The sequence below is a fragment of the Rana temporaria genome, chromosome 11 (assembly GCF_905171775.1).
Source record: "Rana temporaria chromosome 11, aRanTem1.1, whole genome shotgun sequence".
Classification (NCBI taxonomy): Eukaryota; Metazoa; Chordata; class Amphibia; order Anura; family Ranidae; genus Rana; species Rana temporaria.
This window is the reverse complement of record NC_053499.1, coordinates 127,357,925-127,430,013: the sequence shown is the minus strand read 5'-3', so window position 1 is coordinate 127,430,013 and position 72,089 is coordinate 127,357,925. Positions and strand designations below refer to the sequence as shown.

Here is a 72,089-nt window from a genome sequence, read left to right as displayed (position 1 = left end):
ATGTAAGTCCCGCCCACATATGTAAATGCCATTCAAACTACACATGTGAGGTATCGTCGTTAGAGCATGTGCAACAATTCTAGCACTAGACCTTCTCTGTAACCCTAAACTGGTAACCTGTAAATAAATTTAAAGCGTCGCCTATGAAGATTTTTAAGTACGGAAGTTTGGCGCCATTCCATGAGTGTTCGCAATTTTAAAGCGTGACATGTTAGATATCTATTTACTCGGCGTAACATCATATTTCGCATTATACAAAAAAAAACTGTGTTTGAAAAATTATTGCGCAAATATCGTGCGAGACAAAAGTTGCAATGACCGCCATTTTATTCCCTAGAGTGTCTGCTTAAAAAACATATATAATGTTTGGGGGTTCTGAGTAAATTTCTAGTAACTATAAACAAGTGATAAGCGCTTCAAATAGGTGATCGTGACCATAACAGAGGATGATTCCAATAATACGTGCACAAATAAAATCAATAACTGCACTATGATATGTGAAAAAATATCAACTGGGAAAGGACAAACCCAAAATTAACACAAGGATGTGAACATGAAATGGTATAAATAGATAAATAAATAAATAAATCTCTGTGCATTCGAAAGTGTCCAGAAATAGTAAAGTGCAAATGCTGAGGTTTCAAAAAATAAATAAATGGATAAATAAATAAAGAAGATCAAAAAAATGACAGACAGTCTCTAAGCCAGGTGAGTCTGAAGAGGTGAACTTCTGAAACTCTATTTTCTTCCCTCAAACGATTAGTGGACTATCCTCATAGGTAATGTAGTACCCTTACCTGTAGGGTGCTATATATAGGCATATAGTAAGGACTCCACAATGGATGATCTTGCGTCCCCGACTGTGGATCACTCCTGCTGCTCCGGCTATTGGATATCTCCAGGCTCCATGGTCCTCAGTTCGGGTGGAATGGGGGCAGAGAGAGAAGAAAAAATGCCTCCGATGGTGTAGTATATTTAAGCTTGCGCGTGTTTATTGTAGCAAACAATAAAATAAAATAAAATAAAACGAACAGAACAAGGATGGGCGCATGCAATGTTGGATTTGAAATTCCCGGGGACGCGGCGTTCTATGTACCGCCTGACGTCCGATGGCCTCCGGCTTATGCGGGTGTAAATCTCGGTCTGACTCCCTACGGCGTTACGTCACGCACCTCGTGACTTCATCAGGGGAACCCTATTGGCTGTCAGGCCGTCAATTAAATAGTAGCAAACCGGAAGTAAACAAGCTTCCATTTTCTTGTAGTCCATATCAATGGACATAATAATGGATGAAGCGAGTGTAGTTGGACATCGCTGAACGTTGTTAAGTTCTGTATATATAATCCAGACTATAAAGTGACAGAACTGTTGTTAATAGGCAACACGGAAAATGCAAATATGGTTATGAGAGTACTTCTCATTGTATATAAAAATAAAGTAGAATATACTGGCCATGTGTGTATTTAAAAGGTAAAGCTCTGATGTGCACATTATATATAATGTTAAAATAAGTAAATAGGGATTAAATAAGAATTAAAATAAGAATAGGAAAAAATAAAAATAAAAATAGGAAAAAATAAATAAAGTGAAGGCATTTACTGATAGTTAGATACAGGACATGTATTGTCAATACAAATGTCCAATATTTGTGTATGCACATATCAGTGTAAATTTCTAGTAAAAAAATGATGATTTTTACATGAAGGAGAGAAGTGCCAGAATAGGCCCAGTATGGAAGTGGTTAAAGGATCACTAAAGTTTTTTTTTAAATAACAAACATGTTATACTTACCTCCACTGTGCAGCTCGTTTTGCAAAGAGTGGCCCCGAACTTGGTCTTCTGGGGTCCCTCGGCAGCTGTCTCGGCTCCCCCCCCCCCCCCGCAAGGACTCAACACCTTCATGGTGTTGAGCTCTTCCGGGCGCCCTCCCGTGATACAGCCGGCGGCCATAGCCGCTCTCTGTATCATTTGGCCCCCGCCTCCGGCGCGCTGCATCATTGGATGTGATTGACAGCAGCGTGAGCCAATAGCTGCACTGCTTTCAATCCATCCACTGTAACCAATCAACGGCCAGGCTGAGCGCCGAAGAGGATGTCGGGGGCGAGCGCAGGACTTTCGAGGGGTCAGGAAAGTAAAACGGGGGGGGGGGGCTGGTATTGTCGGGTGTTTTTTTGCCTTAATGCATAGAATACACTAAGGTGAAAAACTTTTACCTTTATAACCCCTTTAAGTTGTATCAAAAAACAGTGTACAAAGCAGGACAGCTACAGCAGTATATAACTAGCTTTTGAAGTAAGGGGCACATGGAAGGGCTTTGCACATCACAAAAACAGAAGATTTCCCAGCACACTTACCAGCTAGTCTGCAAATAAATCAAAAAGGTACAATCTAACACTTGACATTAAAAACAGAGGTCTTAGTTGCACACATTTGCAAATGGGGAAGCTGCACTACTTTGCCTAGGCTGCTCTGAAAGTGCGGTCCTAAGGCCTCGTTCACACAAGGCGTATGAATCCATACCCTGTGTGAGGGGTACAGGCGCTCTGTGCATCCCCATGCAGGCAGTCACATTGCACACATTTGCAAATGTATGTGGAAGCTGCACTGCCTCGTCAAGGCTCCTCTGTACAGTGCAGTTTTTTTTTTGTTTTTTTTATTATTTTATTTTCAAAAAATTACAATAAATCACAATACATATTGTTTTTTTTTATATTTTTTTGGATGTGGGCTTGCTGGCTGGCACCCTGATGTGGGTGGGCCTGCTGGCTGGCACCCTGATGTGGGTGGGCTTGCTGGCTGGCACCATGCTGTGCTTGGGCTTGCTGGCTGGCACCCTGCTGTGGGTGGGCTTGCTGGCTGGCACCATGCTGTGTGTGGGCTTTCTGGCTGGCACCCTGCTGTGGATGGGCTTGCTGGCACCCTGATGATTTTGTACAGTGCAGTTTTTTTTGTATGTGGGCTTCACAATGCTGCAGGTGGGTTTGGTGGGTTTGCTTGCTGGCACCCTGATGTGGGTGGGCTTGCTGGCTGTCACCCTGATGTGGGTGGCTCCTTTTGTACAGTGCAGTTGGGGGTGGCTGGCTGGCTTGCTGGCTGGCACCATGCTGTGCATGGGCTTGCTGGCTGGCACCATGCTGTGCATGGGCTTGCTGGCTGGCACTCTGATGTGGGTGGGCTTGCTGGTAGGCACCCTGCTGTGGGTGGGCTTGCTGGCTGGCACCCTGATGTGGGTGGGCTTGCTGGCTGTCACCCTGATGTGGGTGGCTCCTTTTGTACAGTGCAGTTGGGGGTGGCTGGCTGGCTTGCTGGCTGGCACCATGCTGTGCATGGGCTTGCTGGCTGGCACTCTGATGTGGGTGGGCTTGCTGGTTGGCACGCTGCTGTGGGTGGGCTTAAAAAAAAAATACAATGTATATTAACAAGGGCGCTCTAAGCAATGAAAATAAATATAATTAAATATAACTAAATAAATAATGAATACCTGCTGAGGGTGGGCTTGCTGGCTGGCACTCTGCTGTGGGTGACTCCTTTTGTACAGTTCAGTTTTTTTTATGTGGGCTTGCTGGCTGGCACCCTGCTGCAGGTGGGCTTGCTGGCTGGCACCCTTCTGTGGGTGGCCTTGCTGGCTGGCACCCTGATGTGGGTGGGCTTCATGGCTGGCACCCTGCTGCTGGTGGCTTACTGGCTAGTACCCTGCTGTGGCTGGCTTGCTCGCTGGCACCATGCTGTGCGTGGGCTTGCTGGCTGGCACCCTGATGTGGGTGGGCTTGCTGGTTGTCACCCTGCTGTGGGTGGGCTTAAAAAAATATATACAATGTATATTAATGAGGGCGCTCTAAGCAATGAAAATAAATATAAATAAATATAACTAAATAAATAATGAATACCTGCTGAGGGTGGGCTTGCTGGCTGGTACTCTGCTGTGGGTGGCTCCTTTTGTACAGTTCATTTATTTTTTTATGTGGGCTTGCCGGCTGGCACCCTGCTGCAGGTGGGCTTGCTGGCTGGCACCCTTCTGTGGGTGGCCTTGCTGGCTGGCACCCTGATGTGGGTGGGCTTCATGGCTGGCACCCTACTGCTGGTGGTTACTGGCTAGTACCCTACTGTGGCTGGCTGGCACCCTGATGTGGGTGGGCATGCTGGCTGGCACCCTGCTGTGGGTGGGCTTGCTGGCTGGCACCCTGCTGAGGGTGGGCTTGCTGGCTGGCACTCTGCTGTGGGTGGTTCCTTTTGTACAGTTCAGTTTTTTTATGTGGGCTTGCTGGCTGGCACCCTGCTGCAGGTGGGCTTGCTGGCTGGCACCCTTCTGTGGGTGGCCTTGCTGGCTGGCACCCTGATGTGGGTGGGCATGCTGGCTGGCACCCTGCTGTGGGTGGGCTTGCTGGCTGGCACCCTGCTGAGGGTGGCTCCTTTTTGTACAGTTCATTTATTTTTTTATGTGGGCTTGCTGGCTGGCACCCTGCTGCAGGTGGGCTTGCTGGCTGGCACCTTTCTGTGGGTGGCCTTGCTGGCTGGCACCCTGATGTGGGTGGGCTTCATGGCTGGCACCCTGCTGCTGGTGGCTTACTGGCTAGTACCCTACTGTGGCTGGCTGGCACCCTGATGTGGGTGGGCATGCTGGCTGGCACCCTGCTGTGGGTGGGCTTTCTGGCTGGCACCCTGCTAAGGGTGGGCTTGCTGGCTGGTACTCTGCTGTGGGTGGTTCCTTTTGTACAGTTCAGTTTTTTTTATGTGGGCTTGCTGGCTGGCACCCTGCTGCAGGTGGGCTTGCTGGCTGGCACCCTTCTGTGGGTGGCCTTGCTGGCTGGCACCCTGATGTGGGTGGGCTTCGTGGCTGGCACCCTGCTGCTGGTGGCTTACTGGCAAGTACCCTGCTATGGCTGGCTTGCTCGCTGGCACCATGCTGTGCGTGGGCTTGCTGGCTGGCACCCTGATGTGGGTGGGCTTGCTGGTTTCACCCTGCTGTGGGTGGCTACTTTTTTTTAAATCTTTGTACATCTGATCAAATCACCCCAGTTCCTGTATTTTCAGGTCTCATATCACCACAATTCTTTCACCTTCCCACCTTAGATCACCCCATCACTGTATCACCCTGAATGCCTGTTCCCCTCTGCACCCCCCCTCCACACCTCTGTTCTCCTCAAACCCCCCCCCCCCCCCCCACACACACATATCTGTACCCCCTGCACATCTGTTCCCCCTCTGTACCCCCTGCACATATGTTTCGCCCCCTCCACACACACACACACACACACACATATCTGTTCCCCCTGCACACCTGTCCCCCCCCCAGGTGGCTTGCTGGCTGGCACCCTGATGTGGGTGGGCTTGCTAGCTGGCACCCTGATCTGGGTGGGCTTGCTAGCTGGCACCCCGATGTGGGTGGGCTTGCTGGCTGGCTGGCACCCTGCTGTTTGTGGGCTTTCTGGCTGGCACCCTGATGTGGGTGGCTTTCTGGCTGGCACCCTGCTGTGGGTGGGTTTGCTGGCTGGCACCCTGCTGTGGCTGGCTGACCCCCTGCTGTGGGTGGGTCTGCTGGCTGGCACCCTGATGTGGGTGGCTTTCTGGCTGGCACCCTGATGTGGGTGGGCTTGCTGGCTGGCACCCTGCTGTGGTTGGGCTTGCTGGCTGGCACCCTGCTATGGGTAGCTTGCTGGAACCCTGCTGTGGGTGGCTTGCTGGCTGGCACCCTGCTGGCAGGCACTGTCAACTAAAAACTAAACACTACACACTACACACTACACACAAATCACACAACACACACCATACACACCACACTACACACTACACACTACACACTACACACAACACACACCACACACCACACTACACACTACATGTTGACAGGCATGACAGTACAGGTTGACAGCAAGATAGGCCTCCTCACAGCCTGTCGATGTTTAAGAATCCAGGAATGTGTATTTTTCTTCCTGGAATTTCCAATGCCTTTACATCGATCGCTGATAGAGGAAGTCGACAAGATGTTTCCATGTCCATGTCCAAGGGCTGCAAAATAAAAAGACAAATATAAGACAAATATGAGATTCTCTATTCATAGATCTATGACCTGAGTAAATATCAGGATATTGCTTAAAGTCCAATTCCAGAAACACGTATAAATGATCCTTTGCAGTATTTGTGTGTGTGGGGGGGGGGGGGGTTGATTTTTTGCCTAGGGGTAGAGGAATAAGGTGTAATAATGTATTCCTTGCTTTGGACAACCTTCATCTATGCAACCGGTCCCTCACAGACCCTCTCTAAGCTTTCCCAGCCACGGTCACATGCTTACCTCACATACAATGTAGGACTGATAGGCCTGTATTGTACATGGTGATGCAGAGAGGTGAGGGCGAGGTTCCTCTTTCTCTGCCCCTAGAGTTTACAAGCAATAAAACATTAGAGTGCAGGGTGGGTGGGGGTGGGGGTGGTTGCCTACTGTGCAATTTTTTTATTTTTTAAATTGGGCTTTAACATTGACCAACTTCTTTAATACGACTCGGAACCTTCTTCCTCTTTCCATGCAGTGGAGGAGCAGATAGGATACAAATCTAGAAGCAAACTACATGTCTGGTCCCCTGCCTTCCACCACACCATGATGGCCGAAGCCAAATGTCCTAGACAGCCCAGAGATTGTATTATGAACCATTGCACCTTCTCACTTCAACTGTCACTCCCAGCTGTGCACCAATGGGGCTTATTTACTAAAACAGGAGACCTGGTGCAGCTCTGCATGGTAACCAATCAACTGGCATTTTTTTTGTCAAAGCTTTATTGAACAAGCGAAAAGTTAGAAGCTGATTGGCTACCATACACAGCTGCATCAGATTTTTCACTCTCCAGTTTTAGTAAATCATCCCCATTGTGTCTGATGCATAGAAAGTTTCATTCTTATTTACTTCTCCCGTAGAAAATGAAATACAGTGGAACCTCGGATTGCGAGTAACGCGGTTAACGAGCGTTTCGCAATACGAGCACTGTATTTTTAAAAATCGTAACTCGGTTTACGAGTGTTGTCTCGCAAAACCAGCATGATTCAGGCCAAATCGGTGTGCAGTACTGCGTTTGGCCTGAGGTGGGGGGCGTTGGAGCCGAGAGGAGCCAAACAGCGCTGATCGCCGCTGTTTGGAAATGCACGGAAAGGCCCGAGGACAGCTCGGCTAACCTCAGCAAACCTCGGGGACGGAGTCTTTGCAAGGTCAACCAAGGTGTCCTCGGGCCTTTTCTGGCCGTTTCCGAGGCTCTCCGGCACCCCCCACCTCTGGCCACATGTGGTATTGCATGCCATTGAAGTCAATGTGGAACAAATCATTTTAGTTTCCATTGACCTCAATCGGGAAACTCGCTTTGATATGCGAGTACTTTGGATTACAAGCAGTCTCCTGGAATGGATTATGCTTGTAATCCGAGGTTCCACTGTATTGACTGATTAGTCTGTGAGGTTTTCCTGCAGGCTGGGATATGTCTGTACCCCCTACATTAGGCTGGGTTCACACTACGATTTTCCCGTCCGTCAGCCGCATACGATTTATATGAAAAAACGTATGCGGCTGAAACGGACGTAAACGTATGGAACCGCACATATGTGCGTTTTCCATTGACATTAATGTTAAAGAAAAACGTATGCGTTTGTCATACTGTTTCAAAAACGGCTGCAAAACCGTGGTTGAACACGGTTTTGCGTACGTTTAAAAAACGTTTTGCCAGAAAATCGTACGCACCCGGATGCATCTGAGTGCATACGATTTGCAATGCATTGTCTATCTATACGTTTTCCCGTCCGGGCCCGTACGTTTTCAATACTGAAATCGTATGCGGCTGACGGACGGGAAAATCGTAGTGTGAACCCAGCCTTAGCTGTATAGACACAGCAATGCTCCTTACAATGTGTAACAATCTTCTTTTTTGAATCCTCATCCTATAAAGATTTGTGTACTTACCTGGGCTACTGAGAAAGGTGGCCATCCTTTCCCTTGTTCCAGCGACTTCCAATTGATGAGCCTCATGAATAAATGCCGTCTTATGTCTCTGCCGACTCCAAGCCTCTTCTCCGGACATTTGCATAGAAGCTATAAAAGAGAAATTAAGAGTTATTTTGAGTTCATTTTGCACTTTTTATAAAAGAAAAAAAAAACTTTGACTACAGTGCGTCTCCTCCTGGGCGGTCCTTTCACCCATTGGACGATCATAGCATGTGAAGACACATGTAGCCAAGTACAGGTGCTGATATGGATGGAATTCATATTATATTCCAGCACAACAAATGAGTACACTTTATGATGTGCCGCCATTAGATCGCTTCTAACTCCCTGAGCTCTTTAGATTGGCGGTGACACTTAAAGTAGAATTAGAGCCACATGAAAAGGGAGGAGATTGGATTTTTTTAAAGATCTTTTTTTACTTCTCATTAACATAATTTATCAGCACAGGGCGATAAAAGCAGTTTGATGGAAAGGGTTAGAACCTCTCTGTTAGGTTGCTTTCTTGTGTCCCTCCTTGGTGGGTTTTCTGTGTCCCCAGGACAGGATATGAAACAAAATGTCCACAACAGGGACACAGACAAGATTACAATGATGGCAGATGATCTAATCCTCCCCGCTATGTTCAAAACAATAGTAAATAGGGAGGAGTTCTGCTTTAATAACCTCATAAAATGATTGACCCCGTGCGGCATCTTCTGAGCCCTCAGCTCCAGGATGAAGTATTCCCATTGGATGTTCACCATGGGATGAAGAAGCCAAACTACTCAACAGTCCAGCTGACAACCAGACTTGGCAACCCCCCCCCTCCCCCACATTATACCCCTAAAGCAGCAGCAGTAGGCCTAGAAACCTTCCCTGTGCCTCTTCAGAATTAGAAAACGTCTTGTACTTACTCCATCTATGAAGTTCTTCAGGTGTTGGTCCATGTCCGGGGGGTAAACGGGATCTTCATAACTCACAGCCTTCCTGTATTCCTGGGTGGTACGGTTACAGAATGGCTTGGTGCCTGTAGCCATGATGTATATGACAACTCCCATGGAAAACCAGTCGGGTTCAAACTGGTAGAAGTCGCCGTTGATAACCTGCCAATCAGAGAAGAGAAATCAGTTACTTAGTTCCTACAAACTTACATTCCTTTTATAGGGGAAACAATAATATATATTTATTGAAAATGTATTCTAAGGGAGGCATTTACAAAGCAGCAGTATGTCCTTCCTGTGGCAATAGCGCTACATTAATAAAAATGACATTCATAAAGCACAGCGGTGGAATTGGGACTTTGAGTGCTATTACAGGGAATGGGTGTAAACATTAAAAAAAAAAGACTTATAGCTGGATTCAGGTACGGCGGCGCATCGTTGCGGCGGCGTAGCGTATCGTATTTACAGTACGCCGCCATAAGTTTGCAAGGCAAGTACTGTATTCACAAAGTACTTGCCTGCTAAGTTACGGTGGCGTAGCGTAAATGGGGCCGGCGTAAGCGCGCCTAATTCAAATGAGGATGTGGGGGGCGTGTTTTATGTATATGAAGTGTGACCTGACGTGATTGACGTTTTTTAAGAACGGCGCATGCGCCGTCCGTGTACATATCCCAGTGTGCATTGCGGCTAAGTACGCCGCACGGACATATTGGTTTCGACGTGGGCGTAAATTACGTCCAGCCCTATTCACGGACGACTTACGCAAACAACGTAAAATTTTCAAATTTCGACGCGGGAACGACGGCCATACTTAACATTACTAGTCCAGCTATTTGATGGAATAACTATACGCCTGAAAATGCCTTACGTAAACGGCGTATCTGTACTGCGTAGGCCGGGCGTATGTTCGTGAATCGGCGTATCTAGTGATTTACATATTCTACGCCGACCGCAATGGAAGCGCCACCTAGCGGCCAGCCTAAAAATTACACTTTAAGATACGACGGTGTAAGACACTTACGCCGCTCGTATCTTAGCCTAATTTAAGCGTATCTGGTTACCAGAATACGCTTAAATTTGCGTTGGCGCAGATTCAGATCTAAGTCTTTCTGAATCTGCCTATTAGGCAAGAGCCTAGTCATGTGACTCACTGTAATCAAATCAGAGTTCCTTTGTTATGCCAAGTATACAGAACTTCATAGGATACCACAGGCTCTACACAGTGGCATGCATTTAATGAATGGGCCGTAATTCTGCAGAGTGTAACAGAGAGCAGGTAGTGATATCTGCTCTCCAGTAGAAATCATTGGAACATTAACCTTGATGTAGCTTTTTACATTTTTATATGTTTACTATTTCATATGTCCATTATTATAGAGATTGTAGCTAGGCTCGCTTTAAGCAAGAGAAATAGCAAAGAACAACCACTGTGCCCAACAGCTAAACCAGGAGGCAGAGCCGGCCTATGCAATGGCTGCCCCCCCCCATGGACATATATTAACAAATTATTAAAAAGATTTAAGACCCTCATGATTACCAATCAGGTGATTTACATTACAGTGTTCTGTATACAGTCTAAAATGTTCATATTACAAGTATCAGAGGGATAGTGATTGGATTGTGATATACTGAATAGATGAGGCCTAGTGATGGGTAAAAAGAGGGTGACTTACTTCTGGTGCCATGTATCCAATTGTTCCGGCTACTCCCGTCACCGTCCTATCGCCATACAGATCCATTACTGCCAATCCATAGTCTGCAATGCGGACATGGCCTTTGTTGTCCAGTAGGATGTTCTCTCTCTTGATGTCTCTATGAACGATGCCCCGCTCGTGGAGGAACTCCAATCCGCAGGATATTTCCGCCGCAATGAACCTATAAAGGAAGAAATTACATTTTACAGTCATTAGATTTAAGTAGAAACATTATCCATGGGTAGGGGGAGGGGGTACCTGGCTCTATCCCATTACCGGTCCCACCTTTGTGGTTATTTAGGTGATCATAGGGTCAGAGTTCTGGGTATGGCACCTGCTCACCATTTCTGGTTTTACCAGATCCCAGATTCTGGAGTCTCCTGGGAGATCCCATTGGTAGGATCCAGGCTATAAACATGCTTGTCACAGTAATAGGCATGTGACCGGTACTAGAAGACCCCAAGTCTCTCCTCTGCCCTTAAAAGCATCCACAACACCGAGATTTGTGTTTTTGAATGATTTTGATTTCTTAAAAATGTCAGGTCACAATGTCATCACATCCGAGTTACCATAGCCGATCACGGCTTTGTTCAGCTGACCAGCCAGTAGACGTGGCGGCTGGTCGTCTGGGTCTCCCGGGAGGATGGAAGAGCCTGAGAACGCTGTGGAAGGTGCCGGGAGTGGAGGAAGTCTCCTCCTGCTGCATATAAAATCCAGCGGTTAGTTAGTCGCCACCTCTAAAAATCAGTACCAGGGTGATGAGGTAAATCATTGGTCCAGAAGTGTTAACCCCTTCATGCTGGTGGTATGCCTATATGTGCCCTCTAGGTGGGTGGGTTTTATCGCTGAGAGGCCGCATATATGGATACCAGAATGTAAACAAAGCTGTCCTGAGAATGCACTCCCGGGACAGTTACCGGTGGCTAAAGGAAAGCTCCCAATCTCTACATGCGATTGGGAGCTCTCTGATCATGTGACCACTGTGACAGCCAATCATGGCAGTCACACGATCAGAAACCCCGCTCCGTCTCCCGGCATCAGAAACCTCTCCACCTCCTTGGCGGCAGGGCTGGACTGGGACAAAAATTTGGCCCTGGACTTCATCCAGACTGGCCCACTTTGACATGTCTCTCCTATGGCGGCCGGACAACTCCCGCAACCCCCCTGGCCACCCAAGCCCCCTCTCCCCCTTTCACTAGCCACTAGTCGTTCTTCTTTATTAGAGTAGAACAGTTGGTACTGGTACTCTTATAGGCAGTACCAGTGGGGAAGCTAGACATTATTTCACCCGGGGCAAAGAATCAGTTCGATGCCCCCCCTTATGGGACAAGTTAGGCAGAAGTGAGAAACTCCCAGGCCATAGCTGTTGAGTCAGCTGTCTGTCCCCTCCCCCATGCTCCTCTCTTTCGTCCCCCCTGCTCCTCTGGTCCTCCCCCTGATTCTCTGTTCCCCCCAGATGAGCGCTGCGGGGAGGGAGAGGAGGTGAGCTCTGCGGGGAGAGAGAGACGGAGGTGCGGAGGGGGGCGGCGGTCCGCTGTCACTGAAGCCGGCCCACTGAGCCATCGGCCCACCGGGAAACTCCCTGTAGTCCCAATGGCCAGTCCATCCCTGCTTGGCGGTAATCCCGATTGTGGCTCGAGGTGAATTTTCAGTACCAAAAGCGGTATCCCCGAGCCACACTCAGGATCGCATCGCAGGATCCAGGCAAAGTTACTTACCTTGTCCCCAGGATCCTGCGATGTCTCCCCGCTGTGTGTGCGCGCCGTGTCTCCTCCACTCCATTCACAGTGCCGAGCTCCATTTCCTGCGAGCGCTGCGACGCACGGGGGCGGAGCACGGCGCCAAATTAAAAAAATAAAAAACACACAATACATACAGTACAATGTAATCTTCCAGATTACATTGCTGTATACAATTATTTCCAATGGAGTCCAATGGAATTCTAAACTCCTAAAGCCTGGATTGTAAAAGGACATTTCTTGTAAAGATTGCTTTCTATTGTATTGTCATTGTGGTGATGAGACTTACCTTATGACGGAAACCGGAAGAGGCGAATACTTTACGGTGAAATCAAACAGATCGCCTCCAGAGACGTATTCCATAGCGAAACAGGCAGAATGGCGCGTCTGAAAAGTCATGTGAAGCTGGGTGAGGAATGGGCACCCTTCCGCCTTCCGCATGACCTTCAGCTCGGTTTCAATGGCGTCACGTTGATCTGAAGTCTTCACGACGGACTTGATGGCGACGATCTTCTTGGTTGCACTATGAGTTGCCAGAAAGACCTGAATGAGAGAAAAGAGAGAAATCATTTGTGTTATTATAGGAAAGAACGTTCTTCATTATTGGGAAAGGATGGAACTAGCATTGGGGAGGAGTCACAAGTCGTTATTGATGAAGGCTGCGAGGCGCCATGACGTCTTCTGATATCTATGACAGGGAGAGCTTTCTTCATGTTGTGTTCCCGGCTCCTCCCCTCCATGAGGCACAGTGACATCATTAAGTCTACCAATAGCTGGATCCGTTTTGGGTGGCTGGTACACATTGGCTAGTTACTGGGGAGGGATTTGTTTTGTGGGTGGAGCTACTAATCTAATTCTAGGTGGGAAAATTAGAACTTACTTGTCCGAATCCGCCTTCTCCGAGCAGACGGTGCAGGATGAAGGTTGATTGGCTGTCACAGCGTGGAGGTCTTACTTGTAACTGGACCGCTTGTATGTCACGGCTCGGGGGAGTCACAAGAGCTGGGACCTCTACTGCTGCATTCCTCATAGGCTTCCTAGATGGAGCGGCATTCCTCATGATGTTTCTAATCGCTGCGACACGTTTCATGGTGTTACTAGTGTCACAGCTCGGAGGAGTCACAAGAGCAGGGACTTGTGCTGCGGCATTTTTCATGGGCACTCTAGATGGTAAGGCATTTTTCATGATGTTTCTAATGGCTGTAACACGTTTCATGCTGTTTCTAGTGTCACAGCTAGGGGGAGTCACAAGAGGTGGGTCTCCCACTGCCACATTTTTCATGGGCTTTCTAGCTGGTACAGCATTCCTCATGATGGTTCTAATCGCTGCGACATTCATGGTCTTATTAGTGTCAGAGCTTTGAGGAATCATCCTTTTATCTCCTTTCACTGGTTAAAAACGCAGAGAAAATCACAGAAAAAAGGTCAGAAGAAGAAATCTCAGGAGATCAGAAAAACACGTCTTCACTCAGGAGAAGTCAGGACTCTTCTGTGCTCCTCCCCCCGGAGAGGCTGCTATTTATTGCGGCACTGTCCAATCACATCGCAGTATTGTCACATGACTCCTCCCCTTATTATTGCTGTGATGTCACAATAGGTAAACAAGTCCAGCTGTTTCAACTGTCAAATTTCAAATTTTCTCTATTCTGCGGGGGAGGGGAGGGGAGGGAGAGGGGAGGGAAGGGGAGGGGGAGGGGGGGGGGAGGGGAGATGACTGTTGAGATTTAAATTTCTGGAATGATCCAGTATATTCCGTTTTACTTCCCATTGATAAATGTCACATTCAGAAACCCATCCATGAAATGTGCTGTCCTCAGATTGGCAAATTTCACAAAGATAACACACCAGGATAAGGATCCTTTTTTTTTTCTTTTCCCATGTCAGCTCCGCACGGTTTTAACCCTTTCATGACCAGAACCTTTTTGCTATTTAGCACTGTGCTACTTCAATTGGCAATTGTATCATTATGCAACACTGAATACAAATGACATTTACAGTTTTCCCCACAAATAGAGATTTATTTTGGTGATATTTGATCTCCACTGGGATTTTTTATTTTGTTATTATTATTATTATTTTTTTTAATGATGCTCTGCAATCAAATGTGCGATGCTCTGCAGTAAAAGGTGTGATGCTCTGCAGCCCTGGAAAAAGACAATGCTCTACAGCGAAAAGGCGCAAAGCTCTGCAGCCCTTGGAGAAAAGCGTGATGTTCTGCAGGGAAAGGCGCGATGCTCTTCAGCGAAAAGGCGCGATGCTCTGAAATCTTTGCGTAACTTAGTTTGCTTTTAAGTATAATTGCAAATAAGGGCAAAAAAGGCATGATGCTCTGCAGCGACAGGTGCGATGCTCTGTAGAGAAAGGCACGATACTCTGTAGCGAAAGGTGTGATGCTCTGCAGCTCTGGGAGAAAAGCGCAATGCTCTGCAAGAAAAAAGGCGCGATGTTCTGCAGCCCTGTAAGAAAGGCACGATACTCTGCAGGTAAGGTATGATGCTCTGCAATGAAAGGTGCGATGCTCTGCTGCAAAAGGCACAATGCTCTGCAGCGAAAAGGCGCGATACTCGGCAGCCCTTTATGAAAGGTGCAATGTTCTGCAGGGAAAGGCACAATGCTCTGCAGGTAGGTATGACGCTATGCAATGAAATGTGATGCTCTGAAGCCCTGGGAGAAGGGCGCGATGCTCTGCAGGGAAAAGGTGCGATGCTCTGCAGCCCTTGAAGAAAGGCGCAATATTCTACAGGGAAAGGCACGATGCTCTGCAGCGAAAGGTGTGATGCTCTGCAGCCCTGGGAGAAAGGCGCGATGCTCTGCAGACAAGGCACAATGTTCTGCAAAGACAGGCGCGATGCTCTGCAGCGAAAGGCGAAATGCTCTGTAGCAAACAGTGTGATGCTCTGCAGCCCTGGGACAAAGGCGCAATGCTCTGCAGCATTATATTTACACTTAAAAGCATTACATTATTTTTTTAATTCGTTTAAAAAATAGTAATTTTTTATTTTTTTAATAAATTAATAAAAAAACATATGTCATTTTTTTTGAAAATTGCTTTTAAGTGTAAATCTATTATGTAACTGACGCAATCGAGGTAATTACAGAACTTGACGCAATTCGCGGGACTTGACGCAATTTGCGACCATTGATACAATTGTGGTAATTACATATCTTGCTGCAATTTGCATTGCTAGCGGTACTTGTCGCAATTCCAGGAACTTGACGCAATTCGCGTAACTTTGCACAATTTACCTTAACTGCGGTACTTGCAGCAATTGGTTGATAGCGCCGCTGTCAACCATCGGAAATTGACGCAATTTCGGAACTTGGCGCAATTCATGGAACTTGACGCAATTTGCCTTAACCGCGGTACTTGTCGCAATTAGTTAATAGCGCGGCTGTCAATCATTGGAATTTGGCGCAATTTGCGGAACTAGAAGCAATTCGCAGGACTTGACGCAATTTACCTTAACCGCGGTATTTGTCGCAATTGGTTGATAGCGCCGCTTTCAAATATCAGAAATTTACGCAATTTGCGGAACCTGACGCAATTCACGGAACCTGACGCAATTTGCAGGACTTGACGCAATTTGCGACCATTAACTGCTTGCCGACCAGCCGCCGTCATTCTACGGCGGCAGGTCGGCTCTGCTGGGCGAAAGCCCGTAGCTATACGGCGGCTCTTTGAGCCGCCACTAGGGGCGCGTGCGGGCCCCCCGCTCGCCCCCGACTCCCGTGCGTGTGCCCAGTGGGCGCGATCGGCGCCGGGCACCCGCGATTGCTTGTTACAGAGCGGGGACCGGGAGCTGTGTGTGTAAACACACAGCTCTCGTTCCTGTCAGCAGGGGAAATGCTGATCTTCGGTTCATACAATGTATGAACAGAGGATCAGTGTTTCCCCTAGTGAGGCCACCCCCCCCCCCCCCACAGTAAGAACACACCCAGGCATACTTAACCCCTTCCCCACCCCCTAGTGTTAACCCCTTCACTGCCAGTGGCATTTTTATAGTAATCCAATGCATTTTTATAGCACTGATCGCTATAAAAATGCCAATGGTCCCAAAAATGTGTCAAAAGTGTCCGAAGTGTCCGCCATAATGTCGCAGTACCGAAAAAAAAAATCGCTGATCGCCGCCATTACTAGTAAAAAAAAATATTAATAAAAATGCCATAAAAATACCCCCTATTTTGTAAACGCTATAACTTTTGCGCAAACCAATCAATTAACGCTTATTGCGTTTTTTTTTTACGAAAAATATATAGAAGAATACGTATCGGCCTATACTGAGGGAAAAAAATGTTTTTTTATATATTTTTGGGGGATATTTATTATGGCAAAAAGTAAAAAATATTCATTTTTTTCAAAATTGTCGCTATATTTTTGTTTATAGCGCAAAAAATAAAAACCGCAGAGGTGATCAAATACCACCAAAAGAAAGCTCTATTTGTGGGAAAAAAAGGACGCCAATTTTGTTTGGGAGCCACGTCGCACGACTGTGCAATTGTCTGTTAAAGCGACGCAGTCCCGAATCGCAAAAAGGTCTCTGGTCTTTGGGCAGCAATATGGTCCGGGGGGTTAATACAATTGTAATTGCACAACTTGACAAAATTTGCGGAACTTGCCGCAATTTGCATTGCCAGTGGTTATTGACGCAATTCGTGTAACTGCACAATTTACCTTAATTGCGGTACTTGCCACAATTGGTTGATAGTGCCGCTGTCAACCATCGGAAATTTACGCAATTTCGGGACTTGATGCAATTCGCGGAACTTGACGCAATTTACCTTCACCGTGGTACTTGTCGCAATTAGTTCATAGCGCGGCTGTTAATCATCGGAATTTGACGCAATTTGCGAAACTTGAAGCAATTCGCAGGACTTGACGCAATTTACCTTAACCGCGGTACTTGTCGCAATTGGTTGATAGCGCCGCTGTCAACCATCAGAACTTGATGCAATTTCGCGGGACTTGACGCAATTGTGGTAATTGCGTAACTTGCTGCAATTTGCGTAACTTGCCGCAATTTTAATTGTCAGCGGTACTTGACGCAATTCGCGTAACTTTGCGCAATTTACCTTAACCGCGGTACTTGCCGCAATTGGTTGATAGCGCCGCTGTCAACCATCGGAACTTGATGCAATTTCGGAACTTGACGCAATTTACCTTAACCGCGGTACTTGCCGCAATTGGTTGATAGCGCCGCTGTCAACCATCGGAACTTGACGCAATTTCGGAACTTGACCCATTTTACCTCAACCGCGGTACTTGTCGCAATCAGTTAAAAGCGCCGATATCAACCATCAGAACTTGATGCAATTTGCAGCGAAAAGGTACGATGCTCTGCAGCGAAAGGCGCCATGCTCTATAGCTAAAAGTGTGATGCTCTGCAGATTTTTGCGTAACTTAGCTTGCTTTTAAGTAGGGTTGTCCCGATACCGATACCAGTATCGGTATCGGGACCGATACCAAGTATTTGCGGGAGTACTTGTACTCCCGCAAATGCCCCCGATGCCTGAATAGAATACTTGTCGGATAGGGGGGACATGGCTGGATATAGGGGGGACATGGCTGGATATGTGGGGGGACATGGCTGGATATGTGGGGGGACATGGCTGCATATGTGGGGGGACATGGCTGCATTTGGGGACACATTTAAAAAAAAGTATCGGTATTCGGTATCGGCGAGTACTTGAAAAAAAATATCGGTACTTGTACTCAGTCCTAAAAAAGTGGTATCGGGACAACCCTACTTTTAAGTATAATTGTAAAAAAGGGCAAAAAAGGCGTGATGCTCTGCAACTTTGGGAGAAAGTCGCAATATTCTGCTGGTAAGGTATAATGCTCTGCAACAAAAGGTGCGATACTCTGCAGCGAAAGGCATGATGCTCTGTAGCGAAAGGTGTGATGCTCTGCAACCCTGGGAGAAAGGCGCGATGCTCTGCAGGTAAGGTATGATGCTCTGCAACGAAAGGCGCGATGCTCTGCAGCAAAAAGCACGATGCTCTGTAGCGAAAGGTGTGATGCTCTGCAGCCCTGGGGAAAAGGTGTGATGCTCTGTTTTTGAACTGATGGTGTGTACGTACATCAGACCATCGGTCTGCTTCAGCGGTGAACCGATGAAAACGGTCCGTCGGACCATTCTCATCGGATGGATCGACCGTGTGTACGTGGCCTAAGAGTCTCACAGACACAAGTAAACCTTAGTACAACAATTATGAAAAAAAGGCAGCAATTACATACGCTTTTCTACATGCAGAATTTAGACAGAGAGCTAACACTGTGGGCCAGATTCACAGAAGAGATACGACGGCGTATCTCCTGATACACCGTCGTATCTCCTGTCGTATCTATGCGGCTGATTCATAGAATCAGTTACGCATAGATAGCCCTAAGATCCGACAGGTGTAATTGACTTACACCGTCGGATCTTAGGATGCAATACTACGGCCGCCGCTGGGGGGAGTTTGCGTCGTATTCCAGCATTGGGTATGCAAATGAGCATTTACGGCGATCCATGAAGTTTTTTCCCGTCGTTACGTTGTCGCTAGTAATTTTTTCCCGTCGCAAATTTACACCTGCTTTAACCACTAGCCGACCGTGCACCGCCGTTCTACGTCGGCAGGTCGGCTCGGCTGGGCGAGAGCACGTAGTATAACGTCCTCTCTCTCAGCCGCCACTAGGGGTGCTCGCCCCCGACTCCCGTGCGTGTGCCCGGCGGGCGCGATCGCCGCCGGGCACCCGCGATCGCTCGGTACAGAGCGGGGACCGGGAGCTGTGTGTGTAAACACGCAGCTCCCGGTCCTGTCAGCAGGGGAAATGCTGATCTTCTGTTCATACAATGTATGAACCGAGGATCAGTGTTTCCCTTAGTGAGGCCACCCCCCCCCCACAGTAAGAACACACCCAGGCATACTTAACCCCTTCCCCGCCCCCTAGTGTTAACCCCTTCACTGCCAGTGGCATTTTTATAGTAATCCAATGCATTTTTATAGCACTGATCGCTATAAAAATGCCAATGGTCCCAAAAATGTGTCAAAAGTGTCCGAAGTGTCCGCCATAATGTCGCAATACCGAAAAAAAATCGCTGATCGCCGCCATTACTAGTAAAAAATATATATTAATAAAAATGACATAAAAATACCCCCTATTTTGTAAACGCTATAACTTTTGCGCAAACCAATCAATAAACGCTTATTGCGATTTTTTTTTACGAAAAATATGTAGAAGAATACGTATCGGCCTAAACTGAGGAAAAAAAATGTTTTTTTATATATTTTTGGGGGATATTTATTACAGCAAAAAGTAAAAAATATTCATTTTTTTCAAAATTGTCGCTCTATTTTTGTTTATAGCTCAAAAAATAAAAAACGCAGAGGTGATCAAATACCACCAAAAGAAAGCTCTATTTGTGGGGAAAAAAGGACGCCAATTTTGTTTGGGAGCCACGTCGCACGACCGCGCAATTGTCTGTTAAAGCGACGCAGTCCCGAATCGCAAAAAGTACTCTGGTCTTTGGGTAGCAATATGGTCCAGGGGGGGAGGGGTTAACATGGCTTAACTTTAGTCGAGCCATGTTAAAGTATGGCCGTCGTTCCCGGGTCAAATTTAAAAAAAAAAAAATTTTGCGTAAGACGTCCGGGAATACGAATGGACGCTACGCACGTCGCCGTTCTAAAAAATGACGTCACATCGCGCAAAGCACGGCGGGAATTTCAAAACTGAGAATGCGCAGTACGTCCGGCGCGGGAGCGCGCCTAATTTAAATGGTACCTGCCCTATTTGAATTGTTTGCAGGTTTACAGGTAAGTGCTTTGTGGATCGGGCACTTACACTGAAAACTTGCGGCGGTGTAACGTAAACGGGTTACGTTACACGGCCGTAATTCTCGGTGAATCTGGCCCTTTGAGCCTACCTGAGGAACACAGTAATGGCAACTTGACTGTGTTTTGGTTAAAAAATATATCAGATACGTTTCCTTGTGAGACATATAAAACTACATTAAAACTTTTGTATTAACTAAATAATATCCATTTATCTATTTTTTGCTGCAATACAAAGCCCCCCCGGGGTAAATTTCCTTTCTCTTCTGCAACAATTTGGGGGTGTGCAGCACCTTGCCCACTTTCCAGTATCGCTTTTTCCTTGCTAATATTTTTTTGGGTGGATAAACACCCGTTCCCCATGCTTGATACTAGTGGGTTTAACACGAGCTATGATTGTTCATGTTCAACATTGGTTGCCATACCTACGTGAGGACACTATTTATACCAACATACATTTGAAATGTTTAAATTTCTCTTGTCGCCATTGATCGGATTACATTTCCGGTCATGGACGACGTTTGAAATACATTTCTTTTCCACAGTGTGAGTGGAAGCAAACACATGTCTTCCACTCCCTTTGGGTTAAGGTTTCGTATTTTCGATGCACTGTGTGTATTGATATTGAAACTTTTCAGTTCTCTATCTCTAATATGTTGTGTTTTAGACCATCTCATGAGGTATTTACACTTTGTTGTAACATGCAGCAATAGCCTTGTTATCTACATTGATACGAATTAATGACATTTTGATAGGTTATTTATATCTTGTTGATTTTTACTTTTTTATTTTCAGATCCATTATATCATAATTCAAAAACGTTGTTACACCCTTGTATTCATTATGTGCTGCTCCTGTTTCCACTGGGGCCATGTTTTCCTGCCACCATGCACACAGGCCCACCGCTTGGCGTGCTATGGGGACCTCATTTTCCTCCGGGCCTCACGGCAGGTGGAGGGGTCAGTTTGGGGTCCTCCCCTATGTCCCCCATGTGCTCCACAGTGGCCATCTCCTAATTGGCCGCCTGAGGGAGCTTTCACCTGCCGGCATCGTCCCGTGATCTTTCCGGACGTCACTGATTAACCTGCGCATGCGCGGCTTATCGTGACGTCACGCCATTTTGGCGGCGGAAGTGACGACTGGGTCTAGGCTCTGTCCTTCTGGAACGCCGGGGAGGCCACATTTGGGCTGCGTCACGGCAGCCCTATGTTCCCCCAGCGTTGAAGTGAGTTTGCTGGGGGTTTTTTTTTTTTTTCGGGGGGGGAGGAGCCCATAGGAGGACCTGTGTTGGCCATCTGACTTGTTACCCATCAGGTGTGCCCAATTATAGCATGATACTTATACTACTAGATGGACTCTTTGGGATTTTTTGCAGATCCCAGACAGCCACCACAAGGAACAGATCCCTACTGATATCTAGATAAAAGTAAGTAATGCCTGACACTTTAGGGCCTTTCACTAGAGCTCTGTTTCCTTGTATATATAATTTTTATTTCATTTATTTTGCAATTTTTCCCCAGAGTCTTTGCAATCTGGGTACTTTTCTTACCTACTCAGATTCCTCTCTGTTCCCTAATTACTTATCTTGGACCTTCTCTCTAATGGATTCCTTCAAGACAACCTGTTATTTCTTTACTTAATAGACCAGCAGGTATCCCATTTCTTGACATTTAGGTAGATTCAGTAAGAGTTAGGCCGGCTTATCAGTAGAATCTACGCCGACTTATGTTTAAGTGTATGCTCAAACAGAGATACGCTTAAACATATCTAAGATACGACGGCTTGCGCCGTCCTATCTTAGATTGCAATATTTCGGATGGCCGCTAGGTGGCGCTTCCATTGCGGTCGGCGTAGAATATGTAAATTAGTAGATACGCCGATTCACGAATGTACGCCCGGCCGACGCAGTACTTTTACGCCGTTTACGTTAGAGATAGGCCGCCTAAAGTTAGAGCTTAGCCCTACATTGAATAGTATTGTTAAGTATGGCCGCCGTTCCCGCGTCGAAATTCGAAATTTTTACGTGCGTAAGTCATCCGTGAATCGGGATTTACGTCCACATCAAAATCAATAGGCCCGTGCGGCGTACTTAGCCGCAATGCACACTGGGAAATGTAGGCGCCCGGCGCATGCGCAGTAAAGAAAAAAACTTCAAAAATGTAAGGTCAAGCCTTATTAACATAAAACACGCCCCCTTACACACATTTGAATTCGGCACCCTTACGCCCGCCCGCTTTAGGCTACGCCGCCGTAACATAGCAGGCAAGTACATTGTGAATCATGTACTTGCCTCGCTAACTTACGGCGGCGTAGCTTAAATGCCTTAAGCTACGCCGCTGCAAAGTTGCGGCAACGTACGTGAATCTAGGCATATCTCTCCTTTTTTTACCATTCACACTCCAATACATTCTAGTCCCCACTTACACTTTTTTTCATAATGCGTTTTTGCACACTTTTTTCATTCCATTTTCTCCTTACACTTTTGTCTCAGTCAATAACACTTACACTTTTCCTCACTTCATTTCACTCATCATCACAGTCACATTTCACATGCACCATCTTTACACTTACATTCTTCTCTGCACCCCACATTCACCTATCTCGATACTCTACTGGGTTTCTTTATTAATTATATTCCACACTTTATAATGCATATGCATTAAGATAAAAAGCCTTCTATGTGCACTGCAGCAGCCCCCCTAATATTTACTGAGGTCCACAAGTGTCTCAGCTGTCCAAGGTCCTCCCTCCTGATTGACTGAGATACAGGAGCGGTGCCTTTGGCTGCCACTGCCGTCAATCAAAGTCAGATAGCCAATAAGGGGAGAGAGGGGATGAGGCCGGTTCGGGGGTCCGTGTCTTAATGCACACAGGGAGCTGTGACTCGGCTTGGGTGCCCCCATAGCAAGCTGTAGGGGCACTGAACCGGAGGGAGGGGCCAAGATCACAGAAGAGGGACCCGTGAAGAGGAGGATCCGGGCTGCTCTGTGCAAATCCACTGCAACAGAGCAGGTAAGTATAACATGTTTGTAAAGTCTCGCTTTTTTTCCTATAAAAATAACAATCACTTGAAGTAAGGAGCAGCAGGATATGTTAATGCAATGTAAATTGATAAACTAAATATTTTGTAAAAAAAAACAATACAATCCAGTGTAAATAATAATAAAATCTTTTTTTTTATAACCAAGAACAGGTGCACTTAGAATTTTTTTTTAATACTCTTGCCATAGATGGCACTTCAAAAAAGTATAAAACTTTATGGTACATTTTCCAATTTTGGGATATCACTTACATTTTTTAGTTGACAAATGTGGATTATCTAGTATATTGTAAATAATAATACAACACCTTTTTTTATTGTGAATGATAACTGGGTATTGTTTATGTGCACTTTTGAGTCCTCTGAGTACATATGGTCAGTTCTATGTGCGTGGTACCAGTCTCACTTTGAAAGGCTTTGGTTTCTGTGAGATTCCAAAAACGGGGGTGAGATCCGGAGGAGACATGGGGTCCGGCCAGTGGAATTCAAATTGTGTCATCAAAGTAGTGAAAAAGAGGAAGATCTCCATCCGGGCCAGATTCTCTCCAAGACAAACCCGGGGACCTAAAGAGAAACACATGAAGATCAGATGGGATAGTAACACTAATGCCGCGTACACACGGTCGTTTTATGTGATGAAAAAAAATGACGTTTTTAAAAACGTCACTTTAATTGACCGTGTGTGGGGAAAAACGTCGTTTTATGTCTTCTAAAAAACGACCAAAAAAAATTGAAGCATGCTTCAATTTTATGTGTCGTTTTTCAAAACGTCAACTTTTACTTCACAGAAATTGACCGTGTGTAGCAAAAACGTTGTTTAAAACAACGTTTTTTCATCCGCGCATGCCCAGAAGCTACTTATGAAGCGAGCTTCAATGGAAAAACGTGGTGGAACGTAACCTCGCTTTGCTAGAACATTGTGAGAAAAACGATGGTGTGTAGGCAAAATCGTCTTTGAAAATTGAAGTTTCAAAAACGTCGTTTTTTACTTCACAGAAAATGTCGTTTTTTTTCATCACATAAAGTGATGGTGTGTATGCGGCATGAAAATTAGAGGTGCACCGAAATGGAAATTTCAGAACCGAAACAAAACCGAAATAAAAAAAATGTCAGGCCGAAACCGAAACGAAAATTACTTTTCTTTTTTCCCCCTATTTCAACTTTTTTTTAAATAATTGTATGTATTACATGAGACATTTTAATTAGCTTCATTGATTTAAAATAACCAGAATTGAAAAGCTTCAAGTCAATATAATAAAATAACCAAACTTTTATTTAAAAATTGGACACAAATACATAGTATATTAATATTAATATATAAAAAAACTTTGTGGTGCAAAACAGGAACAACAAATCCAATAATAAACTCAAACAGCAGCTCTAGACTTAAAGCGGAGTTCCGGCCACAATTTCACTTTTTAAATATAAAGACCCCTGTAATACACAAGCTTAATGTATTCTAGTAAAGTTAGTCTGTAAACTAAGGTCAGTTTTGTTAGGTTGTTACAGCATTTAGACACTTTATAAAATAGAAATTGACTGGGGCCATCTTAAGTGTGGGCTTCATGAAGCCAGACTGTATGACTTCCTGGATTTCAGCCTTGCAAATCTCGCACATGCTCAGTGCTGCACAAGCAGTGTCAGATCAGGTTTCAGCACCTGTGCTGTCCAAGTCACATGATTCATTGAGACTGGGGAGTGCACAGACTCCTGGAAAGTTACACCCATTACATTCCCAGGAGTCTGTGCGGTGTAGGTTAGGAAGCATTAAGCACCTAGGTGCAGGAAGTGAGAAGATTAACTATTCTGCCTAGTAACAACACTTTGAAGGCATCTAAAAAACAAAAACAAAATTCGTAAAGGACTAATGACATTTTTTTAAAACTACTGATGTAATGTTATATTTATGGGTGGAACTCCACTTTAAATTTGTTTCAGTGCAAATGGGCAAAATACCAAACCTGCTATTGGCTATTTCAAAATGCGATAGCCAATCGCCCACTGCCTGCTGTCAGTCAGCAGAGGAGCGGACCTGAAGGAGAACTTACTCCTTCAGCAGGCAGAGGGCGATTGGCTATTGCATTTTTAAATGGCCAATAGCAGGTTTGCTATTTTCAGTTACTGCGGTACGATTTTACCTCCGTTAAATGGTATACAGGAAGCGGAGCTGGCAGAGGCCCCGGAGCGGATCGGCCAGTGGGAGATGGTGAGGTGTGATTGGGGGGGTCTTGGGAATGGGGTGATGTGGGGGAGCAGAGATACCTCCGCAGTGCCTCAGACGTCCAGGCTGGAATCAAGTAAAAGACAGCTGCCGGCCGCAAGATTATGCCACCGGGAGCTGATTGTAAGCACGTCAAATAACTGCGGCTTAGGGGTGCAGGCTTGAAGGAATTTAGCTGTGCCCATCCCCCCACTCCCTCTCTCATTTTCAATGTGGCCATCTATTGATATACCTGCACCGTACCGGAGAATTTCCGCCGCTCGCACAGAAGGTCAGTCTGAGTGGGATCTGGGCAGAGTCACAGCAGGTGGCGGGGGCTTCAGATTGCTGGGCAGTGTTTGGAGTTTGTACTGTGGGCAGGCAGGGGAGGTGGGTCATTATCGGCAAATGTTTAGTTGTTTCGGCATTTTCCCAAAAGAGCTATTTTCGGCCGATATGTATCGGTCTCCGATATATCGGTGCATCCCTACTTAAAATGCATATTAATCCCAAATTCTTTGTTTTTAATGAGAAATTGTAAAATGTTTTATTTCCCTTCATTTTCTGTTCCAGTAACAATAGTCCCCAGGGTGAATCTCACATTTTTAGGGTCGCAGACAGTAATAACATTCTGACCCTTCTTCCAAAACTAAAAAGATAGACAATGATGGTTTAAGACAGGCATGTCCAAAGTCTGGCTCCACTGGTCATTTGGATATATATATATCATTTGTGGCCCCTAACTAATCCCAGAGTGCCACGGGGGGGGGGGGGTGACAGGGAGGGGGCGGAATGAGTGCCGACAGATTACATACAGGAGAATCTCTGGTTTACTTGGCGGACTCTAACAGGAAGTCCGTCTCCTAGGTTGCCATCGGACGACTGTTCTGTCTATCATAGGAGGTGGGACTTTGTATTGAGTAAACAGGAGAGTCTCCTGTATGTAATCTGTCAGCCTTTGTCCCGCCCCCCTCCATGTCCCCTCCGAGGCTGCAGATGGGCATCGATCAGGCTGCACTGATGACACTGGTGAGGCTGCATTCACGGCAATGGTGAGGCTGCACTCATGGCACCGGTGAGGCTCAGGCTGCATTCATGGTAATGGTGAGGCTGCCAATGGGCACTGTTCAGACTGCATTGATTGGCACTGACCCTTATTTTGCTTCACAGTTCTTTATTTAAAATGTATTTTTTTTCCTGAAACTTCCCTCTTAAAGTGAAGGTGCGTTTTATACGCCTGTGCGTGTTATACGCTGATAAATACGGTATATCCAAATAACAAACCCAAACTCATCCTTAGTCCTGAGAGACATTCGGGCATCGGTTGGGGGCCACAAAAGATATATATATATATATATATATACATATACATATATATATATATATATATATATATATATATATATATATATATATATATATATTAAACTGTATATAATATATATATATTATTTTTGTTATAGTTATTAGTGTGTATTTTCACTTTTAGTTGGCGCTTCCTTCTAGTTTTTTTTTTTTTTATTTAGCGCGGCAATCATTTCTATCTTTATATATATATATATATATATATATATATATATATATATATATATATATATATATATATATATTTTAATTAAAATATATCCAAATAACACGCCCAAGCTCATCTCTTCACCACACACAACCACAATGGCAAGAGAATTCTTGTTGGGCAGTGTATTAGTGCTCAGACAAACACACTAAGGGGCAGATCCACAAAGAAAGTACGCCGGCGTATCTACTGATACGCCGGCGTAATTTAAAATTTCCCGCGTCGTATCTTTGTTTTGAATCCTCAAAACAAGATACGACGGCATCTGGGTTAGATCCGACAGGCGTACGTCTTCGTACGCCTTCGGATCGTAGATGCAATTCTTTAGCGTCCGCTGGGTGGCGTTCCCGTCGTAATCCGCGTCGAGTATGCAAATTAGCTATTTCCGACGATCCACGAACGTACGAGCGGCCGTCGCATTTTTTTACGTTGTTTCCGTTCGGCTTTTTTCAGTGTATAGTTAAAGCTGCTATTTGGTGGCGTACGCAATGTTAAGTATGGCCGTCGTTCCCGCGTCGAATTAGATTTTTTTTTATTTCGTTTGCGTAAGTCGTCCGTGAATGGGGCCGGACGTAATTTACGTCTACGTCAAAACCAATGACGTCCTTGCGACGTCATTTAGCACAATGCACGGCGGGAAATTTAGGGACGGCGCATGCGCAGTTCGTTCGGCGCCGCGAGAGATACACTACACCGCCGTAACTTACGGCGCAAATTCTTTCTGGATTTAAACCAAAGCCGGGTAAGTTACGGCGGTGTAGCGTATCTCAGATACGCTGCGCAGGTGCAGATCTATGTGGATCTGCCCCTTAGACCGAATCTTAATGGTTCAAAAAATGTCAGGCAAAATGGTCGGCCCTCACGCATGTTCACTTAATCAAATCTGGCCCTCTTTGAAAAAAGTTTGGACACCCTGTTTTAAGACATGGCTGGAGGTGTAAAAGTATAAAGTATAAACTGTTTTTGGATACATCGCCCACAGATCTCATTAGTATGCTTTTGGCTTCAGCACAGGCAGTGAATGATCTATGTAATGCCGCGTATAAGTCCTAAGTTTTATATATTCTGTTCATCAGTACTACAAATATCTAGGACTTCTGAAGTCACCACCTTTATTGTAACTTTCTTTTACCTGCAGAGAAAGGAAGGAAAGATTCGACTTTCACTAGTTCTCCATCCTCATTCAGGAAATTTTCTGGGTTAAATTCATTTGGATACTTCCAATATTTTTCATCATAGTGTGTTGAGGACAGATCTGTGATGATGAGTGTTCCCTGGAGACACATAATTAAAAAAAAAAAAAACAGATAAATAAACTGAACCTATCACAGCTAGAAGATTTAACTTACCATTGTCCATCCAAAATTGTATGATAGGTTTTGGGTGAATATGAGTGAATTGAATCTAAACCTCAAAACAATATTTTATATATTGTAGATTACCAGAGGACGTGGTGGCTGCCTTAGTTTTAATTTTGAAGGCTAAGATCCCTTTTTAGCAAGGACAGAAAGAAACAGTTGATTCGGCCAGAAATGTCTTGGTCATTTCCTGTGAGTTAAAAAAAATGCCCCTTCCATCCAGACGGAGCTTAAATCTTTGTATCTTGGAAAACTTGAAACAACAGTGCAGAACCTTGAACCCACAATGCGGTTTTTCACGAGATGGAAGCCCCTCATGGAACACACCCTTTTAAACTAAATTCTCTTATGGCTTCATTTCAATTCACAGCATGGTATGCCAAGGCAAACCTAACTAATACCCTGGGAAGGTTGAAGAGGCGCTTGTGAATATCACCCCGAACGTTTGCCTCTTTGATACATGATCTCCTGTGAGCTTGAAAACTGTTTAGCTACAGTATATGATGTTATTGTTAGTAACATTTTTTTTTCTGTATGCGTAATTTTTTATGGTCATTTGTCATGCAATATTCAGTAGGATGCTGCTACTGGTCTCTAGCTGCGAGCTTCATCCACAAATATATCTTAAAGCACAGGTGACAAACTGGCGGCCCTCCAGCTGTTGCAGAAGTACATGTCCCATGAGACTTTACAAGGTTGACAGTTAGAATAAATGTAGATGGACTACTGATCCCAGCAAGTCCCATTGCAAATCCTGCCTGCCCTTCTGGCTGCAGCGACTTGACCCAAAACTCCCACAGTCTCTCCCTCTGGCTCTACATTCATTTCCCCTGGCATATCTCTTCCAGAGCTTTCCACTGTGCTTCCCACTCACCGACACCTGTCCTGGATCCTTCCTAAATGACTTTACTCTGGACGTGCTGACCGACTGCCTTCCAGCTCCTGCTCCAAGACACCTCTCTGTGACGTGTAAGGAAAGGCTCCCTCCCAGCTCCCGAGCTCCCCACCTGAGGTACACCCCCCCAGAAGGGGGTTCCCTCAGAGACGACAGTCTAACACTCCATCATCCAGTTCACCCAGCCGACAACTCCTCCCCCAGCAGGCTGACCATGAGTATATATAGGAGGCCTCCCCCCTGACAATTCTTTTTTGCTTTACTTATTCTTTATTAATTTTTTATCATCTTTAAAAACAACAGTTGGTTACAATCATATATCTTTTTTCCATTTCTATTTCACATATTTCATACATGTCTTCTATATTCCCCCTATATTCTGACAATTCTAGTTGGGGATTGGTCAGGGCTCCCACATGCACCCCATGTCACTCCAGCTCTCTACCCTGCCCCTTTTCCTGAACCTTCTCCCAGGAAATAGAGGAGGTGCCCAAGAGCTGAGGCACTTGTCAGTCACCTACTGTTACACTAAACCACTCCCCTGCCCCCAGATCAAAACAAACAGGCCTAGCTCACAGCATAGGCCTGCTTAAATTAACCTGGCAGGTTACACAAAAACCCACACTAGCACCTACCTAAGGTAGAGGGTGCTACACAGAGATGTGAGCCAAGAATTACATACAGCTGCCACAATAATACAAAATAAATGATGTCTCTGGCATTGGAAGCAGCAACCTTTTATAACACTGCCAGCCCAGTACTAAGGACCTGCCATTAGACTGCTGCCTCCTATGGCATTGACCCCCTGAAGTTAACTATTTTGCAGCATGTGCCCACCTCTTTTCTCTGCTGTGGCTGCTTTAACACAAGACACAGCTTCGGGATCTGCTGGGCTGGGTGGGCAGAGACTCTGTTCACTGATTGGTGCTGTCTATCCTGTTCCCATCTGCCCTCCCCCTTAACTAATACTCCCCTTGGCTGTAATGTAGAATGCCGCTGTCATCGGAGATGTGGCAGGGTCGACCGATCGGGATCGACAGGTTACCGACCCGGACTCTAGAACATGTCCCAGCTTATTTTTTTTCTTTTACGTTGTTCATGTATTTACAACATGTATTTAAAAAAGATTTAATTATTCCCCGTAATGTCTTCACTAGCTTTGTAAAATGCTTGCAGGGACAGCTGTTGGGAGCTCAACTCCTAAAAGTGTAGGTATGTTTACAGAGCTACATCCCCCCAAAAGCCCTTTCCAATAGCATCATTATTTTTTGACAAAGAAATGAATGTATGCATGTGTAGTGGGACAGAAATGGGTAGTGATAGGCGGAGTCCTGTAGTCTAGTAGGCCGGGCTAACAGCGCTGGTTGAAATTTCAGTGCAGCAAAGGCATTGGGTTGTCAACCCAAACTGAACCTTTCCCCCTAGGTTTCTGGCAGATGAACTGTTTTGTTTTTTTTGTACTTTTTTTGTACTTGCAATGCTTCTACAGGGATAACATTTAGGGAACCGTTTGTATTGCAGAAATATATTGAATATGTTTCTGTTTATTTTGCTCAGGTATACATGTTGTAATATTAATATATATATATGTGTAGGTATGTATGGCACAATATATTGTATTGCATTACCGTATTGACCAGGAATTCAGTTGAACTGTCCAAGCCAGCTGAATTCTAACATATCAAAGGTACAGAAGGCCCTAGAGAATATATATATTTTTTTTATTTCACAAGGTATTTGCGCAGCGATTTTTTAAATGCAACTTTTTTTGGGGGGGGATACACTTTTTTTTTGGCCATATATCTGTTTAATTGTGTAATTATATTGCGCAAAACCAAAAAAGTGATAAATAGGCAGCCAACACAACAAAGAAAATTGTAATAGTGAATGTGATTATAAGTGTGGCACTACACTTATAATCACATATATCTGTTTAATAACTTCACATAGTTTCACAAACAACGACAAAACATTTAAAACAAACAGTAAAAAATAAATTAAAAAAAACACCAAACAAAAAAATACAAAAGCAATACTATATTGGCAATATTACCTTCATATAAATAAAAAAATATCTACAGTTCTACATCACTATGTCTTAAATCAGATATTGTACAAAAGAACTAGAATTAAATATATAGTGATGCACCATTGTAGAAACATTTTAAGTACTTTTAACAAAGATTGCTGGGGAAGAATAAAAAGGGTGAAGGGGAATGGGAATTTTGGGAGTTTTCCCTTCGTTACTCGTAGGTTCTGAGTGGGTGATGCTTGTATTTAAAACACCCTGTACACACGATCGCATATCAGATGGAATCTAATCCGATGGATTTTTTCATCGGATTTCTGATTAAGCTGACTTTCATCAGTCTTGCCTACACACCATCAGTCAACAATCCGACCGTGCCAAAACGCAGTGACGTACAACAGTACGACGAGCCGAAAAAAATATGAAGTTCAATGCTTCAGAGCATGCGTTGCCTTGATTCTGAGCATGCGTGGATTTTTGTCCGATGGAGTTCCACACAGACGATCGGATTTGTCTATCGGTTTTTTATCCATAGGAAAAATTTAAAACATGTTAAATTTTTGGAAAAAAAAATGTGTTAATCTTATGCAAGACTACCTAGGTGTGTGTGAGGTATGGCCCGTTAACCTCAAAGGTTAAATTGTTTACATACATAAGGAAGCATTTATTGATGGTAATTAGACTTGAGGGGGTATTCCTTCAGGGAAACATTTGGTTGACCTGGAAGAACCCCTCCCTCCAGTGTGAGACTAATATTTGAGACATTCAAGCTGGCATTCAGTCAGTCTTGTCACTGAGAATATTCTCTGTATGAATATGGCACAGGTCTAGGAAAAGATGAGACTTTGAATTACTCTGTTGGATTTGTATCATCTTATGGAATTTGGACTTTATTCTGTATTGGAAATCAAACAAATGCACTCTCTGGAGAGCCTGGTGTGTTGCTGTGGAACAACCTAATTTATAGTCATCATACTAACACCTAAATATCAATTATCTGATCGGACTCCACTATACATTTATATCACTACAATACACTTGGAAGTATCTTACCTTTGGTATAGTGTATCCATTCAGCTGAACATCTTTAATGGGTGCATGAGAAACTCCTAGTGACACAACTGAAGCAAATCGCTGGACTTCTTGTAGAATAGCCTGTGTGTACGGCATCTTTACTCTGTCATCATAGTCAAGATGGTCTCTGTCTCCTCGAATGTTATCTATTTCTTCCCGACATTTCTCTGAAAGAGCAAACAATATAATACTCATACTGCAGATGTAATAAATAAAACTGAAGGCAGCATAGGTTTGTATTACTCCAAAAAAACAATTGAATTGGAGGTGGCAAAAAGTGAAAGCACCTGAGGCCCCGTACACACGAGAGGATCCATCTGCTGAAAAATCTCAGCGGATCGGTTTCAGCGGATAGATCCCCTGGTGTGTACGTTCCAGCGGATATTTATCTGCGGATATTTCCGATTTCCAGCAGATAAATTTTTTTAGACATGCTTACAAATCTATCCGCTGGAATCGGCACCAGCGGATCGATCCGGTGGTCTGTACAGACTCACCGGATCGATCCGTCCGAACCCATCCCTCGCATGCGTCGTAATGATTCGACGCATGCGTGGATATCCTTATATGACAGCGTCGCGCACGTCGCCGCGTCATCATCGCGGCAACGGCACGACACGTCACCGCAATGGTAATTCGGCGCGGATTTCAATCCGATGGTGTGTACACTCCATCGGATTAAAATCCGCAGAGGATTTATCCGCGGATACGGTCCGGCGGACCGTATCCGCGGATAAATCCTATCGTGTGTACCAGGCCTGATTGGTGGGTTGTAACTGACAAGACAGATACTTCTAGAACAAAGCAACTAGATAATAAGAGATATAAAGAAGAAAAACATTTTCAGAAGACTTTACCCTGAATGTCGGGATAGGCCATCATGTAAAGCAGACTCCATTCTAGACTGGCAGAGGTAGTTTCTGTCCCAGCAATAAAGAGATCTCCCACACATGTGAATAGGTTCTCAGCATCAAAGGTTGACTTGTGACCATCTTCACGTTCCTAAAAAATAGAGGAAGAGATCAGCTGCAGGCATCATCCCGATACCAATTTTTAGAGCTGACGTTCGGCTCTCTGCTCTTGTAAAAGCAGTCTTAGCGCCTAATTAGCTGTTGGATTGCTTTTACAAGCAGCAGGTAGAGGCATCCCCTCTCACCGCATTCCACGGGTTTCTCTGGCTCTCAAATCCCACAGGGAGACCTGAGCGACCGTCAGCTGGTGCTTCTGCCAGCTGGACAGAGGGCCGAACAAAGCCCTGATTGGCTTTGATCGGCTCTCAGCTATGGTAATCCGGAAGCGATGACATGATATCACTTCCAGTTTACCCGGATGTTTTAAAAAAAAATCAAAAGCATTTGAAAACAGAGGGCAGAGGAGAGATTTGGGGTCTTAAAGGCCCCAGATCTCTCCATAAAGAGTACCTGTCACATGCCTATTGCTGTCAGTGTAAAAAAAAAAAAAAAAAAAAAAAAACAACCACTTCAGGACCGCCCATAGCAGTTTAACTGCTACAAATTATATATATATATATATATATATATATATATATATATATATATATATATATATATATATATATATATATATATATATATATATATATATATATATATATATATATATATATATATATATATATATATATATATATAATCCACACACACAATACACCTTTATAGGAGCTCTTTACTATTCCGCATGCACCTCAGCCCCTACACATAAGGACTCATTAAAGCTACTGGATTTCATGGCGGAGCTTCATTGAGGCCAAAGCCCTCTACACACGATCGGTTTGTCCGATGAAAACAAACCGATGGACTGTTTTCACATACGCTGCGCCCATCTAATTGTATGTGGATCTGCCCCTATATATTTAATTTTAGTTCTTTTGTACAATAGATGATTTAAGACATAGTGATGTAGAACTGTAGATCATTTTTTATTTATATGAAACTAATATGAAACTAATATTGTCAATATAGTATTGTTTTTGTATTTTTTTGTTTGGTGTTTTTTTTTTAGTTATTTTTTCCTTTTGTTTTAAATGTTTTGTCGTTGTTTGTGAAACTATGTGAAGTTATTAAACAGAGCAGGAACAAAGATTGTCTCTGGACAGCCGTACTCTGAACAAATTGTAGCCTTTTATTAAAAGAAGGACAGCACTACAAGTCACAGCAAAATAAAATAAAACCTGACTGTTATTAAACAGATATATGGCAAAAAAAAAGTGTATTTCCTCCCCCCCAAAAAGTTGCATTTAAAAAATTGCTGCGCAAATACCGTGTGACATAAAAAAAAACCCACCAAATTATTCTCTAGGGCCTCTGCTTTAACCACTTGCCGAACCAGCCACTGCAGTTTTACTGTGGCAGCATAGCACGCCTGGGCGAAATGACGTTATGTTACATCGCTTCGCCCTGTGGCCACTAGGGGCGCATGCGCCCGCTGCTCGCCCCCGGAGTCGATACAGGTGCCCAGCGGGCACGATGACCATTGGGCACCTGCAATTGCTCGTGACACAGCAAAAAAAAAGGGATCTGTGTAGACACACAGATCCTGGTTCTCTCAGGGGAGAAATGACTGATCATGTGTTCATACAAAGTATGAACAGCAATCTGTAATTTCCCCTAGCAAGTCCCATCCCCCCTTCAGTTAGAACACAGAGAGGGAACACATTTAACACCTTGATCGCCCCCTAGTGTTAACCCCTTCCCTGCCAGTGACATTTTTACAGTAGTCAGTGAATTTTTTTAGCACTAATCGCTGTAAAATTGTCAATGGTCCAAAAAATTTGGCAGATCGGCACCATTACTAGTAAAACAATTAATAATAATAAAAATGCCATAATTCTATCCTCTATTTTGTAGACGCTATTTTGCGCAAACCAATCAGTATACACTTATTGTGAACATATGTAGAAGAATATGTCAAAGATTACCATATCAAGTTCTTCTAGATAGCAGTCTATGTAATCTCTGGGTTCTCCGGACACTCTGGTTCTCCTGTGTTCTTCTAAAACCGTACCAAGGAATGCAAATACTGTCTTAACATTTCTGAATATCTTCTGATGTGGCAATGGAAGATATTTCACAAATCCAAATGCATTATAGAGCTAAGAGAAAAAAGTAACAAAAGATCATTCATAGCTTCTTTTTCTTTCATGTCTCCTTTTATATTTAGATACGTTACATATAGGGCTTCTGTACCTAAAGTTGATTGATAGAGTAGAAGTGGCCATGTAAGGGAAAATATTCCTGGGTGCGTGTCACCATCTTAGTTGGTGGTACGATACAGAGCATGCAGCTAGATGTTTCCAAAGAAAAAGAATGACCACCACTTGGGGATCTGCCAGTATATTCAAGATTTTGTATTTCTATAGTGAACCCTTACATGTCCTGATTGTCCAACAGACAAACTATGCTACAATCTGTTACATCTCTTGCTATTATAAGGGTTTTATGTGTAATACCTAATTCAAAATACAGATTTAACCCTCCTGGCGGTGTTCCCGAGTCAGACTCGGGCTTGCCTCGCAGCATCCACAGACAGTGTTTACTTACCTTGTCCCTGGATCGAGCGATGCCACCGCGCTGTGTGAGCGAGCGGGTGCTCGCTCGATTCACACAGCGTCCTCCTGTGCCGCCGATCTCCATTCCCTGCGACGTTACGACGCACGGGAGAGGAGAATGGCGCCAAATTCAAAAACGTAAACAAACACAATACACACAGTATACTGTAATCTTATAGATTACAGTACTGTATGTAAAAAATACACACCCCCCTTGTCCCTAGTGGTCTGCCCAGTGTCCTACATGTACTTTTATATAATAAAAACTGTTCTTTCTCCCTGCAAACTGTACATTGTCCATAGCAACCAAAAGTGTCTTTTTATGTCAAAAATGGTTTTAGAGCAGATAGAAAACAGCGATAATAAATTATAATCACTTGCAGAATTGTGCCATAGCGATTTGTGGGGAAATCCGTCATAAAAAAATAAAAGTAATGACAGCGACAATTCTGCAACTGAGCAAATTTCAGTGATTTTGAGTTGATTACATTATTGAATAATTTTTATTATAATTATTTGTTATAATTATTTATAATTATTTATTATATTATAATTTATAATTTTGTTTTTAAAAAAAATGTCATACCCGGGATGCCTACTAGACTCTTGTTTGGTCAGATTTAAGTGAGTTATTCCTAAGAATTACAGGCCTACAGTATAAATCACCAAATTTCCTTGCAAATAATGGTACCGCTTTCAGCACCTTTTTTCTGAAAGAATCATACCGCCAGGGAGGTTAATATAGTTGCAGATCAGTTACTTTGCGTAACAGACTGATAAAATAAAACAATAATATTGGCGCACAAAAGGGCTGTGTGACTGCTTCTGTAGTGTAAATATGGGCAATATACATTGGTCCATAAAAAGTACATAAATGTCCATATTGTATGTTCCTAAAGTGCACTTGTGGCAGCCATCCTACAGCAAGCCAACTCTGTATGCAGAAAAGAGAAGAAAGCTCTCCAGGATAGGGAGGATTAAAAATGAAAATTTTACCGAAACGTCTTTATCTATTTCATACTCTTCCAATACCTGTCCCTTCCTATGCCCTCAAACCTTTCCAAAACCATGTCCTGCGATTTATCTGGCGGAACAAAGGTCCCTAAATGTTAAGACATACAATGTTCATACATAAGAAACAAGGTGGCCTGGGCGAACCAAACTTCCCTAAATATCTCTTGGCTGCACAGATTGCCCCACTAACCCCCCTTTATACGGCAAAACACGCTCCCTACCCGTTTATCACACCTTTGCCGCAACTCTTCCAATACTTGCTTTCTAGGGCTACTACCTACCAGAGGACGTACTCCACACATAGTGGTCATGCCTTATGCTTTCCAGATTCTGGACAAATGTTTTAAAATTGTTTCAAATTTTATTTACCCATTGCTTTCCCAAGGACCCATGGTGTATCGTTTTGCATTTAAATCCACCAGAGCTCACAACATCCCAATTTAAATTGGCCACTTATGTTCTATTAGCGGCAAAACAAACTATTGCAAAAGCTTGGAAACAGTTTGTTTTCATCACGGAAGTTCATTACCGCATAGACTTTTTTTTCCCCATCAATGAAAAACATACTAGTATTCTCCTAGATATGCACAAAAAAAATCCCCAAATTCTGGACCCAATACACCCACCCCTCCACTTCTCCCGGAAGCTACAAGAAGTTATAGGCACTAAATGCCCTGGGTTTCTGTCTGGAGTGTCCCCGATGTCATTCTTTTGTTCTCCTTTTCTTCTTTCTATTCTGTTCTAATTCTCTCTACCTTTCTTTTTCTTCTCTCACTCCCCTTTTCTGGGAGGCCTTGAAAACGACGTTTCTTGATTATTTTCTGTGCAAGACTTGACCCTCATATCTACTCTCAGGCCTTGTACAAATGAGCAGACATGTCCGATGAAAACCGCCTGCGGACCGTTTTCATCGGACATGTCTGCTGGGAGGTTTTGGTCTGATGTGTGTACACACCATCAGGCCAAAATCCCAGCGGACAGAGAACGCGGTGGCGTATACGACACCGACGTTCTCTGGCGTGGAAGTTCAATGCTTCCACGCATGCGTCGAATCAATTTGACGCATGCGCGGGATTTCGGGCAGCTGGTTATACGTCATAACCAGCAGACATGTCTGAAGAGTCATACTAACCATCGGACATGTCCGACGGACAGCTTTCCAGCGGACAAGTTTCTTAGCATGCTAAGAAACTTTTGTCCGCTGGAAACCTGTCCGCTCAGCCGGAAAAATGTCCGCTAGGCCCTACACACGGTCGGACATGTCTGCGGAAACTGGTCCGCGGACCAGTTTCAGCGGACATGTTCGGTCGTGTGTACGAGGCCTAATAGTTTCTCCCGGTTTACGGTCATTACACTTTTAAATCCCTTCCCCTCCACATCCCCTTTCCTACCTATCCCTGTAATAAATGTATTGTTACTGTAAACCTAACTCATTTTGGAACATACTTATTGATCTGCATCTTCACTTCCATTACTGCTTTCTAGGGCTCACAGCCGCACTTGGTACTTTTTTACAATGTTGATTACATTTGAACACTTGTGCAGGTTATACCATGTATCTCTTCCAAAACCTTAATAAAGACTTATTGAAAGTGAAACGAGAAGGAAGCGCTTCCAAGTGCAGTAGTAGAACAACTGTAGCACACCCCACATAGGAGCTGCACATGTAATGGATTCCCCACTCCTGCACAGACAGGCACACCAAATCTTCTGCTTCCTTTGTGGTCACTGATCCCAGCAATACCTCTTCAGGCCCTGCCAGCCCTCTTTCACCGGCCCTCCTGGCTGACTCTCACACCAGTCCACCTGACTGACACTGGAGATCCCTCAGGGGAAGGACTGAATATTTAAGCCCACCACTGTTTTCAAGGGAGACTGGCTACATGTGGCAGTCTCCCCACCAGTGTTGATCGACTCACTCTGTCCTCTCCTTGCTCCCGTGCCTACAAGAAAGATTCCTTCCTTGTGTCTTTGGCAGGATCTCTCCAGCACCCAAGCCCAGGTTCAAGGCAGGTCACCCCGCCCAAGACTAGGGGATACCCCTCAGATCCACGACAGCCTCCTCAACACTGCATCTACATCTTCCACCGACTTCCCTGCTGACATGGCCCATGTCTATTTATGGGGTAGTCTCAGTCCCCCACCAGCCCACTTCCGGGGATTGGCTGAGGCCCCACAAATAGTCAAAGTAGCACCTCATAACCCCCACCCTATAGTTCTAGAAGATTCTCCAACCTTCTAGACCAGGGGGAGGTATCAGAGAGAGCTGCCAAGACAAGTCATCCAGCCCTGGCTTCTAATAACCCTTACCCAATTCCTGGCCAGCAATACTGATGGTGTACACAATACTATTTACCCGTAATTACTTAATAAATACTATCAGATGTACTACAAAATATACTCCCAACAGTACAATTAATAATAAAAAATAAAACAAAGTTCATATATCTATATATAAATATAGATATATACATATATACATCTAATAGTTAAATGAGAAGAAGCAGACTGATGAGCTTATCCCATTGTCATTCCTCTCTCTACACCTATCAATATGTTCCTTCTTACATAATTTGGCTTTAGCAAACCATTTGATTGGTCAGGAGTGAATTATCTTTGCACTGCATTATTAAATACATACTTCTACTTTAGGACTGGACAACAAGAGAAGGACCTACCTGAGCCCAAAATCCAGTGGCCATCTTCATATTTTCATGGACTATATTAAGAATATCTCGGAATGTGGCATCATCATAGTCAAAGCGTCTCCCAAACACAATGGAACAGATAATATTGGATACAGCATTGTCAATAACAAAATGGGGGTCAACCAGTGTATCTGAAAATGACAGTAGTAGTTAGTTACTTATCATGGCGTCAGATAAGTATAAACCCCATTTAAATTAACACATTCTTTTTTATGTAGTCCTTATTTGCTATTTTGTCTTAGACCTACATGTAATTATGTTGCAGAATGCTATAAAATGTAATCAGTGTGATTAAATGATTGCTTTTGTGAATTATTGTCAATGCAGAAAGTTTCAATTACACTCATGGAGCTGCTCTTTCTTCTTATTTTATGATTTTTTTTTATTAGTAATTTATTTTATTTTATTTGTATGTGTTTTTTTCTTTTTTTTATATATTTGGCAGTGATTTGATTTACTTGTACAGTGTACTGCTGCTTTAAGTGGTTCTAAAACCTAAACATCTTTTACCTTAATGCATTCCCTGCATTAAGGTAAAAAATGCTTATGTGTCCCCTCACACCCCATTTTACTTACCTGAGCCCTGATACAATCCAGCACTGGGTGGTCATCACGTCCTCCATGTTTCCCTCCTTGTTGAGTGCCAAGCAAGGGTCACATGAGAGGCTTGCCCCTGGGTGTGTTCTTCTGGGCAATGCCAAGCACTTTGGATAGGGTCCCTGCCTTACACATGGGGTACCTTTACCTGACTAAACAATTTGACTCGAGTAAACTCTCCTGATGTACTAAACACCACTAGCGTCACTTGTGCATTTAGGAAAAACACGCAGGTGCCCTCTCCACCTCTCCAGCGTATCACCACTACCTCACTTCTAGTAATGGTATTTTCGTGACGAATTAACATAATGACAGAGAAAATCGACAGTCCAGGCTAAAATGCCAACATTTCCTAGGATCCCTAGTCCCAAGTCCAATACTGGTTGTGTCCATGTCTGGAATCTAGCTCAGACTTCAGCATTTCACTGGCCATCCAGATGCCCATAATGGCACCAGCAGGCCTGGCAACTTGGACCATGCCAAATCCGAACTCCTTCTTCCCTTTTCCCTCACTTCACTCCGCACCAATTCTCTCTCTCTATATCTGGACCTCCATCCCTTTTTATATCACACAGGACCAGGGGGGTTGGACCCAACAAAACATGCCAAGAAAAAACAGGAGTTACAGTTAACCCCAAACTGTAGCATTACTGGGCAGCAGTAACCACTCCCTGCCTACAACTAGATGCCCCTATAACTTGAGGGTGAGATTCTGCTTAGGAGCTGTATGACTTAAGTGCTAGCTCTGCACCTGCCAAGAGATGGATACCCTGGGTAGGGCAAAGGTCTTCCTGCCATGAGATGCCGGACGCTGGGACACCCCTTCTGTGAGTAATGGGCCTTATTTCTCTCTTCTCATGCCACACTTTTCTCAACTATGCTCGATTGTTTGTAATTTTTTATTTATTTATTTATTATAAGCAGATTAAACTTTGGGTTTAGGAGATACATTATTCCACTGAACTAGAAAATCTTGTCAACCTTGAATTCACAGTCAACTATGCAATATGCTATATCTACATGATACGCATGTAACATGACCCGTACTATCAGGTTTCGTCTGACACTATCACACTACACTACAGGGCTATTTTACTTTACTGCATTATTGGAAGGTCGGAAGCCTTTACTCAAAACTTTGGGCTTACGTCTTCTATTTTCAGGCACTCTCAGGGTAAGCCCCTTCCCATGACAGGCCACACACACACTGCCACGTACACTAGCTGTCAGACAACTGCTCTGAAGTCCAAATTTCATGCCTCGGCCTGAGGCCCCAGGTCACCCAACAACCAACCAAAACTCTTCCCACCAACTTTAAATACCTCTGAGTAAAATAAAGCAGATGGAAAAAGAGCACTGCCCAGCAACCATCTGGGTAGAACTCCCTGGTAAAGGACCTTATACACAGTCAGTTATTGATAGTAGTGTAGCTAATATGGAGCAGCCAACGCTGAGAATATAGCCAACAGAATTTAATCCCTTGGCTTGTTAGGCCATTCCCAGATCCATCCATCGCTGTAGTGACTCCTAAGCACCAAGAACCTCTGCATAATTCTCCCCACTTATTCTTACAGGCATAAACCTGGCTGCAGGGCCGTCTTACCGAGCGGGCACACCTGGGCACGGACCGGGGGCCCCAAGTGCTCATGGGGCCCCACAGTGGTGTGTCCAAGGTATGGTACGTGCCATGGGTGACGTATGAAGGGGACGCTCCTGAGTGGCTAAGTAACAAGTAGGGAATGAAAATAAAGACACACAGCCAGTTAGCCACCATTAAAGCCAATTGCCGTAATTAGTTGCTAGGGCTGCCCCGCGTCTAGCAACGGGTGACGTCACAAGCAGAGTCTCAGAGCGAGGTCCAGAAGATTGAGGCATGTAGCTAGCGGTGCGCTGCCCTCCGACTCCACCCACCTCCTCTCCACTCCTCTGGCCCTGGCGCCCAGACAAAGTGACTTGCAGCCAGGGGACTTGTTCACGCTGTGTGACCGTGTCTCCTCCAGGCTCAACCCACCTCCTTCTCTGGCCCGGCGGGATTCTGCGTTGCTGCCTGGGCTCCTTGCTGGCTCGGATCCACGGCTGCCCCTGTCCTGCCCGCAGCACAGCTGTAGTGCCGGAAACCTCTCCTTCTCTCGCCCGTGGCACGATTGTTTGAGGGGCTCCATGGCTCGAACCAGTGACCACAACCGGCGCTCACTCACCAGTCCAGAATAGAAGGTGAGGAAATGGCATAGAATTGGGAGAAGGTGACACAAGCCGGGGGCGGGCCCTGGGGACAGTAATACACAAGGCTGACATGTGGGTGACAGTAATAAATGAAGCTACAAGTGGGGGGTCAGGGGACAGTATTACTGTCTCCCTGACCCCCACTTCTTAACCTTATGTATTGCTGTCCCTCACATATCAGCTTCATGTATTAATGTCAAAGTAAGATATGGAGGTGATACAGGGGAACAACTGAGGGGATAGTAATGAAGAAGGTGACACAAGTGGGCAGTGGCGGCTGGTGCTCAAGATTTTTGGGGGGAGCAAACTAAAAAAAAAACCCTGTCAAATGCTTCCACTGTGCCCATCAAATGCCACTGTGCTGTCAAATGCTGCCACTGTGCCATTGAATGACATCACTGTGATCCCCGCCCACTCGCCGTCTTCCCGACAAATACCCTGTTTACCCTGTCTCGGTGGGGCAATGGGTAAGGGGGGCGAACGGTGTCCTCAATGTGTCTTCTCCTCTATGCATGTATCTATCCATGATTCATAGAGGGGGTGGCGCCCGTGCGCCTTTATGGATGCACCACCACTGCAAGTGTTTATTATTCATATATTTTTTTAGTAAGTAGTGAGCAAATTTGGTGTGGAAGCGCACTGGAGTATATTTATTTGTTTATAATGGAAAGACAGTAGTCTGTCAGTTTTTCAGGCGTACCTGATAGGATGCTTCATTCACCTCTATGGAGCGACGGATGTCAGTGGTGATATGTCCGCTGACATGCAATCCACTAATCCAGACAGATGGAAACCCTATTTTCCATCGATCTGGCAGATGGGATGAAAACGGACAGACAGATCTGTTTTCATCCAATCCCCCATAGAGGAGAGCGGAGCTCTGACAGGTCCGTCTCTTCACAGTGAGCAGAGACGGACCTGTCATCCGTCGGCTCAGCAGGGATCAACAGAGCGATCTCCGCTGAGCAAGCGGAGTCTGTGAAAACGGACGTGTGTGTAAAAGAGCCCTAAAGAATGGAGGTATAGATTCTGTGAAAGAGAGATGGATGATGGGACAGAGCAAGGCATGGAGGGAGGTGAGCAAGACAGAGAAATGCAATGATGAAGCAAAGGATGGAGTTATGGAAAGAATGAGGGAGAGACAGAATACTAGAGGGATGAAAGTGATGGAGGATAGAAAAGGTGGAGGGATATAGGGGACAAGGATTGTTGGATGGACAGTATGATGGAGGGAGGAACGGAGCACAAGATAAAAGGATGGAGTTGTGGAAAGATAAAAGAAGGGAGGGATAGAGCAACAGAGGGATGGAAGTGATGGAGGGTGAAGAGATTTGAGGGACCTGCAACAGAGGGAGGGATGGAGACAGGAGGTCTTAAGAATTGGGGACATACATTCTTGTGATCCTGGTTGCTACCTGGGATTGGGTTGCGTTTGGTGAGCGGGAGTGCAGGCTTATGGGGGCCCCAGTGCATTACTTTGCCCAGGGGCCCACAATGCTATTAAGATGGCCCTGCCTGGCTGCAAGATTACTCACTGGGTAGATAAAGTAGAATGTTTTGGACAAGCCTATTGGTACCAACATTATTAGTTTTTTGTGAAATTATGACGTGAATTCTCCAGACAGACTAGACAAGAGCAGGGATGGACTGGGACAATAAAGTGGCCCTGGACTTCAGCCAGACCGGCCCACTTTATTTTTCCCAAACACACAAAAAAAAAAACGTAAGTAAAAACATTCCACTGTAAGTATAAACAGGTTTTTTACAAATTACATCAGTTACTATGTCCAGTAGTGGCAGACGGTACATTGCCCCCCCGCCATGCTGCGTATTAAAAAAAAAAACAGAATGCTAGTCTGTGAGGGGGGGGGGGGGGGGGTAATGTACTGTCTGCCACCACTGGACATAGTAACTGATGTAATAATGTGATATGTCCAGTAGTGGGTGGCAGACAGTTCATTTACCTCCCCCTCCCCCCCCCCCCCCGCCCCCGCCATGCTGCATATTAAAAAAATCAGAATGACAGTCACAGTTCATAATCTTCATACATATATCACATTATTACATCAGTTACTATGTCCAGTGGTGGCAGACATCCCCCCCCCCTCACAGACTAGCATTCTGATTTTTTTTTAATACGCAGCATGGCAGGGGGGGGGGATGTACTGTCTGCCACCACTGGTCATAGTAACTGATGTAATAAGTGTATGAAGATTATGAACTGTGAGTATCTTCATACACTTATCACATCAGTAACTGTGACCAGTGGTGGCAGATTTACACGCCCCCCCCCCCCCCATGATGCATATTAAAAAAAAAATGGCAGTCATCACATCTCATAATCTGCATACATCCGATGCTAACTAAGGCATTAGTTAATAGCCAATAGGAAACTAAGCACTTAAAGGGGCAAAGGATGGTTCTATTTGCAACCCTCAGAGGGTTGTGTTGGGACAGGTACAGTGTATAGAAAGAAAAAGCAGAAATGAGTAGAGTAAAAAAAAAAAAAGTCTACACTAAACAGTCTCACTATCCACCACTCAGCAATTAACATTTTTCCTGCATATAATTTACTTCCTTTGCCTCTTTCTTAACCTTACTTGCTGCCGGAATGGTGCGGTGGTGGTGGCACTGAAGCGTACTGTACTTGTACCACGTTCCTCCTCGGCGGCGCTGGCTCCACCTCGTCTTGTAGCTTGAGGCCTCTCTCCTCGGGCTCGGCTCCTCCCATCCCCTCCCGCATACGGCCGTGAGCGTGACCCCTGAGATACGTCACGCCGCTGGGAGGTGATCAGGGCCGCTCTAAACATAGGAGGAGGCGGAGCCGGAGGGAAGTGGCAGGCCAGCGCAGCTTGATGGACGCGGCCAGGACGCCGGTTATTGGCTGACGGCGCCGCCGACGCCGGGTATCTCGTAAAGCCATGTAAAGAATACTCAATCGAAAATGACAGTGATTGACAGCCAGCCGGCCCAATTATCCGATCGGCCCACCGGGATTCTCCCGGTACTCCCGATGGCCAGTCCATCGCTGGACAAGAGTTTATTCCAGAGCAAGAAAATAGGAAACTCCAAGCAAAATCTAAAATTAAAAGTCAGTAGCTAGCTATACATATTATAGCTTCTGACTGAGATACAGATACTTACCAGACTGGAACTCAGCACTGTCTTACCCAGAGCCAATACTTTTCCAGGCTATGGATCTCTGGTGCTGCCATCTTGGATATGTGAGCTGGATGTGACTTTCTGAAGTCTAGCAGTCAATATATTGTGGCAATATGAGACTGGTCCCACAGCCTCCTGACATTTATGATGTGTCCGAGGAGGCTGCAGCCAGGGAGTGGGTTTGCAAAGCTGAAAAAATTCTTCCCTAGGCCACAAATAGGAAAACGGGACCAAGTACAAAAAAAAAAAAAAAAAACATCTTGGTTAAAGGTGGTGGGGGTGGAGTGGATGAGTGGTGATTTCACTTTTCAGTGAAGGGCTGCCTTCTGCTTATATCAGAAATCAAAAGGTCTGAAAGCTACAGATATTTTCTACTGCAATGACAGATTCAATTTAAATGGCTGCAAATATTTAGTCTGTGTTCAATGTGCTTACACCCAACTGCTCCCTGTGCACAGTGTCCCATATTCAGAATATATCATAATGTGCAAAGGGCATCTAAAGGGAACTTTGAACTTTACCCCAAGATGCTTAGTAATAGTGATTATATAAAAAAGGGGGGGGGGGGAGACTTTTACAGATAACAAAAGCCTACATCCCAATTCTATCTCAAAATTGTGGATTCACACTGAAGGCATCAAAACTATGAATTAACACATGTGGAATTATACATAACAAAAAAGTGTGAAACAACTGAAAGTATATTTCATATTCTAGGTTCTTCAAAGTAGCCACCTTTTGCAGCAGACACATCTCTAGAACTGTTAAGAGGAGACTGTGTGAATCAGGCCTTCATGGTAGAATATCTGCTAGGAAACCACTGCTAAAGAAAGGCAACAAGCAGAAGAGACTTGTTTGGGTAAAGAACACAAGGAATGGACATTAGACCAGTGGAAATCTGTGCTTTGGTCTGATGAGTCCAAACTTGAGATCTTTGGTTCCAACCCCCGTGTCTTTGTGCGATGCAGAAAAGGTGAACGGATGGACTCTACATGCCTGGTTCCCACTGTGAAGCATGGAGGAGGAGGTGTGATGGTGTGGGGGTGCTTTGCTGGTGACACTGTTGGGGATTTATTCCCCCAAAAAAAAAAAAAATGGCTGTAAATATGCTGCTCTACAACATTGCAATCTTCTATGAGAAATCCACCTAAAGCGGCTTATCAATATAATATCATTTTGGCCAAAGTAGAGAAAATGCATTCACAATTTCACTAGAATCAAAAACCAGAATAAGAATTCTGAATAGATTCACCATTGCCATGTAATCTCACCTTGATTCTTCCTAAATTCTTCAATTAGGTATACACTCTCTTCATGAATCCTCTCCTCCATGGACTTTTTGCCCAGGCCAAAGTTACGCAGTGTGGACAGGGTAAAGCGTCTGTGTTCTTTCCATGCTCGTCCATAGGGTGCAGCCACCAGACCTGGAATAAGCTAAATTCTTAGAATAATGTACTCTAGTATAATCCAATAGTCATAAGTATAGCCTATAAACGAATAATGAAAATCTTCTTCACCAGTGCAGAGTCCGATATTCGCTCCAATGGATGAATTTTCTAATTTTTGGTTAGGGAAAAGGTAAAAGGGGTCTGTTACCATTTATCAGTACATTACTTGCAAAGTGCGTGATAAGACTTTCCAGGGGAAAGCCCATTCTCTACCCAGTAACCCGGGGGTACATTTTAACCCCTTCTGAAAATCCTGGGGAAATAATCTGTGTAGGAGTGCAGCTGCCCTACAGGACACACAGGACATGACCGCGAGAGGAGCCGAGCCTGCCCGACTATACCCGAGTGTACTGCGCTCGGTATATGCCGGCGCAGTAGTTCAAACTCGGCGCGGGATTCGAGCGGGGAGGACACCGCAGAAGGACGCCGGACCGGACGAGGAGGACACCACCGAAGCCGCAGACGGACTCGACGAGGCCGCCAATGGACACCGCGCAAGACACCAAAACTGTAAGTACTAAAAAATGTTTTTACAGGAATGCGGGTCCACTTTAGGGGTGTGCGCTATACGCCGGAGCGCGCAATACCCCGATAAATACGGTATATACAGTATAAACATACATTTTATTATTACATAATTCTTTTAAAATTATGCAAACAAAATTGAATTGTGTTTCATATACCCATTTATGCAACTCTATGATTTTTAAAATTGATGTAACTGGTAACTTATCAAGTCAGTTCTGTGTAATTTGTGTGACCAAACTGGTCAGTAATCTGATCAAAATATTCACAGGCAATAAAAAATATTAATCACATTACCTCGGGTACCATTAATTGCTTCTATTATTCTATTTTGAGGTCTGTCTGCAAAATCTATTCCTTTGTTCACCAGAACTTCTTTGAGGTCTTTGAACCCTTGGATGACCACAGCCGGGGTAAATCCCAAGTAAATGCTGTACACTGGGCCGTACACCTTGGAAAACTGAAAGAAAAATTACATAGTATGTTTTGTATGCTATAAATAAACACTGTAGAACTTATTTATGAAAACTACGCAAAAAGTTAAAGCTCAACTATATTTAAAGCGGAGATCCACCCTAAAAAACATATTTTTTATACTTACCAGAAGTGGCTGTTACTAGGCAGATCTCCTAATCTGCCACTTCCTTTTCCGCGGTGGGTTTTATTTATTCTCCTCCTCGCGCTGCCTCCTCTAAAATGGGGAGCGGTGTCTTCTGGGACCTTGTGTATGTCCCAGGAGACATCCGCCCATTCACATAACGCCGTGCGGCTCACGCATGCGCAGTAGGGAATCGGGTGGTGAAGCCGCAACGCTTCACTTCCTGATTCCCTCACCGAGGATGGCGGCGGGGCAGCCGAGACCCGAGCGAATGCTCGGCTTCGGCTGCCGACATCGCGGGCACCCTGGACAGGTAAGTGTCCTTGTTAAAAGTCAGCAGCTGCAGTGTTTGTAGCTGCTGACTTTTAATTTTTTTATTTTTTTTTAAGCCGGATCTCAGGTTTAACCAATGAAGTTCCCAGTGCCGTTTTAAAAATAGTACAGGGGTAGTGGTTACGATCTCAGGTCCCCCATACTGCTTTAAAACAGTGGCTGGTGGGGCGTGGCCAGGCAGCGGATGTAGCCGGACGTGTCTGAAGTGAGCTCCGCCGAAAATCCTTCTAATCATCCTGCGGAAGAAATCTATACTCACCCACAGCCACACCGGAGGATTCCTTGTTGCTCGGGGAACACGTACATACCTTTCCTGGTGTCCTGGTCCCGCGATGTCGTCTGGCAAACGGCAGCTGGTGAACAAGCCAGCAGAGCTCATGGTCCAAAATGGCGCGTATGCAGGCCGCACAGCGAGGGAGAAGCACCGCGAGGCAGCCGAAAAGCTGTTCTCTAAGCCACTATTGAAAGAACCAACGGCTTCCTCCAGCACTCCGGAGGACTCACCGAGCGGAGGATCCGAAGCGGATGACACAGTGCCCCTGGAGGACTCGGTGCAGGCCGGACTACTATGGGACACAGTGAGTACTCCAGAGCAGGCCCCAGATAAGACACAGGGCCCAGGGAGTCCTACCATAGAGGGAGAACCCACGCTGAGAGACATATTTACTGCAGTCACTTCATGTAATGTATCCCTGGCAGTACTGACCACGGAAGTAAAAGGGATGAAGTCAGAAATCTCATTTCTCAGACAGGATGCACAAAAAATGAGAGAAAGAACCTCGGCATTAGAGGAAAGGGTGAGCACCATTGAGGATGACATGGGGCCTATGCAGAGGGACCTTGCCTACAATAACCATTTAATAGACCAACACTCTTCTCGTTTGGAGGAATTGGAGAACAGGATGAGAAGAAATAACGTAAGGGCTATAGGCCTACCTGAGAAAATGGAAGGAAAAAATCCTGTGGAGTTCATTGAGAAGTGGCTGATCGCAGCTTTTGGAAGAGAAGCATTCTCCCCTATGTTTTCTGTTGAACGGGCACACAGGGTGCCATCTAGACCCCCACAGCCTGGAGCACCGCCTAGACCATTCCTGTTTAAATTCCTACATTACCGGGACAGGGATGCCACTTTATACAATGCCAGAATTAATCCGGCAGCACTGAAGATTGACAATACTAAAGTCTCCCTATTCCCGGACGTTTCTGCTGAGCTACAGAAGAAGAGAAGCAAGTTCCTGGATGTGAAACGCCGCATGAGGGACCTTGACCTGAAATACGCCATGTTGTACCCGGCCCGCCTTCGGGTAGAGGTTTTCGGTGCTGTCCAATTTTTTGATTCCCCGGCCACTGCAGCACATTGGCTGGATCGTGAAGAGCAATCAATCAAAGAGGCGAGGGGTAGACGACCGGCAGACTGAAAAAAAAAGTTTAATCTGATGACCCAGCATATTATATGCTCACTTTCCAAGTTGCCTTTGTAAGGCGGTTTTTGTTCACTTTGGTTACTAAGGCCCAGAGTTTTGCTGTTGAGAAGCTCTAAGACACTGTGGTGCGCTTCCACTGTTGCCCCCAATAGGGTTGTTTCAGGCCCTAACTTGCCCCCTGGCAGAATTTCGTTAGCCATGTTGGCTACACTACATATGGTACTAAAGAGCGATGATCCCGCCACGCTCTGCTCTCAGGAAACTGTTCTATATACTTTTTTGTTGTTTTTTCTGTTTTTTTTACTATTTTTTTCTATGCTCTCCCTAGCCTATAGCCCACATGATTACGAAATAGGGTTCCCTTACTGCAGTAGACATGGGTCCCAGAATGGTAGTATGCTTATTGCTTGTGATATGCCTCTAACCTCCAAGATGGTCAAAGATGATGCTTTAGATAATTTTAACTTATACGTGATAAGATTGTATTCTCCTACTGATATTAAGATTCCGGTAGTATGTCTAATATAACTAGGTGTCTGTCGTGGAATGTCCGAGGCCTGAATAGGGCGGTGAAGCGCCTTGAGGTATTGCGCACTATTTAAAGACTGGGCGCTGAGGTAATCTGTTTACAGGAGACTCACCTCCCCCCGGGTTCTACCCCAAAACTGGCGACTAGGCAATTTTGCCACCAATACCATTCTACCCACACGGTTTACTCGAGGGGAGTGAGTGTCCTGATCCGTAGTGGTACCCAGTATACACTTATAAATGTCAAGATAGATCCCGAGGGCAGATATGTCTTTTTATATTGTTCCCTTTATGGGGTTAAATGTGTGTTAGCGGGAGTGTATATCCCCCCACCATTCTCATCTAACGTATTGAAAACACTGGCTGAATTTGTGTCCTGTCTTCCGGGTATTCCAGTCCTAATACTAGGGGACTTTAATAACTTAATGGATCACGAGAAGGACAAACTTAAGACTGGTGCGGGACAGGGGGGGCAGGATAGGAAGGGTCCCACACCTTTTGCCCGTTTAATTGAGGAATTAGGCCTGTTTGATGTCTGGAGAATGCATAACCCTGATACTAGAGTTTATTCCTGCAGGTCAGCTTCCGTAGGGGGATTGTCAAGGATAGACATGGGTTTTGGTAATGGTCTATTACTACCATTGGTACGGAACTCGGCATATCACCCGAGACACACCTCCGATCATTCCCCGTTTACGGTAGATCTGGGCCTGGGTGAAAGAAGAGGTAAAACACTGTGGAAACTCAACCCGTTCTGGTTGTCTCTTATTCCGGAACCAGACCCAATCCCGGCGTTACTTAGGGAGTTCTTTAGGGATAACTTAGGCACGGCGGAAATTCAGGTGGTATGGGCTAAAGCCTTTATGAGAGGCCAATTTATTAGAACTATTAACCAAATCAAATCGGGCACTAAGGAATGGGAGACACGTGTGTTAGAGGAAGCTCGCAGCTCAGAGGCAGCCTATGTAGCAGACCCATCTAATGATGGCATAAAAAGAAAGTGGATGGCCTCCCATACCATGCTTAAAGACCTATCGTTTCAACTTGCAGAAAACAAAAGGTTCTTCTTACAACAGAGACACTTTGAGGAGGGGGAAAATACAGGTCATATGCTGGCGATCCTGGCTAGATCACAGCAACCCCCTTCTCATATCGCAGTGGTAGCGGATGCGGGGGGGACACTATGCCACTCCACACGGTCCATTATAACTTGCTTCCAAGACTTTTTCCAAAACGTATACTCATCTAAGGTCAGCCCCACTAGTGAACAGTTGCACTCTTTCTTGGATAAATATCAGCTACCAAAACTTCCTGGGTCGGATGTAGCCATGCTTAATGCTCCACTTACCAGTGAGGAACTTCTGGAGGCACTGGCGCAGGCACATAATGGGCGAGCGCCAGGCGCTGACGGTCTTCCCTCTGAGGTGTACTGCAGATACTCTGAGCAACTCATCCCCATTTTGTTAAAAGTTTATAATACAGCTTTTGAAACTGGAGTACTACCCCCGTCTATGAATGAGGCCCTGGTTGTGGTTCTGTTGAAGCCTGGTAAGGATCCTCTCTCACCAGACTCCTACAGACCGATCTCTCTCTTGACATTTGACATTAAATTGTTGGCTAGAGTTCTGGCCACCAGACTCTCCAAATGTATTCATCGAGTAATACATAGGGATCAGTCGGGTTTCATCCCTACGAGGTCCACAGCACAAAACCTGCGTAGGCTATTCCTAAATATACAGGTGCCGGTGGACAACCCAGGCAATAGAGCTATATTCTCTCTAGATGCGGCCAAGGCATTTGATAGTGTTGAATGGCCTTATCTTTGGGAGACTCTGCATAGATTTGGGGTGGGACCATCCTTCCTAAAATGGGTTCAACTACTGTATAGCTCCCCGACTGCAAGAATGAGAATTAATGGGGAGGTCTCAGACTCTTTCAGGCTCTTCCGGGGTACGCGGCAGGGGTGCCCCCTGTCACCCCTGCTGTTTGCCCTAGCCCTAGAGCCCTTGGCAATACATATGAGAGCTTCGCCCGACATTACAGGCTTCATCAGGGGTGCAGGGCGGGATGTCATCTCTCTATTTGCAGATGATACACTGCTGTATTTAGGTGACACTCAAAAGTCGCTGAGGAATGCGATGACCTTGATCGCAGACTTCGGCGAACTATCAGGATTCAGCATTAACTGGAACAAATCAGTACTTATGCCTCTAGACCCCCTAACAGACAGTCTGCCTGACTGCGCCAGGGATATTGTGGTAGTAAATGAGTTTAAGTACTTGGGAATTCTGGTCACGCCTGACCCCTCCCAATATCTCTCTCTGAATCTGGCACCATTGCTACAAAAATTCAGACAGAAATGTGCGTCCTGGAAAAAACTTCCGCTATCAGTTACAGGCAGAGCGAACCTCATTAAAATGGTGTGGGCCCCCCAGCTTCTGTATGTTTTCCACAATACCCCGATTTGGATTCCCCACAGGTGGTTTGCTCAGATAGATGCCCAGTTCAGAGATTTAATTTGGGGTGGCAAGGTGGCACGTATAAAACTTACCACACTACAACTAGCCAAGGACCAAGGTGGTTTAGCTGTCCCTCATGCCCGCTACTACTTCATAGCATCACAAATACAGCATCTAGGAGACTGGGGGGAGATAGACCTCGGAGACCCAATACGAGCCATACTACTCCCGTCGGGGTCAATGCTACCGGCGGTGTCTTACTTGGAAGCAGGGCTCACACACCTGGACCAGACCTTACCTACAGTGGTTCTATTGAATACGCTGTGGAAATACGTTCGTTCCAGTCTCAATGTCAGGGGGGTATGCCCCTTTACTCCCATTTGGAAAAACTCCTACTACAGGGAACTTTTTAAACTAGAAGGCTTCAGGACCTGGGTAAATGCAGGTATACACTATATCACACAATTGTTTAGTGGCCCAACCCTCAAATCTTTTGTTAATCTGCAGGAAGAGTATGGTCTGGACAGAACTCAGTTCTATAAATACTTACAACTACGACATGCAGCTCAGAGGGAAATCAGGCTATCTCCAATTTTGCTAGTGAGGCACCCCCTTCATAATGATGTGCTTTTTAATGTAGACAAGAAGGGCATGATTTCTCTAGTATACTCCAGACTGCTTAATGTAACTCATGATGCATCGGTATTACCATGTAGGAAAGGGTGGGTATCGGACCTAGGTCCCATCGACGGGGATACATGGGAGCTGTGTTTGACCTCTGCCCCACTGGTCTCGGTATCGGCGCAACACAGACTTTCTCATCTATTTCTCATCCATAGAGTATATAGAACACCCACTCGTCTACATAAATGGGGTATACGGGACTCCCCAATATGCCCAAAATGTAATGTGCAGGAGGGAGATTTATTACACATGATGTGGAAGTGTCCAAAACTCTTCCGATACTGGAACTATGTTATTGATACTATATCCCAGGCGTATGGCTTTCCGTTGCCTCATGACCCGGTGGTGTGTCTGCTGGGTGGCCTCGAGATACCCTCGCTGTCTCCCAGTGGCCATACAGCCGTACTTAGACTACTGTATGTTGCCCGCAAGGCCATCGCCAGATATTGGATCACTCCCCGAGTGCCTTCAGAGGGTCAATGGGTAAAGCTGGTAAATAACCTACTGATAAGGGAAAAAGTCACATACCAACATAGAAATGCTCTTAAGAAATTCTACTCATTATGGCAACCCTGGTTGGATATACCAGGCCTGGGACCCACGCAATCATGGAAAGGCTATTACAGGGATAAAGAGGTAGGATATGAGTGGAGATGGGCTGGCTAAGGGTGGGATGAATAATGTTCAAATAGTTTTTGATCCTTGGAGCAGAGTGTGGGGCGAGGGAATCAGAATCAGGAGGTGGTTTTATGAATCAAAGTGATTGTTACAAATGTAAATGCTATTCCTTGTGCTATGGTGGGGTAGGTTAAACAAGTATGGCAATCAGAGCGTAGGGTAATACAGGATAGCCGGCCTGGATGCAAATTGAATAATATTATATCCTAAGTACAGGTAGACTCTGGCTTTTCCTTGGCTGCTGTTTAGGGGGGGTAAGCTCCTCCCATGTTTGATATAGCTCAAGTAATTACAATTGCACGAAGTTTACCTGCCTTTCTCTTAAATCGGCATATGATTACCCTGAATGTATTGATACTGTCTGTGTATGTATCCTAAAGTATTGTTTGACTATTTTTTGCATCAATAAACCTTTTTCTTGATTTAAAAAAAAAACAGTGGCTGGTCTCAATGGTTTCTGCAGTCCTGTGGCCCCTGTGCTAGGCCCAGAAGCTAAAGTGATAAGCTACTAGGCTTTCAATTTTGCTCCACACTGCTCTATAGTGCTCCACCTTTTCTAATATAGTCAAAATGCTTTTCTAATTTTGTTAACATTAGAAAGGATATGACATCACAATTGATGTGACGTCACATCCTCTGAGTAAGGAAATCTGCCTCAGCTCTTTCCAGAGCCTTCTGCAGCAATAGATCACAGCGATAGTGATCTATTTCTGTACAGCTGCATGGTGGGTGGGAGGTCAGGATCTGGTCTCCACTGAAGAGAAAAAACAAATGTAAAAAATCTAAACTATATACATAGGTGTCTATTTATAAATAGTAAAAAGCATTCCCTGGGAGCTTTAACATAACATTTAACAAGCTTGCAAGTGTAGCACCCTGGAGTTTAGGCAGGGTTGCTCCTTACAAATTTACCTGCCAGGGATAATTATCCTGGTTGAGAGCTATTGATTTCTTCCTAAGTTTGGCCTTGTTGCACTTTTATTTTCTACCACTAGGTGGCCGTGTACTTGGTGGTACAAGATACGAGAAGGGCAACACAAGGTCATGTAATGGGTATATGGGGTATCTCAGCCAATTGGCAAGGGTTTTCTTGAATCCCTTGGCCTGCTAGGAAAGGCCTATATATTCAGGTGGAGTCGAGTGATCTATGTTCTGTACCACCTGAACGGCTGTCTGGGTGGACATGTGTTGTACTGCCCGGGCTGCAAGGCCTGAGATTGGGCCTATCCCGGGTACATCTGGCTGTTAGGCTGTCTGAGGGCTTATCCAGAAGCAAGAGAGCAGCACAGGGTTGGGATTTCGGTCTGCAGTTCAACCAAATGAGACGGTTCTGCCAGCCGGAGAGCCTGTCGTGGTCGGGGGTAGAGGTGAAGCTGTTGACAGTAAGGGACCTAATTACCAGGGACCACAGTGAGTAGCTGAAGCAAGTACCGGAGTAGTATTCTCGCCAACCAGGGATGATGAAGAATCGGGAAACTTCAGTGGGTATCAAGCCAGGGACCCAGCCAGCGGAGGTGACGCTTGCAGAGCAGCCCTGTGTTTCAAGCTAGGGACCGGGCAGGCCAGTGGGGGTGAAGCTTGAGAGGCATCTAGAATGCCAAGCTAGGGACCCAGCAGAGAAGCGGGGGTGACGCTTGAGGAAGATACCATCGTGAAGGTTGGAGGAGCTCAAGGGATTCAGTGGTAGTGAATCATCTAGTCTAGTGAAAGACCGGGAGCTCAGTGGGCTGAAGAACTACAAGAAGTGATTATAGTGGAATAGAAAGGAACTGTTAAGCTTTATTTAGGAACTGTTAAAGACTGTTGCCATAGGAGACAACATTCCTGCACATGCAGATGTGGCGTCTTGCTGGATGCCTTTCCCTGCATGGCTGTCCTCCTGTCGAAGTTTTGAAGTCTGCCAATTGAACTTGAAACTACCTAAGGGTGTCCTGGCCCTAACCCTCTCACAGCGATCAACACAATAATACACAATGAATGGCATAAATGGAAGCCATCTATTGTGTACGACTGTGATGTGATTTGCTGTGTTTGGTCACAGCGATCACATGGTACCGCCAGCAGACTGGTTCACTGATCTGTCATCCACTGTGTCTGACGGGCACAGCAGTTGACAGATTACACTGGAGCATGACCCGTGGAGAGCGCAAGAAGTGCGATCCTGGGAGGATGTCATATGATGTCCACCTAATATAACAGTGTTCCCACCCAGCCATCATTTTATAATAGGCCGGGTGGGAAGCAGTTAAGCATCTTCTTGCCCCCACATATGGAATGATGTTTTATGTATGCCCGCAGTCTATGGGCCAAATCCTCAGCCAGGCGGCGTAACTTAACTTTTTCCATTTAAGTTACACCGCCGCAAATTTAGTGCCCGATCCACAAAGCACTTACCTGGGAATTTGCAGCGGTGTAACTTAAATTCCGCCGGCGCAAGGCGTTCCTCTTCAAATGGGGGCGATTCCCATTTAAATGAGGCGCGCTCCCGCGCCGGCCGTACTGCGCATGCTCGTGACGTAATTTTCCCGACGTGCATAGCGCAAAATTACGTTACGTCGAGCTTTGTGGATTGCAACGGGTCAATAAAGTTGCGTCGGGGGAAAAAAAAGATACGGCGCGAAAAAAAAATTCAAATAAAAAAAAAAACGTGTCGCTGGACAGAAGGGTCTGCTTTTACATAGTGTACTAACTTTACACTTTGTAAAAGCAGCCCTAAAGTTACGATTGCAAACTAAAACTTACGGAGAAAAAACGAAGCTGAAAAGCTTCGTGGATCTCCGTAAGTGCTAATTTGCATACCCGAGGCGGCATTTCGACGCGAAATACCCCCAGCGGCGGATGCGGTACTGCATCCTTCTCCCTATCTTTTGGAAACTGATTCTGTGGATCAGTTCCAAAGATAGAAACAGGGATACGACGGCGTATCAGTAGATACGCCGTCGTATCTCTTTTGAGGATTTGGCCCTATATGCCTGGACACAAAAGGCATGCATTCAATACTATGCGACCATTCGTAAACTGTCAAACTTTTGACTTGAGAACAGGGCATTTTTGCACAAGTATATTCAATGTCATATGTTCAAAACCCAAGATTGACCTTCCAAGTCAGGTAGGTGGCTTTAATGCTCCTTGCTGAGCTACTGTCAGCATATACATAGATGCTATTAAGTTTTATTATTATCCTTTTAACTCACCTCTCTCAGGTTCTTTAAAGGATTAGAAAAGTCCATTTGCAGTATATTACCCAGTACAGGCAATGCTAGAGGCCCAGGAGGGAAATCCTTTGGCCGAGAGAATATCTTCCATAACAAAGCCAAGAGGAGGAGGCCCAGCAACAGTGCAGTACTCAGCTCCATGACGGAGAATTCACACTGTTCTGCTTCCTAGAATACAAAGTACAACTCTAAGACGACCCCTCCCTCAGAGTCTGATAGGATCACCATTGGTGTCTAGTTACACTCAACTAGTTAAACCCTACAAAGCAAGATTTTCGTGTTTTAAGCACAACACCACAAGTACAAAAAGGAGTAAAATTGCTTAACGCAAAACAGCAAGCCACAACAAAAAAAATAATTCAAGGAATTATGTAGGGCTGCAACCAATGATTATTTTCATAATCGATTAGTTGGCCGATTATTGTTTTGATTAATCAGATTTAATTTTTTTGGTGTGTAGTTAGTATGTAAAGTTTAAAAATCCTGACTCGGTTTGCAAGTGTTGTCTCGCAAAATTAGCACAATTCATGGAGTGTGCAGTACCGCATTTGGCCAAAGGTGCGGGGGCACCGGTGACACTCGGAGCGGTTTGGAGCCGTTCGTAAATACTCCGTTCCCAAGTGTTTCCGAGTGTTTCAGAGAGTTCAGCCGAGCTGTCCCAGAGGATTTCCGAGGCTCTCCAACTGAGCCCAGTCCTGACAGTACCCCCTCCTTAATGACTCCTCCCCCTCAGGGGACCACCGGGCTTGAGGGGAAAACGTCTATGCAAATCACGGAGGAGCACAGGGGCATGTACGTCCGAGGATGGGACCCAAGAGCATTCCTCTGGACAGTACCCCTTCCAATGCACCACGGGAGTCAACAATGGACTGTAGTTCATACTCCTCATGGTTCTCTCCTGTATAGGGTGAGGACGTGGCACTGAGGTGGTAAAATGGTTGCAGACCAAAGGTTTCAATAAGGAGACATGAAACACATTAGAGATATGCATACTGGAAGGAAGGTTAATTTGCGCAATCATACGACCGGTGTCGAGGCAAAGTACCGGCTTGACCTTTGTCAAAAACATTGCTAAAATCATTGTATTCCTCCGGCAGGCAGGAGAGTGAAGAGGTGCACAGGACCTTGGCTACCTTCTGGAAGCATCTCTTACTGCATTGTGGAGGCCGGGACAGAACCTCAGCATGGAGCAAATCAAAAGAGTGGTTGTGCCTCTGTAACCAAGGATAACCAATAACCAGCAGAAACTTAGGTGAGGAAATAACTTGGAATTGGATTATCTCATGGTAAAGAGCCCCTACAGCCATGGACAACTGAACAGTCTCAAGAGTCACATGGGCAGGCTGTAGAGGTCTCCCATCAAGAGCCTCAATGGCAAGTGGAGTGTCACGCAGCTTCAGCGGAATACAGCTGCAGCGGAATCGAGTGCTTCGATATAAAGGCAGCATCAATAAATAGGCCTGCAGCCCCGGAGTCGATTAGAGCCTGTATCTCGACGGACGACTCAGCCCACGACAGGGTAACCGAAACCAGGGGCTTATCCTTCTGGGAAACTGGAGACGAAACAACGCCACCTAAGGTCTGTCCATGACATGACTTCAAGGTTCGGGCATTCCCTGGACGGGTAGGACAAGACTTCAAAAAGTGACCAGCCTGGCCACAATATAGTCACAATCTCTCCCTCTTCCTAAGGACTCTCTCATCCGCAGAAAGACGCGTGAAGCCCAAGTGCATAGGTTCATCTTCACAGACCGGCTCGGTACCAGGAGGCATGGGAGGTGAGGGAGACAAGGGTGCGACTGCAAAGCTCGAAGGCAAGCGTACAGAAGGCTTCCGCAAGCGCTCCTTAGGAGAGAGTCTCTCTCTGAGTCTGGAGTCAATGAGGATGGCAAATGCGATCAACTTCTCCAGCTCAGTGGGTATATCTCGGGCTGCAATCTCATCCTTGAAGTTATCCGAGAGACCATGAGAAAAAGCAGCCACGGGGGCCTCATTGTTCCAAGCAACCTCTGCTGCAGAGTATGGAATTTAATGGCGTAATCGGGAACCGTCCTCGTACTCTGATGGACATGAGACACTTGGCAGCAGAAGCGGAGCGTGCAGGAACGTCAAATACCCTTTTGAAGGAAGCCACAAATTCTGGGTAACTCAGGACCACAGGTTTTTGTGTCTCCCATAGAGGGTTTGCCCAGGCCAAGGCTCTGTCAGAAAGCAAAGATATCACGAAACCCACTTTGCTTCTGTCCGTGGGAAACGCCTGGGGCAGCATCTCAAAGTATTTCTCAACCTGGTTGAGAAACCCTCTGCACTGAACTGGATCGCCCCCAAATCGATGGGGAAGCGGAGCGGAACCACACATACCTCTTATAGAGGTAATACACAAGGCGGGTGCCTGCACAGAGACAACTGGAGCGGCCACAGTGGGAGACTCTAGACGAGGCGTGCGTCTGTATCGCCGTGGCAAACTGATCCATGTGGTGATCCAGGTCATCCAATCAGGAAAAATATTATTAACAAGTGGATTGGCTGCATATTCTGAATTCATGGCCTTCGTCTACTGTCAGAAACCATGAATCAGACCAAGACAGAAGTACAGTTAAATCACACTTGTTTAACCACTTGAGATCCGCGCTATGGTCGAAAGAAGTCCACAGCGCGGCTCTCAAGTGCCGGGTGGACGTCCCTGGACGTCCTGTCGTTGTTGTTCCCTGTGCGCGCCACTGGGGGCGCGCAGCGGGGAAACAACGTGCCCGGCGCATCGTTCGGGAGCCGATGCGAGTGCCTGGCGGCCGCGATGTCCGCCAGACACTCGCAATCGTCGGTTACACAGCAGGACGTGGAGCTCTGTGTGTAAACACAGAGCTCCACGTGCTGTCAGGGAGAGAGGAGACCGATCTGTGTCCCTTTACATAGGGACACAGCATCGGTCACCTCCCCCAGTCACCCCCCTCCCCCCACACAGTAACAATGAAGGAATACATTTAACCCCTTCCTCACCCCCCTAGTGTTAACCCCTTCACTGCCAGTCACATTTATACAGTAATTAGTGCATTTTTATAGCACTGATCGCTGTATAAATGTGAATGGTCCCAAAATTGTGTCAAAAGTGTCCGATACGTCCGCCGCAATATCGCAGGCCTGACAGAAAAATCACAAATCGCCGCCATTACAAGTAAAAAAAATAAAAAAAAATCATAAATCTATCCCCCATTTTGTAGGCGCTATAACTTTTGCGCAAACCAGTCGCTTATTGCGATTTTATTTTTTATTTTTTTTCAAAAATACGTCGAAAAATACTTATCGGCCTTAACTGAGAAAAAAAATTGTTTTTTTTTAAAAAAAATTGGGATATTTATTATAGCAACAAGTAAAAAATATATATATATTTTTTTAAATTGTCGCTCTTTTTTTGTTTATAGCGCAAAAAATAAAAACCGCAGAGGTGATCAAATACCACCAAAATAAAGCTCTAATTGTGGGGAAAAAAGGACGTCAATTTTGTTTGAGAGCCACGTCGCACGACCGCGCAAATGTCAGTTAAAGCGACGCAGTGCCGGAAGCTGAAATTTCGCCTGGGCACAAAGGGGGTTTATGTGCCCAGTAAGCAAGTGGTTAAAAAATAAAAAGGTAAACAGAGTAAGCGTAGTCAAAACATAGCCGAGTTCAGTAACCGGATCGGGTAGTCGGCCAAGCCAATGTCCAAGAGCCAGTGATAAATGTAGTAGTACAGCAAGCAGAATCTGTAGCCAGAGGGAACATCAGTCAAGCAGGTCTTCCACAGGAACGCAGGAGAAAGTCTCTTGTGATGTTAGAAAAAAAACAAAAGAGGAAAACACTGCGCTAGATATTAACTAAATAATGATGAAAAACTACACAGTGATTGTGGGAAAAATAGCTGCCAGCAGGCCCGGACTGGCCATAGGGCACACCGGGCATATGCCCGGTGGGCCTCGGCTACCAGGCCGCCAGTTAACATTTCCCCACGCTCAGCCGGCCTCTTTGCGCCAAGATCGCGGCCGAATTCGCGGCCGATTTCCGCGGAGACGGCCGCATTTGTATTAGGCAGGTGTCCGGCCGGGTTCCCCCCCACACTCTGAGGCAGCGGCTGGGCTTCTCCCTGTGCTGGCACGGCGGCGCCGCTCACCACGGCCGGCTACACAGCCGCCTCCACGGCCGCTGGCCAGCCTTCTGCTCTAGGCTTAGAAGGAAGGAGGGCTTCATTACGTCAGGCCGGTCATGTGACCGTGAAGGGGGAGGAGCTGCTGGAGGAGGCCTGATGTCTTAAAAGGAGCTGGACGTCTAGAAAGGTAAGTGACACCGTATGGCAGCCTGCCAATGTTTTTTTTTTATTTTATTTTTTTATTATAACTTGCCTGTCAATGTTTTTTTTTTATATAGCTTGCCTGTCAATGTTTTTTTTTTATATAGCTTGCCTGTCAATGTTTTAAATGAGCAATTAAATAAAAATGCCTAAACGACCCTGAAATAAGAATCTGATTGGCAGCTGTGGAGAAATACCTCCTGCTAGTAAATATATATTTTATTTTCATTGATATCATGAGACTTTCAGACTTCATCAGCTTCTTCTTGCTAGTTGGATCACTAGCAAGAAGAAGCTGATAAAGTCTGCCAGTCTTATGATATCAATGAAAATAAAATATATATTTACTAGCAGGAGGAGGTATTTCTCCACAGCTGCCAATCAGAACTAAATGGACTTCTGTGAAATTGCAGTGATTCGTAGTACACAACTATGAATCATTGCCTAATTGGTCTATTGCTACTTTCGCACTGGATCCGTGTGCTGTTGGCGGTAAAACGCCGCTGTTTTTAGCGACGCTTTACTGTCCTTTTTGTGGCGCTATTCGGCCGCTAGCGGGGCACTTTTAACCACCGCTATCAGCTGAAAAAGGGTTAAAACCGCCAGCAAAGCAGTTCGGCAGCCCTGCACCTTGATTTCAATGGGCAGTAGCGCTTTAGGAGCGGTGCATACACCGCTCCTACAGCGCCTCAAAAGATGCGGCTGGCAGGACTTTTTTGAGCGTGCTTCCAGCGCACCGCTACAGTGTGAAAGCCCTGGGAGACGCTTTTTCAGGGCGCTTTGCAGGCGCTATTTTTAGCTCTTTAGCGCCCTCAAAGCACCCCAGTGTGAAAGAAGCCTAAGTGCAGAATCATGAAATCTGGTTGTTACAGGTTACTAAACTCTCCAAACCAACCAGCAATGCTCTTGTACCCCTTTCACACTGGGTAACTTTGCAGGCACTATAACGCTAAAACTAGCACCTGCAAAGTGCCCTGAAAGAGCCGTTCCTTTCACTCCAATGTGAAAGCCAGGAGGCTTTCACACTGGTGCGGTGCACTGCCACTTACAGCGCCCCAAAGATGCTGCTAGCAGGACACCGCTCCTAAAGTTCCCTTGACCATTGAAATCAAAGGGGCAGCGCCGACGAACCGTCGGTAAAGCTTTGCAGCAGTGCTTTGCGGCCGGTTTTAACCCTTTCGCGGCCACTAGCGGGGGTTAAAAGCACCCTACTAGCACTTTTCAGGCACTATTTTTAGTGCTAAAACGCCTGAAAAGGGCTGAAAAGCGCCTCCAGTGTGAAAGGGGCAAAGTGATGGTGTCAGACATTGTGTGAGAGAAGGACAGTTCTTGTACCCAAAAGGTGTCCTGCATTCACATTGGGCCGATTTGGCATGCGATTTGACATGTTAAATCGCATACCAAATCAGCAGCTATAGCCGGCAATAGTACTGTCCGAATCAGTGTGTCATCGACTTTGCAGCGCCGCACCAATTCCCAAAAGAAGTTTCTGTACTACTTTTGCCGACTTCGGGGGCAATTTGAATAGACAAATCGCCCCCGAAGTCAGACTGCATTGCCAGTTTGAAATTGTGTGAGTTCATCTGAAGCAATGCAATGCAGTCCGACTTTGGGACACCTTTTGGGTATATATATATATATATATATATATATATATATATATATATATATATATACACACATATATATACCCCCTCCCACCGCTGCCTTCACCAGGCTCTCCTGTGTGAGTGGGCAACCCAGTAAGAATGCTACTGGTGGCATCCAGCTCTAGGCACACAGTGAGAGAAACTGATCTTATTCCTCTTACCTTGTGACGTCAGAAACAAGAAGAAAAAAAAAAATCGTAGAAAAAATGACAAAAGGAAAAATAAATAAATGCCAATAGCACCACACATGTAAGGTATCGCCGCAAACATAGTGAGAGCAATCATTCTAGCACCAGACCTCCTGTGTAACTCTAAACTGGTAACTGTAAAGACTTTAAAAGCGTTGCCTATGGAGATTTATAGGTACTGTAATTTGGCCGTATTCCATGGGCGGACGCAGGGAAATTGGCACTCCCCAGAGAAATTTGTTTTAGTTGCGGAATTTGGCGCCAGAGAGTCTGAGCGGGCGGTTCCGCAGCGAGTGAGAGTCAGAGAGTGTCCGGTCAGCTGGTCGGCTCTGTGGGTGGCTGGCCAATCAACAAGCCAGCGGCCGGGGGAGCAGAGAGATGACATCATCTCTCACCGCCCCATGCCCGCCTTGCATACCGGCAGTAAATTCCGCCCTCACTGTGCAGGCAGCAGGGGGATTACATCATCTCTCTGCTACCTGACTCTGACAAGCAAAACACCACCTTAGCAAGTGACAATCCGCAACGTGTGGCAGGTGAGATGGCAAGTGGCAATCCACAATGTGTAGCAGGTGATGTGGTAAGTGACAATCCGCAACTTGTGGCAGGTGACATGAAAGGGACAATCCACAATGTGTGGCAGGTGACATGAAAGGGACAATCCACAATGTGTGGCAGGTGACATGAAAGGGACAATCCGCAACTTGTGGCAGGTGACATGAAAGGGACAATCCGCAACTTGTGGCAGGTGACGTGAAAGGGACAATCTGCAACTTGTGGCAGGTGACATGAAAGGGACAATCTGCAACTTGTGGCAGGTGACGTGAAAGGGACAATCTGCAACTTGTGGCAGGTGACATGAAAGGGACAATCTGCAACTTGTGGCAGGTGACATGAAAGGGACAATCTGCAACTTGTAGCAGGTGACATGAAAGGGACAATCCACAATGTGTGGCAGGTGATGTAGTAAATGACAATCCGCAACTTGTGGCAGGTGACATGAAAGGGACAATCCACAATGTGTGGCAGGTGATGTAGTAAGTGACAATCCGCAACTTGTGGCAGGTGACATGAAAGGGGCAATCTGCAACTTGTGGCAGGTGACATGAAAGGGACAATCTGCAACGTGTGGCAGGTGATGTGGCAAGTGACAATCCGCAACGTGTGGCAGGTGAAGTGGCAGGTGACAATCTGCAACGTGTGGCAGGTGACGTGGCAAGTGACAATCTGCAACGTGTGGCAGGTGACGTGGCAAGTGACAATCTGCAACTTGTGGCAGGTGATGTGGCAAGTGACAATCCGCAACTTGTGGCAGGTGAAGTGGCAAGTGACAATCTGCAACGTGTGGCAGGTGACGTGGCAAGTGACAATCCGCAACGTGTGGCAGGTGACGTGGCAAGTGACAATCTGCAACGTGTGGCAGGTGACGTGGCAGGTGACAATCTGCAACGTGTGGCAGGTGACGTGGCAAGTGACAATCTGCAACGTGTGGCAGGTGACGTGGCAAGTGACAATCTGCAACGTGTGGCAGGTGACGTGGCAAGTGACAATCTGCAACTTGTGGCAGTGGACGTGGCAAGTGACAATCTGCAACTTGTGGCAGTGGACGTGGCAAGTGACAATCTGCAATGTGTGGCAGGTGACGTGGCAAGTGACAATCTGCAACGTGTGGCAGGTGACGTGGCAAGTGACAATCTGCAACGTGTGGCAGGTGACGTGGCAAGTGACAATCCGCAACTTGTGGCAGGTGACGTGAAAGGGACAATCTGCAATGTGTGGCAGGTGACGTGGCAAGTGACATCCGCAACTTGTGGCAGGTGACGTGAAAGGGACAATCTGCAATGTGTGGCAGGTGATGTGAAAGGGACAATCTGCAATGTGTGGCAGGTGACGTGGCAAGTGACAATCCGCAACTTTGGTTTTTAACAAAATGGGCTGCTCGGCTTAGAATGCCCGGGCCTATTTTTTGTCCCAGTCCGGGCCTGGCTGCCAGTACCAAAATTTGGATACAAAATGAAGAAAATGTGTGATAATAGATACAGCGCTAAGAGTTAAAAAACAAACCTAATTGAAGGGATCATACATAGATGAAAATAATGTGAAAGTAAACGAAAAAAGAAGCTCAATAACACTCAATTGTGACTATAAACACCAACGTCACATAAATCTTAAAGCGGGGGTTCCAACCACAATTATCATTTTTTAAATGCATGTCCGTTCATCATGCGTTTTTATAATATAAATCCGGTCACTTACTATTTTATAATCCACCGCCGCTCCGCATAGTTATTCAAAAAAGATAGTTTATAAAACTATGTCTACACCGTTGTCATTTTGCTTGTGAGCATTGTGAAGCCCACAAGCACTTACTTCCTGGAAGTCTTGGATGGAGAGTTATAACAGGGTAGCGCACTGCATCCTGGGAAATGATGACACACATTTCCCAGGAGCATTAGCGTGCTGAGGAGCTGAGGGAGATGAGGTCAGAATCCTAGGTGATTACGAAGGCAGATTCCATGGGACCGCATAGCAACAGGCATTTCCAGGCATTTTTTAGGTCTAATGAGCACAATAATGAAAAAAAAATTGGGATGGAAACTCCACTTTAAATGCGGCTGGCATATAGAAATGAATGAAATGATCATTCCCAACTGTGAAAAAGAAAATAAATAAGAGAATAAAAATAGTCCCAAAATAATAATATGCTGACCGATGAATCCTGGATGTGAATGGTTAAAATAAAAAAAGGTCAGTCCTTATAGGATTAATCCTTATCCACTTAAGGACCGTCTAACGCCGATATATGTCGGCAGAATGGTACGGCTGGGCACAATCACGTACCTGTACGTGAATGTTAAATGCCCAGCTGTGACCCGGTCCGAAGCTCCGTGACCGCGACCGCAGGACCCGCAGACCCGATCGCCGCCGGAGTCCCGCGATCAGTCCCAGGAGCTGAAGAACGGGGAGAGCTGTGTGTAAAGACACCTTGCCCGTTCTTCACAGTGGCGCTGTCATTGATCGTCGGTTCCCTGATATAGGGAAACACGATCAATGACGTCACACGTCCAGCCCTGCCCCCCTACAGTTAGAAACACATATGAGGTCACACTTAACCCCTTCAGCGCCCCCCAGTGGTTAACTCCCAAACTGCAATTGTCATTTTCACAGTAAACAATGCATTTTTATAGATTTTTTTGCTGTGAAAATGACAATGGTCCCAAAAATGTGTAAAAATGTTGCAGTCGCGAAAAAAATCGATGATCGCCGCCATTAGTTGTGTAGCGGGGTCGTCCTATCAGAGACTATGGATAGCCTGAATCCACATCGGAGCTCCAGTTACATCTGTATATATGTTGATATGCCTTTAAAGTTATGCATTGTGGGACCAGAAGTACCGGGAGATATGGACTACATGGACTCCATTGACACTTAGGTTGAAGAAGGAAAACTAAGTATTGGGACTTTAAATGAAGCACACTGCTAATTGAATGAACCAGCTAAGGTATACATATTTAATGATTGCAAAGAGGGTATGACAGACACATAATAAATATACAATAAATAAGGTAAATAAGAGCCTCAACAGAATAAAGTCTACCTTCAAGATCACTTATATTTTTTTTTTTTTTTTTTTTTTTTATTCATTTATTTATTCCCAACCTATATCATGGTGTCTTGGCTACAATTTCTTGGTCTTGGTCTTTATCATTCTATACCCTTTGCATCTTTTCTCATTTCTTATTATATTGTCCTCTCCCCATCCACTAGCGGTCACTTATTTTACTTTATTTATATTTTCATTTCCACAGATACCCCTGGGAATTGATCTTATATTATATACTAACTATGAATTACACTTATTTCAACTTGATCACTGTCCACTTCCCACCACTATCTGCTCATTCTGTTGCCGTGTATCTGATGTCAGCCGCCTCAGTTCCCGGGGAAGATGTCGCCCCTAGTTGCCCGTTACCAGTTACATCAACTTATCTAACCTACTACCTTATTACCATGCTACTAATAGGTGAGAGTGTTTGGGACCTTTATTGCTCCCCCTCTGTCTTTTATGTATGATATATACCATATCTTACAAAATATACCTTTTACTACTATTTTATCATTTATGCAATTTTTCTATTATAGATATATCCTCATACTGTATATCTGCTCCTGATGAGTGGTATAAACCACGAAACGCGTAGAGCTTCTTTACAGTGAGATGTCACAGTATATACCCATCATTCATACCTTAAATCTACTTTAATGGATCGACTATTTCGGTTATTTTATCGATTTTGATACTATTGCAAACTTGGTTTTCAGACGCTATATGTACTTTTTATTATATTGCTACCATAAGATGAATTTCTGCAACTATGTATTGTCTGGAAGTATTCAGTGTGACCTATGATTGCTATACATTACCATGTGTGCATAATTGTTAATAGGTATTATTTTGCACTGTCTAGACTTTATTCTGTTGAGGCTCTTATTTACCTTATTTATTGTATATTTATTATGTGTCTGTCATACCCTCTTTGCAATCATTAAATATGTATACCTTAGCTGGTTCATTCAATTAGCAGTGTGCTTCATTTAAAGTCCCAATACTTAGTTTTCCTTCTTCAACCTATTGGGGATGGAGGCACATACCAGGTATGGCCTCATTTAAAGTCCCAACCTAGCTTTAGTATAGCCAATTGTTCTCCATTGACACTTAGTAGAAACAGACTACAATTCCCACAATGCCCTGCCTTATTGAAACATGTGACACCTCCGCACAGACTCAGCCAAGTTGTTAGGCCTGAAGCCTGGGTCTGGATCCACCGGAAGACCAGCCATCTGGAGGCAAGCAAGACCAAGAGTGCCCAGTTCGTGTTCCAGGAGACCGGAGAAGCCGCCCAGCTGACAATTGAAACAGTGGAGAGCCTGTTACCGGAGGTCTCTTTGCCACACAGCAGTGATTGACCAGCGCGCCTCTAATGGAGAATTCAGGTGGATCGGGCCTGTTGGGTGAGAAAGCACATGCTCAAAGCCTTAAATCTTACTTCAGCTTACAACCTGGTGGGCACTCCATGAGTTGGAGCCACATGTTGGATCTCTGACTGAATCAGAGAGGCCTAGTGACTTAGTGGTTGTACCTGCGTAATAGACTGACGCTGACGAGCGATCAGTTTATTAGCATGGGTGACTGTCCTACCCTGTTTGAATGAGCTTACTTCCTCGTTTACCCCTTTGGATTACAATTTAAAAGTGCACCAACGGCCGCAACGTAACCCTCGTTCCTAAAGACTCTGGGGAGCTGTTTAAGCCAGGCCTGGTAAAGGGAGTTCTACATTAGCTGTTCTGCAGGACTGCCCGCTAGGGGAGCTTGCGAGCATAGACTATTAAAAGTGCACTATAGGGTTAACCTGTTAGACATTTCTTTTGCTGTTTGCTGACTCTCGCAAGGGCCCTTGCAGAGTCATTGTGTGATAATACCTGTGTTTAATTAATATAACATTCAAACCCCCTTTATCCCCTTTACAATATTCACAGTAAAGTTATTCTTTTGGTTTGAATATGATAATTGTGTGACGCGTGTTTACTCCTGGGAACCGCCAACATCAAGAAAAGGTAACGATAGTATTGTATTACCATTACATATTTATGTATGCTATTGTGGCCTCAGCCAAGTAGAGGTCACAGTACATTACATGTTATCTGGTGTGCCAAGGGAGGGTTCGAGCCAGTTATCAAGGAGTGAGCCAAATAAAGAGAGTAGATCCCAAATCTAACCAGCGGCTCCTCCGGGGGTAGCGCTACACATCTTTTACTAAACAAAGGAATTTAAAAATCTGCACGCAGAAATGCATGTGCCAGGGCATGGCACTTATCTCTTATGAATGGGCATACCCATTCATGAGATGTCGATCTAACGAATGGCCTCTCATGAATGGACTTGCTGGAATATTTTGCTTCTATTGGAAAGTTGGCTGCACTGTTCATCAGTGTATTCTGATAATGGAGGAGTCCTGCTGTTGGAATATAATGATACAGCGGGGAAGATTCCTGAACCCACCTCAAAGGCACTCACTGTGCCCACAATCAGCTAGAAAGCTGAACTATTCATATCTGCACACTAGGGGGCACAACAGATCTATGCATTTTCACAATCAATTCCTGTGGGTGCTACAAGTTCGGCATAACTATTAACAAGAATTCATCTGAAAAAACGTTAGTCTTGCCTGAGGTTTTAACTAGCAAAAGTTTTTTTTTTTTTTTTAATAAAACTGTTCGTTTTTGTATTCTGTTCAATTCCCATTACTAATAAGCTATAAATGAAGTTTAGAAAAGCATTTTTTTCCCCACACAATTGCCTGAACAGAGTAGCTGCTCCCTTTTATGTGCATTTTCCACATGAACAAATCAAAAATAAATAAATATATATATATATCTATAGATAGAAAGATAGATATATGTATATAAAATGTTATGAAAATAAGATAAATGGTAAAAACATACTATAATAAATAAAATAACAAAAATAAAAAATTACTAATACCAGTGGCAAAACTACCAGGTTCACAAAGTTCACACTTGCTACCAGGTCCTGGCATTCCGTCACGGGCTCTGACTAAAGGACCCTAGCTGGGGGTCATGGTTTCTTGCACCAGGGGCCTGGAGGTTCTACAGTAGTTATGTCACTGACACATATCTAGGCCTTAGGCTTCAGGCCTGCCAAGCACAGGATTTGCTCCCACACCCACACCAGACCAATGTGTGGCTAGGAAGGCTCTGATCACTTGACCTCCCTGAATATTTATACTCTCCCCCAGTATGCACCAGGTAACTCCTAATGGTTGGCTGAGAGAATTATGCATATTCATAACCCAGTTTCACTGCAGCTCATCATACCAATGTCAAACGTATGAGTGATGCCTACTGACAAAAGGGAGTAAATACAGCCTGAACCTTTGGAAAAACCCAACTGATCACAAAGACTACAAATTAACCAGGTCACCTACAACCCAGTAAAGCTACATTTACTGGTTGACCACACCAAACACACCTTTCAGCTTGTATTTGACATCATGTGCTTTTTAAAGAAAATAATAATCTGCAGTTTAGAAATGATGTAGCTACAACCATCAAGCTGCAAATGTATTACCGTATATATTTAAAAAACCTTCACTCTTCCCCTGTTTTTGCTACCTTCCCATTCACCCTTTACCTGTTATGCTGGATACCCAACTTCCTAGTGGATACAGTGCAATCCTGCTATAATTCACCTTTTAGCTCTCTATGTCAGTGCACTGCACACCATTGTGGTCCTTTTCAGCCAGTTGCCTCTTCTCCGGGTTCAGGAAGCCTGGACCCCTGATGATGCAGAAGCTCTACTCCCTGGCCTGGCCATTCTGTGAATGGGCTTCCACAGCCTCCAGGGATAGATGATGGGAATATGCCAGGATTATGGGAGAAGAACACATAATTCTGGCCTACTTCAGAGTGGCAGCAGGGGCCAGGGCCACTAAAAAAAAAACATGTAATAGCCAAAGAAAAACAAAAACAAAAAAAAACACCCAGCTGTTATTATTACAAAGGTGGAAACAGAGGCAGAGACTATTGAATTAATTTACTGAAGGTAAATAGACTGTTAACTTTGCAAGGGGATTTGCCTCAGAGCTTTGTGAATAGGGTGAAGCTCTGCTGGCTTCCATCATCCAATCATGTGCAAGAAAAACGCTGCTTTTTTTCCTTGCACCTGATTGGGTATTCTTTGTGTAGCACTACCCCCGAAGGAGCTGCTGAGTAATTTTGGGAGGCACGTTACCTCAATGCCGGCCCAAGACATTGTGCTGCCTGGTACCAAGAATTAAATGCTGCCCCCCCCCCCCCAAAAAAAATTTACGTTCACCAAAATGCCCCCACATCCATTATTTTATATCATGATAACTAAAGTGGACCTATCATGGCTCTATACATGTATATAGGAGTATAAAAAGGACCTGTTATGGCTCTATTCATGCAATTAACCCCACAGTGGAGCGGAGAGCGGAACGGGAGGAGCGGTCGGGCGGCAATTAGCCCCACAGTGGAGTGGAGAGTGGAGCTGGCGGAATGGGATGGCGTGTGGGCAGGAAATTTGCTGCCCCCCTGAAAGTGCTGCCTGGTACAATGGTACCATCGGGTCCCATGGTAGGGCCGGCCCTGCGTTACCTCTATCTTCTCGCCGTCCAGTGTGAAGTGAGAGTCTGAAGAATTCCAATGTCCACACAATACACCTCTTTTTCTGGGATTTATTTGTAGAACTTAGTAGAGAAGAAGGTGGATGGGTGGAAGGGTAAGTAGGTAGGTTCAGGTGTATAGTCACAAATAGGAAACACTCCTGCTTCCAGCAAACAGTTCTCGTCGCCACTCTAGCCAGAGTGGGTATTGCTCACCCGGATAGGTCCCTCTCACTGGCCTAGC

At 45.2% G+C, this 72,089-nt stretch overlaps 2 protein-coding genes across 2 annotated transcripts; both read right to left on the bottom strand.

Moving 5' to 3' along the window:
* Positions 1-5,883: 5,883 nt before the first annotated feature.
* On the bottom strand, positions 5,884-13,644 carry LOC120916825 (protein kinase C theta type-like). The gene is made up of 6 exons (XM_040327767.1): positions 13,213-13,644; positions 12,622-12,875; positions 10,573-10,774; positions 8,873-9,061; positions 7,938-8,066; positions 5,884-6,006 (listed from the first exon to the last, which is right to left on the bottom strand). Exons 1-6 carry the CDS (start codon positions 13,642-13,644, stop codon positions 5,884-5,886), a joined length of 1,329 nt encoding a protein of 442 aa, XP_040183701.1.
* Positions 13,645-23,532: 9,888 nt separating this feature from the next.
* On the bottom strand, positions 23,533-57,657 carry LOC120917650 (cytochrome P450 2J6-like). The gene is made up of 9 exons (XM_040329103.1): positions 57,460-57,657; positions 47,859-48,021; positions 46,860-47,012; positions 39,577-39,737; positions 35,255-35,428; positions 33,174-33,318; positions 32,296-32,483; positions 28,093-28,234; positions 23,533-23,751 (listed from the first exon to the last, which is right to left on the bottom strand). The coding sequence occupies exons 1-9, from the start codon at positions 57,619-57,621 to the stop codon at positions 23,570-23,572; spliced, it is 1,470 nt and encodes a 489-aa protein (XP_040185037.1). The 5' UTR covers positions 57,622-57,657; the 3' UTR covers positions 23,533-23,569.
* Positions 57,658-72,089: the final 14,432 nt, after the last annotated feature.

Excerpts from the sequence above, each read along its gene's own strand:
- LOC120916825 (XM_040327767.1), bottom strand. The coding sequence starts at position 13,644 with ATGAGGAATGCTGTACCAGCTAGAAAGCCCATGAAAAATGTGGCAGTG. Across the intron at positions 9,062-10,572 it reads TTGGATACATGGCACCAGAA|GTTATCAACGGCGACTTCTA; the intron begins GTAAGTCACCCT and ends TCTGATTGGCAG. Across the intron at positions 8,067-8,872 it reads TGAAGAACTTCATAGATGGA|CTTCTATGCAAATGTCCGGA; the intron begins GTAAGTACAAGA and ends TCTCTTTTATAG.
- LOC120917650 (XM_040329103.1), bottom strand. The coding sequence starts at position 57,621 with ATGGAGCTGAGTACTGCACTGTTGCTGGGCCTCCTCCTCTTGGCTTTG. Across the intron at positions 47,013-47,858 it reads AGCAATTAATGGTACCCGAG|GTCTGGTGGCTGCACCCTAT; the intron begins GTAATGTGATTA and ends AGCTTATTCCAG. Across the intron at positions 35,429-39,576 it reads CCACTGGATTTTGGGCTCAG|CTCTATAATGCATTTGGATT; the intron begins GTAGGTCCTTCT and ends TTTTTCTCTTAG.